The sequence below is a fragment of the Lycium ferocissimum genome, chromosome 3 (genome assembly GCF_029784015.1).
Source record: "Lycium ferocissimum isolate CSIRO_LF1 chromosome 3, AGI_CSIRO_Lferr_CH_V1, whole genome shotgun sequence".
Lineage (NCBI taxonomy): Eukaryota > Viridiplantae > Streptophyta > Magnoliopsida > Solanales > Solanaceae > Lycium > Lycium ferocissimum.
In genome coordinates this window covers 6742189-6810610 of record NC_081344.1, presented here as the reverse complement: position 1 = coordinate 6810610, position 68422 = coordinate 6742189, and the positions used below count along the sequence as shown (strand labels likewise).

Sequence of the window (68422 nt, the reverse complement as noted above, 5' to 3'; positions counted from 1 at the left end):
AAAAGTTTCATGTAATTCCGTCTCTTCCCCATCCCTACTTTTTCAGTTTTCACCAATAGATACCAGTGGAGTAAATGCCCATTTTGCCCAGCATTTTTTTTAATTATGAAGACATGATTAATTGCTTCGATCAAGATAACCTTCATATAGTTACATGTCAACAATGAGTAAAGTGGTTGATCTTTAGTTCATAATGGTATGTCATTAATTTCTTCCTTATCTTTTGTTGTATCTACCTGTGTTTTTTTCAGCGTTTCTTATTTCTTGTGTACTTAATTCCTCTTCACAAAATTCTCATCTGTAATCACATGAGAAGCAAGAACATGAGAAGCAAGAAGGCATACACAAAAGCGGGCTGATCAGTTGGATTACAAAGAGACAAAATTAGAGACAATTTCAGACGCCCTACCTCGTTCGGATTTGGGTGAGTACTCCTCAATTCCTCAATTGTCTTCTTTAATCTTTCTAATTTTTTTTTCTCTTTGAGTGAGTTCTTTTTCAACTTCATAGGGACGAAGGTAGCAGCCTTTGATGCTAATTAGTAAAGCTGTTGTACGTGATGAAGGTTACTTTTATGTTCTTTTCACTTTCTTTTCTCTTCTTTCCCTCTCTTTTCCTTTCTTTTAGCGGATGATCTTTCGGAAACAACCTCTCTATATATCCCACAAAGGCAGAAGTAAGGTATACTACATCCTACCCTTGCATACCTCACTTGTGCGATCACATTGGGTATGTTTTTGTTGTCGCAAGAAATGAAGAATCAACGAATATTTTGGGTTTATCCAAGTAATTCTATTGTACATGTGTTTGGTGTTGTCGAATGATGATCAACTCTCTTTGCTCCCAGATACTACAATAGAAATTACTTTGTAACCATATATTAGAATTGTTAAGAAAGATTGAAGATTAGAGGCGGAACTAGAATTTCATCTTTACAGGTTATATTATCGATATTACAAAATATTATCAATCCAGATAGAGCTTTGAACCACATGTGAAGTAGTTAGGCTATGATGGTCCCCACATAAATAAATTAAGTTTTTCATTTTATATATTAACATTACTAAGTTGAAGTTATTTGCTAGCAAAACATGTTGCATTATATATCTTTTTGTTTATTTTTTCTAATTTTGAGTTTATCATTGCTTTTACAGAAATCTCTAGGCGAATGGGATCATCATGATAATTGGCAAAAATATTTATGCTTCCTAGGTACTTTTTTTGGAGTGCTTAATCAAGGTTTTTTTTTTTTTTTCTTCAAAAAAATACTAATCAAGCTGTCGAAAAAGTTCAACTAAAACTAAAAGAAAATTGTAATAGTGGTATTAATGAGTCCCACATAGAAATTGTAATAAGAAATTGAATTATCGAGTTCTATTACTTGCTAACGCAATTTGCCTATGAAAGTTCACTTTTAAAATTGAAGATACAAATAAGAGTGAGAATTGAAAATTGGATGTCAAAAGAGAAATTTATATATTAAAAAATAGTGATTGTATTTTAGAAAAAGTAAATAATATTTTTTGAAATTGTTTTTCATGATGAATTTTATTCATTTCGAAGAGTTGAAGTGGCACTTCTTAGACCAAAAAAAATATTTATTTTTTCTATTTCTTTTTCTTTTCTTATTAAAGCCCGTCTTAATTGAGTAATGATAGACTGACATTTTTATGATATTTAATTTTATTTATGAGGAGATTTTAAGTAGGAACCGAAAGGAACGTCTCACTTATTTTTGTCTCTATGCAAGAGTCCAAATGCAATTACTTAAAAAATTATAATTTAAAATAACTAACACTCCAATCTTCTGTGATCATTATTTAAACAATATGGAAACTGGAGAGTTGAGATGACGTACATAAGCCTCATAATTCTCCATGTACAATTACTTAAAATGTTAGTGTACCAACTAATAAAATTAGTAATCCGATTCATTATTAAATTTCAAAAGTCTCCAAATATAATTAATAATAAGTATTATTTTTTACAACAACTTATAATATTGTTTTCGAACAACATATATAATTACTAATAATTTTTTCTCTATCCCAAAATTCCTAGTACATCTAACTACTTATGCTAACAATATTTACACATTCACTAGTTGGTTTTATATAACACCAGTATTACTAGTTGGTTTATATATAATCTATTTGGTTTTTATCTGCCATATGAAAACTGTGTCTTTAAGTAATTGCACAAACGGATAAGAAGATAATATATTCCGTGAAATGTCGAAAAAGCGCATTTTCAATCAATCATTATCATTAGCGTCCCCTCAATTTTTTGATTTTCCCACTTTTGTCACTTTCTCTTGTTCTACTTCAATTCAAATTTGCAATCCATACATTTTCTCTATTTATTTATATTTCTCGCCCCACATTATCTCAAAATTGAACGCCAGAAAATCCTACTCCGTCCGATCACTTTCCCGTCAATCTGGCGGTCATGGATCGCCGCTGGGCTCGTTTGGGCATGGAAATTTTTCACTGTCTTTTTAGAAAATTATTTAACTTTATTTGGAAATTAGTGCTTAGGATTTGAAATACAACTTCAAATTGTGTTTAGGATTTGAAAAACAGCTAAAATCTTATTTTCACTTTCAATATATTCAAACAACCAAATATTCTTTGCAAAAATTATAACCAAACACAACTCCATATTCAACTCCAACTCCAAAATTTCAAAAAAAGCGAAAAATATTTGGTTTTCATGTCCAAACTCCTACTAATAGAGTTTTCTTTGTTTTGAAATTGGATTGGGTAGTGGATAATAAAATTTGGCGAATCTTTTTATTTCTGAGTTGACACATATTATTTCATTAAACATAAAGGTAAATCAGTGACAAAATTATAATAGACAAAGTATATTTGAATCGAAAATATAATGGAAGGCTTATATTCGGATCAAAAGTATAACGGGGGCATATTTAACTCAGTATCAAAGCATAAGTAAATGAGTAGACTTGGAAGGGGTATATTTAGATCGAAGTATAATGAGTGGCATATTTAAATTAGTTCCAAAGTATAAGTAAAGAAGTATATTTGAATTGAAAGTATAATACAAGGGCTATATTTAGATAAAAAATACAACAAGGGGTACATTTAAATTATTGTCAAAGTATAAGCGAAGGGTTATATTTGGACCGTAATTATACTGAAAAGGGTATATTTGGATTAAAGTATTACGAGGGGCATATTTAAATCAATTCCAAAGTATAAGGAAAGGACATATTTAGGACCGAAAGTATAATAAAAGGCGTATATTTAGACAACGGTTATATTTAAAGCATTGCCAAAATATAATTAAGGGATATATTTAGATCAAAAATATAATAAAATGAGTATATTTAGATCAAAAGTATAACGAGAGTATATATTTAATTCATTTCTAATTGTATAGAGATATATTTGACCCTTTACCAATTTTTTAATTACCCCCACTTTCATCACTCTCTCTCTTCTTCTTCTACTTCAAATTTGCAATCCATATCCATTTATTTCCTCTATTTATATTTCTCTCCCTCACATTATCTCAAACTGATCGCCGGAAAATTCCCCACCGTCCGATCAACTTCCCCGTCAATCCGGCGGTCATGGATCTCCACTTCTACACACTAATTGAATTTCAAATCAGGTACTTGTAGAAGAAAAAAAAGAACAAAAAGGTCCATACATTAACCTCTTTAATCTTCTCGATCTTCATTTTTAGTCCAAAAGTTTCTGTTTTGGCGGATTTTTACTGAGTGTTTTTTGTTGATACAGCTAGGGTTTTAATGTTGAATAAAATCATAAAGAGAGGGCACAAAAAAGTGCCTAAATCATCATCATCATCAGAGGTATCTGATTTCACTCACGCGCTTGGTCACGCGCCGCCGCAAGGAAGTAGAAATTCCGGCAATGTTTCAACATCCGATGTTGTCGTTAACCATGCTTCTAGGGGCAATTTGGTAAATAATTCGATCCAAACAAACCCTACAGTGATGACGTCATCATCATCATCAGTACCTTCTGGAAACATCGAGAACCTTCCAATGTTTCGTGATGTTCCGATTTCGGAACGTCAAGTGTTGTTTTTTAAGAAAGTAAACATTTGTTGTTTTCAGTTTGATTTTAATGATACAATGAAAATGGTAAGAGAAAAAGAGATTAAAAGACAATCACTTGTTGAGCTTGTTGATTATGTTCAATCTGGTGCTGGTAAAATAAGTGAAAATAATCAAGAAGAAATGGTAAAAATGATATCTTTGAATATATTTCGATGTTTACCACCAGCGTCTCACGAGAATACGGGGTCAGAAAATGTGGAACATGAAGAAGACGAGCCTTGTCTCGAGCCATCGTGGCCTCATTTACAGCTCGTTTATGAATTGTTGTTAAGGTATGTTGTTTCGTCGGATACTGATACGAAAGTAGCTAAACGGTTTATTGATCATTCGTTCGTGTTGAAGTTATTGGATTTGTTTGATTCTGAGGACCCTAGAGAAAGAGAGTATTTGAAAACGATACTTCATAGGGTGTATGGGAAGTTTATGGTGCATAGACCGTTTATAAGGAAGGCGATTAATAACATCTTTTATAGGTTTATATATGAGACTGAGAGGCATAGTGGGATAGGTGAGTTATTGGAGATTTTAGGGAGTATTATAAATGGTTTCGCGTTACCTATGAAAGAGGAACATAAGTTGTTTCTTGTTCGGGCACTCATACCACTGCACAAGCCGAAACCGGTTGCAATGTATCATCAGCAGTTATCCTACTGTATTGTTCAGTTTGTTGAAAAGGATTACAAGTTGGCTGATACGGTTATAAGGGGTTTGTTGAAGTACTGGCCTGTTACTAATTGCCAAAAAGAAGTCCTTTTTCTTCAGGAGCTTGAAGAAGTGTTGGAGACTACACAGGCGGCAGAATTTCAGCGTTGCATGGTTCCTCTTTTTAGACAGATTGCTCGTTGCCTTAACAGCCCACACTTCCAGGTTAAGGGAAATTTATAGTGTTTATTTGTTATTTTCGCTACCTGCATCTTTTGTTTATTAATTTACTATGCATTAGTAACTCTCTATGTCGGTTTTTATTTTTCTTTTCATTGCCTCATTAGATTTAAATTGTCGATTAGATTTCCATTTGGTTTGAATTGTGGATAGAATAGAAAATTGATATGACGTGTTCTTTGTTGTTTGGTTGGTTAGATCCTATAAAGTTTTCTTTTATTAACCTTTTTTTGTTTGTTTCCGGAGAAGCGTTCTCTAATGATGGTGTGCACGTGTATAACTGTGTTAATAACAAAAACAAACAAAAACATACCCTGTCTAATCCCCACAAGTGGGGTCTGGGAAGGGTAGGATATGCGTAGACTTACCCCTTCTTTGTGGGGTAGAGAGGCATAACTGTGTTAATGAGTGAAGAATGTAGTATTGGTGCTTAGACGTGAACAATTGGCATTTCTCCAATGGGCCAGTGTATTATTTATCCAGTTTAAGCATATTTCCTTCTGATTTGTCAGATGCAGTTAACTAATCTATGTATTGGGTGTTTCTTTGAAGTAACGTTATGCAGGCCTGAGTGGATCATAAAAAACTCCTTTGGATTTTATGATGTGCTTTATGACCTTTTTGCTGATTCTCTTATCTCCCACGTGTAAAAGATGCATTCTTTTGTTATCATTAGCTTCCTATTTATGATTCTAACCCATACGCTAGCGTTCCATTCTCATTTTTGCCATGCACTAAAGGACAATGGACTTATCAAGTTGATGCAGGTTCTTATCAAATTTATTTGTTAACAGTTGCACTTGGCTATCTCCGTTCAATCTGTCTCTATCATAAATATCTTTCCTTTTCGAAAAGTACTACTTTTGTCATAACTATTCAAATATAGATTTCTTTGTCCACTATTTCTGTTGCAAGTCAGTCTATGTTGCTCACCTTAAGTGGGAATTGCGCTTGGCTTCGTATAATCTCTTTGCTAAAACTGTCTTTTACTATCCTATTTAGAACTGTCACATGAACATTAGGTGTAGGTTTCTCTACTTTTTTGAGTATACGGCTTGTATACAGGTTTTCCCCTATTGTTAATAAAATACCTTACCTTATCAAAAAAAAAAAAATATGCGGAGAAAATGTAGTCTTATCAGCCCATCATTATTGCCTCTTCTATGGAATGAGTGTTGTCATATCCTTGGCGTCAATGCTGTCCTGGTACATATGAAACAATTGCTAATGGATGTACTAGACGCAAAATTTAACTCTCTTTCAAATTATCAGATTTTTTAAGGAGTATGTCACAAATGCTTTATCAAAAATCCGTATCGTGATATAGTCTCACACTTGAATAACATCGGAGGTCCAATTAATGTCCGTTAGTCTGTCATCTACTTTATTTGTCAAGATAGAGGCTACCTTCTTTCAGAGGTCCCATCACCTAGCCGATTATCTTGGCCTTGTAACCAAACCTGTATTTTCCTTCTTTTAATAATTTGTCTAGCCAGCTCAGCAACTTTTCTTTCCTTTTTGGGTTGTTAATATCCTAAAAGAGGGATTTCTTCACTACTCTGCTCATATTCGATCAATAGCTTACGATCAAAATGTTAATGTGATGCTTTGATGGAACTAGTAAGTTTCATAAAAGAAAAACTTTATATGTCTGTACATACTCCATTTAACTGAAGCAAAAGTTGGTGGTCAATGTATTAGTCTTCTTTCGAGCCAAGGGTCTATCGGAAGCAGCCTCTCTACCCCACAAAGTTAGGGGTAAGGCCTGCGTACATCTTACCCTCCCCAGACCCTACTCTGTGGGATTACACCGGGTATGTTGTTGTTGTTGTTGTTGTAATGTATTAGTCTCAATTGAGGGAAACTGAAAACATATTAAGAGGTGGAACTACTCATTTCAGTTAGCAGAGCTTTAGGTCTATGCTATCACCGATTGGCTAGTAAGAACTTGTCTATCAAACAAGAAGAAATGTGCACAATTTGATCTTTGTTTTCTTGGTGCATAACCTTCCTCTACTCTTGATATATCCCACATGAGCTTCACTGGGCTTTCTATTGTGTTGCTTGCTTTCGAAATATATGTTACTAGCCTCTTCACTTTGTCTTCTGCAGTTGTGTCATCAAATAGTGCTAAAAAATAGTGGAGTCGGATAAATTTAATTCAAAAGAATAGTTTTTATGCATGAGAGAATTTTTGCGAAACTGCAAATTTTTATGTGACCAGTGTCGACTTGATTTTTTTTTTTTCTTTTTCGGATCAAGTATAGTGACTACTTAATTCTAAATGACCAACCACAAAAGTTGAATCTCTAGCTAAGTAGAAGAGGTGGTCAAGGAGAAGCAAACTTTATTAGACCATCTTTCCAGAAATGTGTTGTTAATGAGAGGCAACAGATTACAAGTTTATTTTCTTTATTTCTGCCGTAGACAAAAGCTGGTATTTAAACGGAGAAGGGTATAGGGACGGGCCCGTTGTCCATCGGGTTTCGAACTGTGTGCCATTGGCCTTCGGGGATTCTCGGTTTTCGACAAACAAAATTGCTATCATTTTATTTCTAATGGTGAAAATATTAGTAGTCTGATGCAGACTGACTTGCCAGTTTTCTTCTAGGGAAAAGGGTCAAAAATGCCCCTCAACTTTGGGAAAAAGGCTAAAAATATCCTCCGTTACAAATTTGGATAAAAAAATACCCCTCCCGTCATTAAAGTTTTTAAATATACCCCTATCTTAACGGAAATCCCCAAATCCCCCAAAATAACCCGATTTCATTTTTAAACCCGCTCCATTTAAACCCGACCCATCTACATAAAAACCGCATATGCGAGCAACTTGTTCCCGATTGGGTCGGGTTTAAATGGAGCGGGTTTAAAAATGAAATCGGGTTATTTTGGGGATTTCCGTTAAGATAGGGGTATATTTGAAAACTTTAATGATTGGAGGGGTATTTTTGACGGGTTATTTTGGGGATTTCCGTTAAGATAGGGGTATATTTGAAAACTTTAATGACGGGAGGGGTATTTTTGACCCAAATTTGTAATGGAGGATATTTTTAACCATTTTCCCAAAATAGAGGGGTATTTTTGACCCTTTTCTTTCTTCTATTTACAATGAATCGGAGGATGTTGTCAGAAAGTAATAGACAGAGGGCTCATAGGAGGAATAACCTGCACCTTGAGGGAGGAGAGTAGCTAAATCAATGCCTAACATATTTAGGGGATTCTTGGGGAGTTTTAGAAAGTCGACGGGTATAGGAAGAAATAGAGAAACTAATTCTATTATCTTTTCCTTTCTTGATTGTGCATTAGAAAATACCCTTGACTGTGCGCTGACTGGTCACTGTTGATCATCTTACTAATTAATTTTCTCTCCTCCAACCACATCCAAAATGCCCACGTTCCATCACCTTCACTTCCCATAATGATAATCTTATGTGCTTGTGAAGTCAGGTTTATAACTAAGGTGCACAAAAAAGATTGGGACCTAAAGTTGTAGAACAAAAACTTTCAACCCCGCAGAGTGGCCTGTCTATTGATGCAAAATCCCTATGATAGGTGTGAAAGGCTTGTTTGTTGTAGGAGTCAGAGAAGATTAAGGTGCATTCTTTAGCATAAGGAGGTCAATAGAGCAAAGATTCTTCCTTTTTCCCCCGCTTTTGTTCTTTCTACTGTTAAACCCAACAAGTATCCAAGCTTTCCAAGATCCTTGGTAAAAGAGTGTTTACTAAGATTCTGGTTCAGGTCAATTTCTATCCTATCACTACCGGAATATCATCAACCTACATGAAGGATGATGATGCATGCTTGCTTAAAAGGACCAGAAGTTGGAGTGAAATTGTCTACCTGTATTTTGATGAAGGAAATTGTCTACCTGTATTGTGATTTCAGTATTTTCTCAGCTTACTGTTTCTCGGAAATAGCCTCCCTACTTCACAAGGTAGACATAAGGTCTACGTGCACTCTACCCTCCCCACCCCAGACCCCTCTTGTGGGACTACTCTGGGTTTTTTGTTGTTGTTGTTGTACTGTTTCAGAGTTTCCTTTGATTAAGTGAATGAATCGAAGGGCTCTAGTGCTTGGTTTCTTCTATGTTGCTTAGGAGGTGAAATTGTAAAAATTCCTTTTCCTGTTCTGAAGATTTTGCTCTTTTCTTTTCTGCTTTGTGGTGAGAAGGTACAAGAAAATCTGTTAAAAGCATAAAGTGAGCTTGGATATGGATGTCTTCTACTTTACTATCCATTTTATGGGTAGCACTTTCTTGCTAGTTACTATTGTTGCATGAGTAGTTGATTTCAAATTATACGCTTGATATTTTTATAAGTGCTTTTTTTTTCTTTTTAAATTTTTCTTGGTTCCTTGAAGTACTTAAACTATAAAGGAACAAAACAAGAATTGGAGATGGGAAGGTTATGAAAGGTTTCCTTGTTCTAGTTACTCTTTTGGCCTCTTCAGTTCTAGAACTTCTTCATTTTAGTGTTTTTTTTTTTTTTTTTTTTTGGATGACCGAGAAATTTGTCTGGAGCTGACCCTTTGGGGCAACCGCAGCCTCCGAAACTCAGGGATGATGGGTCCATCCCTCTACCCTTTTCCACTTAAATACCAGAGTTAGTTCGCTTGGCGCGGGGCTCGCACATGTGACCTAAGATACAAGTCCCTCAGGCCTCAACCTTTGTCAATTGAACTAACCCATGGGTCTCTTCAATTTTAGAATTCTTACCAAATCAAGCTTTAGAATCTTGTCCGCGTGCCCAAGAAAGATAGCTGGGTTAGAGTGGATTCTGAATTCCTTTTATTGATTATGTAAGTATAAGATATGGTCATCTGGATACTTTTGGACTGACATTTCTTCTTTGTTGGATAAGTGATACTTCTCTTGTGATTTCAGTTGAACTTCTCAGTCAACCTCTTTTTTCCTCTATTTGGAGTTTCTTTCTATGCGTGTCTGCTTGCTTTTTTATGAAACAGGTCTTTTTTTCTTTGTTATTTTGGAGTTTCTTTCTATGCGTGTCTGCTTCTTTTTTAATGAAACAGGTTTAGTTGTGTTACTCCAGAGGGGATGGTTGTAGAACTCTTGGTTATGTCCATTTGTCTCATTCTTTTGTTCTTTTCCTAGAAGATCAATTGCAATGTCTATATCTGATCAGAACGACTATCTGTCTTAGCACATTCACATTCATGTATAGTCTCTCAGTGAATTCCAGAAAATGTTGCTGTATAAAATATGGGCATTGGAAATGTCATTTGCCTGTGGGGTAAAAGCCATTTCGTCTTTATGAAGCTGATTGGTCTTTTTGTTTGTTCTCCTTTTTTCATCTGTATATTGGCAACAGCTTTCTTTTAAGAAATGTTCTAGTAATCCTTTTAAAAAAGATATCTAGTAGTAAGTTACACTTGATATTAGTTTTATAGTGAAATTGTGAGAATAATTCTTAGGATTATGAAGTGGCAATGTTTTTTATATTTGCGGTATCTCTGAACCAAATTTATATTTCAGGTCGCAGAACGAGCCCTATTTCTATGGAACAATGAGCACATAGTGGGACTGATCGCCCAGAACCGCAATGTCATTCTGCCGATCATTTTTGATGCTCTGCAAAAGAACATAGATAATCATTGGAATCCAGCTATCCATGGGCTGACCGTAAATGTTCGCAAATTGTTCATGGACATGGATGCTGATTTGTTCGATGAGTGCCAAGGACAGTATTCTGAGAAAGCAGCTCGAGCCACTGAACAGGAAGAGCAGCGAGAATTAAGATGGCAGAGATTAGCAGCTGCTGCAACAAAAGGATGCTAAAGGACACAGTTCATTGCGATTATCCATTAAGGTTGGATTGGGACCCAAATCCAGAACTGGATGTGTGGTCATGATTATTTGTTATAATGGTATTCATTTTTCTCTTAGTTTTTGTTCGTCGGTTTCAGTGTGCTGAATCGTTGAAGATGACTGGCAATGCAGCAGCGTGTAATTCATATATGTATTTGATAACTGCTTTGTCGCGTGCTGCAGCTGAAGAATGGTTTGCTTAAGTATCTCGTGTAATTTGTTATGTAATTTTGTCCTCTAGAGAAATTTTTATTCTTCAGTGATCTCTGAAGGCAACAATTTGTGATGTTTACTGGTTATTTACAGTTGCACATAGCTAGTCGGTAGGAAATGGCGGCGAAAAGAGTACTTATTTAGTATTTGTTCGCAGTGATCACATCTGGACACCTCCATGATAGTGTATTATCTGCAATTTGGCTAATGGCGAAGGACTCACTGTTGAATTTATCAGTCCTTGTATCAGCATTCATAACTCACAATCATTATCTATTCCAATCTTACCTAATGTTAAAGCGTAGTGAACTGTTTTATTTCTTTCCCAAAATCGTCTAGCAAAGTCTTCACTAGTTTAGGCTTTTAACTTGAGCTCCCCAATCTTTAATCTTATTCACTTGCCAAACCGCTTATGAATCAACTAATTATATTCCAGTTCTCTTAGCTTGTTTGGCACTAAAGATTCCCACAAAATCATCAAAGTGTGTATTTGAAAAAATGAACTGAGTTCTGGGGGGCCATATGTATTATTCTCTTCTCTCTCTCCCTCTTTTTTTCGACTTTTCATTTATTGTTTTTGGTAGGAAAGATAGAACTTATATTAAATTACGTAAGGAGTACATGGGAGCCATTAGTTGCTAATGACCGAGTACAAAGAGTTAGTATTAGTCACTAACCCATTGTTAGTATTTATGGATACATTACTACTACTGCTAGCTGCTGAACTATTACAAAAATTTGGGTTACAAAATGGGGTAGCAGCTTGTTGAGACTTCATCATACTGCTTAATTGGTGAACTACTTCCTGTGCATCAATGTTAATTTGTAACTTTGAGTAGTCGTGCTTGACGACTAGTTGTAGTCCGCGGAGAAGTGCCCATGTTTCTGTTTCAAATGCTGATGAACCGGTTGCTTCACCTGAAAAACCAATCATCCATTTCCTTTGTAATCACGTATAACTCGGTGGCGGAGCCACATGTAGTTGAGGGGTATCGACCTACACCCCTTCGTCGGAAAATTACACTGTGTAGCTAGGTAATTTTCTTATTTATATGTATATATATTACATATTGACACTCTTGGTTTTTTGCGGAATTTCTTTTTTATATTTTTGGCCTTAATAATGAAAATTCGCTCCGCTCCCAGCTCCTTGCTTCCCATCCTTGCCTTGAAAGCACCATCGCATTTAGCGACGGAAAATTTTTCATTTATGTTGTTGTCAGTAGTTGGACTCATTTATGCAATAGCCGTTACCAAAATGGTTCATTCATGCCATTTTTCATTAACCTTAATTTTATAATATCAGATATGACACGTGGCTTCCAATTAGAAGTCCACGTTGTTTAATTAAATCAACACAAATTTATGGGGTTGGATTTTAATTTAATTTAGGATTTAATTTGTGTTGATTTAATTAAACGGCTTGGACCTCTAATTAGAGGTCACGTGACATATCTGATATTATAAAATCAGGGTTAATGAAAAATGGCATGAATGAACCATTTTGGTAACGGCTATTGCATAAATGAGTCCAACTACTGACAACTGGCATAAATGAGCCATTTCGTTCAATTGCATATTTAAGCCTTTTCCGTTTAATTTATAGATACTAGTTGGGGGAGGAATCCATTTTACTTGGATGTTTATTTTGTTAACAGTAGTGTGGTGGGTTATCCCAAGATTTTATATTCGAGAGCCATATTGGAGATTGCGGTGGTGTTAGGCTGGGAATATTTGTGAGAGAATAGGTAATCGTTGCGATTTTTCCACAAATGCCAAAAAGTGAAAGATATGAGAAGATTATTGGGAATTCCATGAATTCTTGAATTAGAAGAAGAGTTGAGCATTCTTCTGAGATAATGCTGATATGAAACAAGTATAAACCAGCTCTCTGAAGTTTGCATTGTGGACTAGCAGGCGGACCATATTGCCTTAGCAATTGCGATTGTGCTCCACAATCAGAGCATTGTGGTCCACAATGAACTCCTTCCTTCAACCTTCGGCAATCAACTTCAATATTCACTCTAATCACCTAATTTGCACAAATCAATTGGATTACTTCAATTTCCTGAAATCAAACATATTTTATTAGCATCCTTAGCTTAATTGATCATTTTGGAACTAAAAAACTACAGTAAAAGGTAGTAAATGTGGTGAAAATCACCACTTATCACCTACCTCTACGGCTCTACCTCTCATAAAATCGTCCATAGTCAACCTCTCACACCTCCGCACTAGGGCTGCCGTGCATCTCCTCTGCACATGCCCGAACCATCTCAGCCGCACTTCCCGCATCTTATCCTCCAACGAGACTACTCCCACCTTGTCCCGGATATTTTCATTTCTAATCCTATCTCTCCCAGTGATACAATTACGGATAGCGGAAAGCAAGTAAAACAACAAGAAAGAGTAAATGATAGATAGATTGACACAAAAGAAGACACAATTTGGCAACCAAAGTTCTAGATTAACTATGACCTCCAAATTGCATACAACTAAGCACCTAATCTCTTAGGATGACCTCAAGGGAATCTAAGTTCCCAAGCAACCAATCTTCTAATGTGACAAGCACAATCAATGGTTTCAACAAGCCCTCAAACACTCAAACTCTCAATAGAGTATCAAAATATCATTCATCAAAATAGTCTAATTCTAAAAGAAATAAAAGGCTACTATTTATAATAGGACGAGAAAGGAAGATTAGCTAGCTGTTACAATTATATCCTTCATGAAGTAAGAGCCTTGTTTGGTTGGTCTTCCTTTGGAGATGAAGGAAAAAGCTTGCATTTAAACAATAGCGTCCTCAACCAAGCTACCTTCCATGTCTTGAATGTGATGGTCTTGAAGAATTCCATCCAAGCTATCTCCCAAATTTTGAAGGTCGTCCTATGTTGACCTACCAAGATCTTCAAAGACTCCATTTTCCGGATAATGTTTCATGGATTGTGACTCCATGCACCTTCTAAACCTTCAAAGTAGCGACTTGATGAAAAGTCCATAAACTCTCTAGCTCGGCTTTGTGTGCAAGTTCTTGATGGAGTTTGGCTTGTATCACCTAGTATACCTACAGATCCACCACAATATTCTCATTTCCACAACTTTAATCGAGAGTTCTTAAATGGCCAACACTCCACCGCATGCAACATAGTTGGTCTAACCACCGCTTGGTAGAACTCCACCACTCAACATTGGAGGTCGTTTTGGGAATATAAATTTTCTTTAAGAGTCATTACTCCATTCCAATAGCTCAGCTCGTAATTGGTAAGAGTTCTGTCCATTCTCTTTTTCGTTCTGAAGTTGGTACAATCATCAACCAGTCATGGACACAGTCATCAACGAGTCTACATTTATTAGGTCGACTATAGAATATGTTATAATAGATGGTGATTACATGGGTGAAAGGGAAGAGACCCCAAAATGTTGAAATTGGAAATATGTGAAGAAGGTATCAGTGTCCATAGTTGTGAGTCATAATGGTGCGCATAATGACCTGGTTGTGAGCGTAATGAAAAGCTGGGAGTCAAATTGTGAGCCCAACGACTTATGTATTAAGGATCTGCTCGCTAAGGGAAATGAATGATAGACAGGTGAGATTGTATACACTTGATGTTGCTGCTGATGGTTCTAGGCTCATTTTCACCTACTAATGTAAGCGACACACACAAAACGCGTATATTATAACTAGTACTAATATAATTAAACTTACCAACAGAGGCGTATGTAGCCTATAAGGTTGGGGTTCAATTGAACCCCAAATTTTGGACGCGAAACCTAAATTTATGTGTAAAAAATTATTAATATTGCAATAAATAGTAGATATGAACCCGTAACTTTAAAAATATAATGGGTTCAATGCTAAAAAACTATAAATTGAACCCATAAAATTTAAATCGTGGATCTGTCTCTGCTTACCAAAGTGACATCCTACAGAATTGATGGGATAATTTTCCGTATCCACCTCATTAAAAGTAATCATTTAATGGCAATTCAATTTTTTCAGTTCAAAGATAACATGGTCATTCAGTTTTCAAATAATATTTTACAACAAATGAAATATCGAGTTTAGTATACTCTAACAACTAACATGATGACATGTTATTTCCTATTCTACGGCTATCGTCGGTCATAACTTTACAACAACAAAAAAAAAAAAAAAAAAAAAAAAATTGTTTTTGGGCCAATCCTTATCAACATGAAAAAGGTTAGGGTCGGGTAAAACTGAAGGAAAACTACCATGCAGTTGGAGAAAAAATCAATAGAGAAAATGGCGGAATCGAAAAGGCAAATCGAAGGATCATCATCATCAGAGGAGAAACCATCGAGGGAAAAAGTTGGTGTGTGTGTGAGAGTTGTGAAATCGTTATATAATGGGCCGCCGACTGGTGCGGGATCGCTGATGCGGGAACTGGCTAGGTTGAGGAAAGCAAAACGTGAAGGACGACCTTTGGGTAATACTACTGTAGTAATGCCTAACGGGGAACAAGTTGATCTAGCACCCATGCTCTTGAAAAAGGAGAGGAGACCAGAACCAGAACCAGTGGAAAAACCTAGTCTAGAATTAATGGCCTTACAATTCGACAAGGCGAGGCAAGAAAGACGTGAACAAGGATGTGAGAGCGTGCAACAAGATAAGTTCGAATCCTTCCTCTTAGAATACGAGAAGGTGAAGCGAGAAAAAGGAGGAGGAGGAGGATATGTGATTGTGCCACCCGAAAAGAGGTCCAAAGAACACCTTAAACAAGGAGAATGCCTCACGGGGGTGCCTATAACCCCCTATTGCAATTGTTCTCAACACTCATGCTTTACTGAGCTGTTTTTTACTCCTCCCATCGGTGCTCTCCACGAGTATACAGCTGATTATGTCCCAATTTGGCTCGATTACAAACGTCAGATTCGTCAAACCCATGTTTGTTTCCTCTCTAACTTCATATATCTGTTATTTGCTAACAACAACATATCCCACACGTGTAATCCCCAACCCGATCTTTATGGGGGTAGAGAGGCTGTTTCCGATAGACCCTCAGCATATCTGTTAATGTATAAATTTCGTTGCAAATACTTTGTTGGAAATAATAATTTCATGTTGTTAGGTCAAATCTTATCAAAGTTGGACCAACCTATTTCACTAATTCTGTTCCTAAATTTTGCAACCTCCGATACTGCAAGTTTTCCATTGTCCATGAATATGAATTACCAAAATAGTCCATTATCACTTTGGTCCTTTTCTCTTACTCGGTGTATTCCAATTGTTAAAATGTATCTATTTAATTATGTATATTGGAGGCTAAATTGTTAATCCTGCCTCTACCTGGGAATTATTTTGGTTCCCTTTGGCGTTAAACCTTCTATCCCCGTGTTGGCCCCTTTCTCGCTTTAAACTATATTGATTGCTCCGTGAGCTCGAATCTGATGTTCCATCATGATCCCTCTCTTTCTTTTAGTTTGTATTGTTTTCATCACTATTGGCTTGTTTGACAGTGTTTTGATGTTGATGTCCATCCCGGCTCGTCTTTTGATGCTGGAATATCACCATATGATTTCAATAAGGATGCTGAGTTACTGATGGAACTGGCTAATCGGGCTATCCAGGAATATAATGAGAAAGAGTGCAATGTATGCTCCAGACTTTATTTTTCTTTATGAATTGATTTCCTCTTCAGGTGATAATTGGCGACTAACCTTGCAGGTTTTCAAGTACAAGGTGTTGAAGATTCAGAAAGTGAATTTGACGGTGACATCATACTATGACTATTGGATGACTGTGAAAGTCTTAAATCTCACTCTTGGCACTCCTATCGAAACTTTTCAAATCCATGCTGGTAAACATTGCCGTAATGATGATGCTAAAGTTATCTATTGTTGCCAGCCTAAAGAAGAGGTAAACACCTTATAAGGTTTACAGTTTGCTTTCTATGAACAAGGCACTAACTTGATAATTAACTTCACTTTGGTTTGTTTCTCCAAACTAATTTACAGGCTGTTGTTGGTTTGGCAAACTGTGATTTTTGTTTTGGTAAGTTGCGTGGAGAGGCCCGTCAGGGAGGAGAGGAGAAGGCGCTTGAAGTATTGTTTTAAGTTATGTTACTTTGGTCTTGGTTGACATTTTATCATTTGTAGTTTAAGTGCTTTACTTTGGCAGATCTGACCCCTTTGTTTATTGAAGTATCTGATATATTATCCGTTGGACTATAGTTTTTTAAATTTAGTTAGTACTTGTTGAGAACATTTCAATCTGTGTAGTTATAACCCCATTACTTTTAGAAGTGATCTCACATCTTTGTTAATTGAAGTAGTATTTGATAATCTAACACTGGGAATGAAGAAGGTGACGTGACATCTTTCTTATCTTTTTTCTGATTCTTTTGAGCCTTTTAATCTTTTTATGCAGTTTAATGTTTAAATGCCTATAAGTCATTGTTACAGAAACAGCGGTTTTCAATTAAAAAGTTAAACCTCATAAATTTTGCTATCAACTAGTAAGTCCAAAAGTCTCCAACGAAACTTTTCTAAATTGATTCCTCAAATAGCTTGTCATTTTCTGGTACTAAATGGAGGCAACTGATGGTGATCTTACAAACTATATAATGACACAGGTGAAGATATCATTTTTACCTTAGCATTATTTTTCTCCTAAGCAGGACGTTGAAGGAGCTTCTAATTGAATTGAACACATCTTGACTAATATTTTCTTCATTGTGATTTTAGTCTTTGGTCATTCACTGTATCTATGGACTATTTTCTTCTAGTAAATGTGTTTCTCTATTTTGGCCAAATCAAATGAGTATTCTATATATGTCTGTTATTATTTGTTTGACACATTTCATTAAAATTGAGTCAATTTAACTTTATTATTGAGCAATATAAACTAAGATAACTCAATCTTGTAGAATTAAGATGTTAGAATTATTCGAAAAAAGATGTAAGATAAGTTAAGTATGCATATAAGTGTGATTAAATGTAGAAACTCAGTTGTTTATGTAAATTTTTTATATCAGAAAGTAAGATATTCATACTCAAACTGTCATAGAAGAATTAAATGTGTCCATCATCCAACGTTACTCAATCTTTTTTTTGTAAAACAGGAAGTATTGCCTTTTCGTTTTTATACCAAAATGGTGAAAGATCAGATTAGTCAAGTGAACTAATAGTGTTGAAAAAAAGAAGAAAAAAAAAAAACTAATAGGGACAAACATTAATTGTGACCTTCAAATTTTCTGCTTATCTCCAACTTGAGAGCGAAATTGTTCGGGAGAAATATATCAGTAAGAAAAAAATACTAAAGTATTATTCTATCCGTAATTATATTATTTTCTGGGAACATATATCCCCGGAAAAATATATGTTCGAGACAGAAAATAAGAGATCGGCAAAATGTGTTGTTCTTCCGTGCAATTTTTTTATTAAAGGGAGAGTACTAATTTCACTCTATGAGAATTTTCCATCACCTATTCTTTATTAATGCAGCAAAACAAATTCCTAGAGTCTCCGGTCATTACACTTAAAAATATATCTTAGATGCAGTTTGATGGGTAAACAAGTTATACATAATGATCAAACAAGTTATACATGAATTATAAAATAAGGGATTAAACGGGGATTATAATAATCTGTGCATTTGTGAAGTTTTAGATTAATAAGTGATTAATTATATGTATTCTTTGCCAATTTCCTTCTACTTTTTGGGTGTTTTTGGTCCTGTCATTTAGTTTCTCATTCTTTTTAAGTTTTTACATGAATCTGATACTAGAATCTGTTATGAAAGTAAATATTTGATATGCCATAACTGATATCAATTAACGTTATCATATATATGTAATCATTTTTAAACTGCCTATTTATGTTTTTTTTTTAAAATTAATTCAAACTGGGCCGGGCCGGTGACCCGGTTGGATAGAACCTGGGCCTGTTGGTGGGTCGGGCTACCAGTCTACATGGCATGTCCAGCCCAACCCTCTAAATTGTTCCACTAGCCCAGCCCACTATCCCTCTTACCGAATTCATTCCAGGCCGGTTATGAGCCGGGTTCGGTGGGTTGGGCAATCATTGACAGGTTTAGTTAGAAGTGAAGATTTTTGGTATCAAACCTGTTTTACTTCCTAGCTTATCTTTTACCACATGTTTCTCATATGAGAAATCTTCGTCAATTTACTACAGGACTTATATTAGGATTAAGATAACTACTACCTAAAGAAGTCGTAGATATAATAATTAGAAAGATATTTAGGAGTATGATAGAAGATATAAGAGATTGGGCTCTAGAAAGATAAGAAAATAAGAGCTTAATCCAGGGAAGAAATTGTGCATTAACTTTTAGCATATTTACCATTAGTGAATTTTCTCGCGCTTCGCGAGATTATAAAACATTTTATTAAATTCATAAAATATTTTTACTAAATATTTGATATTATGAATAACCATAAATTAGTTTACATATACTTTTTGTTCTTTCCGTTCTCCTCATAAATAATTGTATAGTTCGATGTGTTCAAATATTTTTCTTAACAAAAACTATTTTGAGATCTTTTGATATACCATTATTCTTTTTTCTTTCCAAAAGAAATTACAAAAATATTATATATATCTTTTTACATAAGTTTTGTAACATAACTCTATCTCTATTTATGAATATTATATTTTAATTTCTCACACAATTTACTCTTTGATTTTTCAGTGGTAAAAGTAGATAAATATTTAAATTTTTTCCTATATATAGAAGAGCCCTAAAAGCAGCTGGAGGTCGTCATGCCAGCTTGCTGAAGTAGGGCTATTTTTGGAATTCCACAGTTTCAGTGCTTTAAAAGTATTATACCAGACAGCTACATGAATGTACTTTTCGGCTACTGAACAAGAAAACCAATCCGCTTTACTTTAATTACATTTATGCCAGCCGAAATGTGTGGGCCCCATTTGACAATACATTTTCTGACCTCTGTCAGCATTTGTTAGTTGTTGGTACTTGGGTCCAACCGATTGCCATTTCAAATGCACGTTTAGGTAAATATTATTTCAGTCTTGATTTATTAAAACAGCTAATATGTGATAAATTTAATTATCTCAATGCGAATCTGCTACTTTAATTTTGTCTTCACTTCCTTAAAAATGTTTGGGTGCTAACCTTACTGACTAAATGTGGAGTTGTGTATTTTTTGTTGGTTTGGCAACTGAAATATTATTTCCCTTCCCAAAAATTTACATGAAAAGAGAAGAATATTTCAGTTGTAACGAAAGGAAGAAAAGAAGACTAATTATCTCATATGAATGTGCTGCCAGTATTATCCATTGTACAAGGATGGAGTACTGAAATATTCCTCCGATTTTAATATTATGCATATTAACATACTTAATGTTGATATGCAGTTATTGTGACAGTCATAAATAGAAATAAATGATAAATTTTCTTTAGAAATAAATATTTATCTCAGTTTGAAGATAAAATATAAAAATTTATATTTAGAGATTTTAAAATTAATTATGTCTTTTTTAAGAGATTTTTTTCGCAAATAAAATTTTAGAAATAACACGCAAGAAATCTAAAAAGATTATTTTATTCTATTCAATTTGTAAATGATCATGGAAGACCATCTCCTCCAAAACCTGAATTAACTTTTTGTCCGAAAAAAAAATGTTAAACTGATTTAAAGATGAACTTTAAACAAGAAAAAAATTAAGTTTTTATATGACTTCATTATATCTTCCTAATATATAGAAGAGCGATGAAGCTGTTCTCGGTCATCATGCCAGCATGCCGACCAGAGGCCAATTTGGTAATTTCAATTGAATAGCTTAATTTAATTGGTCCAAGTAAATAAATCATTGTGCCTGCTATCAGCTTTTGGCTGCCCAGACCTTTTTGCCCATGGTCTAGCGTATCCTTTTTTTTTGTAAGGTGGGCCCAGTAGGACGTTTTTGTAATTGCATTAAAAGGGAACAATTCCATTGGATGAAAAAGATCTGTACTGTAGCTCAAGAAGAAAGTTTGAAGGTGTTGACCTATTTACTCCTGTGCTTTTATTTAATCAATATTACCTATTCACCTTATTTCTGTTGGATCGATTTATTTTATCTAAATAATGACATTTTTGTTATAAATATTATTTAATTATGGATGTCTATCTTTAGGAGAAACTTTAGAATTTGTGACTTTGTGAAGTTAACTTTTCTCCTATAAATAGAGATGTTCTAACCGTTGTATGGAACCTAACAAGAGAAATAAAAGAATTCTCCTCTCTTCTCTCTTTGTCTACAATATTGTTCTTGTTTGCTTTATTATTTTATAATATATTATCAGCACGAGTCTCTAACCAATTGAGGAATTAAACAATAACATAAAGCAGTTGAATGTTTCTCGTGTGCTATCTTGTTGTTCCAAAGGTATGACTTGTTTCATTAATTGCTTATCATAGCTTTAATCTAGATGATATGTCAAAAGATTCAAAACTGGAGAAGGATATCACCACCCACTTATTGGAGGTGATAATCATTTAGTTACTATTAATAATAGATAATAGTGGTAATGAAAATAATGGTTTTTGAAACCTTGGAAAATTTTGTTAAGTTGCAAACTTAAGATCCACGTTTATATGGATATTACTCATTCTTTTTCGTTTGAAAATTTTGTTCTTTCAAGTTTGCATATTTATTTCCTGATTTCTTCAAAATTAATATTATGGTTCTTTGGATGGCCTTCGGCTTTATTTCGATTGAAATCAGAAGTGTTCGTATTTCATTAGTCTCGTTATACTAAAATTTATGTGTATGTATCAAGTTGTAATTTTTTATGGATTTATTGTGATTACAATTGAAGATATGTTAGAGAAAAATACTCTACGTTACATGGATACCTTGATTTGCTCCTGAAGTAGCAACATCTTAAAAGAGGTATTAAGCTATCATGATATGCTCAGAACACGTAATGATAATTTTGTTCCATTCCTGAAGAATGAGAACTTTTGATAAATATTACAAATACAGATTCAATCCCTGAAGTGATCAATGTGATGATTTTTAGTAAAGAATATAAATACATACGTGTTTTTTCTTGTGAAAATAATACACTTCACCTCCAGAAGAGGTAGAATAATTGAGAAGAAATATTTTAAATACTCTGTATTTTACTCCCGAAGTAGTAAACACTGAAATTTACTCCTGAAGTAGTAAACTTAGAAATCTGCTCCCGAAGTAGCAAATTTTGATCTCTACTACTGTTTATCTCATGACACCAGTAGTGTTTAACTAAAATTTCTTTTATGATACCAGCAGTATCTAAAATATATTTGATGGTACAAAATCAATTAAGGGCTCCAGAAGAGCTGACTATTTATCTAGAAGATCATGGCACTAGTAGTGTCCAATATATGCGATTACGGAGAATAAATTAAAGGCTCCAGAAGAGCTTATATAGTATTATGTCATTCGTTTTAGATTATAATATACGAAAGTATTATGATCGAAACACAAGTTGTAGTAAACCCGAAGTTTGCTAAAGTAAATGGCTATCATATTGAAGCTATAAACGATTGGAGGATTGAATATCTTGAAAATTATAGCGGGTAAGAAATATGTATATGAATGTTTACCCTCTTTATTCTCCAAATTGTACTACACAAGTATAAGCATGATGAATCACATGGTAAACCAGAAGTTTATTGGTGCAAAAATAACAATTCATGTCATAGTAAACCGAAGTTTACTAAAACATAGAGCACATGGTATGGTAAACACGAAGTTTAGTAGTATAAATAATTTTATTAGTCGGCATGAGCGGTTTGGCCATCCCGATTCAAATATGATGTGAAAATTGAGTATTTGACATATATTGAAGAACTCGAAGATTCTTCAAGAATTTATTTTTGTTGCTTGTTCTTATGAAAAGTTGATTATACTAGCAAATGTTGAGATTGAATTCCCCAAATTCTGAAAAAAATATAAAAGGTGAATATGGGCCCGTTCACTTGTTATGTGATGTCTTAAATAGATGCATCAATAAGACGGTCACATGTGAGTTTATTGGCAACCCGCAATTTGACATATGCAAAGTTACTTGCTCAAAATAATTGAGTTGAGAGCACAATTTTCAGATTATGTAATCAAGATAATTCATCTTGTTAATGCTACGATAAATAGCTAAACCATTACTTATGAGAACAAAGCTTCATGTGGTGGTCTGAAATATGATATATTGCATGCAATAACACTTATATGCTTCAGACCAAAGAATTATGATAAATTCTCCCCTCACAATTGGTTCAAGTTCAGGAACCAGATATTTTCATCTAACAATTTTTATTTATGGTATATGATTAACTAATCTACCGTGATGCACAAAGATGGATTCCCCTAAAGAAGATGGGATATATGTTAGTTTTTCTAACATAAGGAGAAAAACGCGAGAAATATGTTATGAATTATCATTAGTATGATCCTCATTCAAAAGATAATTCAACTCAAATGCCTAGAAGCATTTGCTGACCCAAAGTTAATTTCTAATTTCAGTACCAAATGTTCTATTAAATTCATGTCCCGAAGGACGAGTCTACAACATGCATGAAGCGTGGTAGACTAATCGATTCCAAATGCAATAATCATTGAAAAGAAAAAGGAGCAAAATGATCAATGATCATTATAAGGAGGCAATGTGCTCTTGAAGAGCTTACGACATAACACTTCATGAAACCTCATGAGAGGTTTAGGTACCTAAAAATAATGGAAGTGATGAGATCTCAAAAAGTTATGTCACATTGCGAACCGATACAAATGATATATCATCGACGATATCTTTGGTACAATATAGCGCAATATTGTAAAAGACTATGAGGATCTAAATTCTACGCCTATTAAAGCATGCTAACGTAGAAATTATTATCAAGTGAAATGACGCATCTTGGTAAGCGTAAAGCTTATTGGACCTGCTGTCCAGACACCAGAAGATGTCACATATTTAAATAGAAATAGATGTTGTCACAGCCTATATGAATTACTTGACAAAATTATATGAAAATTCCTGAAGAATTTTAAATGCCTGAAGCATATACAAGTTGTAGAAATTTGTTCATAATTTTTATATGAATTAAGTGAAGTAAGGTGAACGCGATTTTATCACCTTAATGAATATTTACTGACTAAGGGCACAAATGACTCTATTTATCCTTATGACTTTGTGAAAATCAAAATCTGTCATATTGTTGGTGCAAGTTGATTACTTGAATATTATTGAAACTCTTGAAGAGTTTTCAAAAGAAATAGATTATCTGCTGAAAGAAGTTGAAATGAGAAACTTGCAGAATTTATTTGGTTACGAAGTGCCATATCTTTATGCAATTGATGCATTTATATATTTTGCTATGACTATGAGGGATTATAGTCATACGATGTTGTTCTACATGACGAGTCAAATCATATAAAGATAACATCTGTTTATAAAGCAAGTCAGGAATGCACTTGGAGTGATTTCAACAATACAACTCTATTCAAAGGCGAAGATGCAAAGACATCATGCCATAGCCCAACAAAGAGAGGATTCATAAAAACACAAGGCATGTTTCACTAAAGTTGTCCTTCACACACGAGCTCTAGAAGAATGGTGATATCAACGTGCAAGAGATTTGCTCGAGCGATAATATGACTGATTTATTCACCAAGTCTCTACCAATTGCAACTTTTGAGAAGATGGTGCACAAGATTGAGATGTGAAGATTCAAGTTTTGGATTGAAGTTCTCATCAGGGGGAGTTAATACGCGTTGTACTCTTTTTCCCTTTCAAGGTTTTTGTCTCATTGGGCTTTTCCTTGTAAGGTTTTTAATGAGGCAACCAAATGGCGTATTATTAGAAATGTATGCTCTTTTTCCTTCACTAGAATTTTTCCTTTGGGTTTTTCTAGTAAGGTTTTAACGGACACATTATCTACCAAATAGACATCCGAATGGGGAGTGTTATAAATATTATTTAATTATGAATGTCTATCTTTAGGAGAAACTTTAGGGTTTATGACTTTGGCACCAAATTAACTTTCTCCTATAAATAGAGATGTTCTCTTCATTGTATGGAATCCCTAACAAGAGAAATAAAAGAATTCTCCTCTCTTCTCTCTTTGTCTACAATATTGTTCTTGCTTGCTTTATTATTTTATAATAATTTTTGAGTAATTGTGCACTATTCACTATTCAGTTTTTAAAAAACTGCTGATCAGTTTGCTATTTGCACGTCTAATACTCTAAGGCCAATTGGTTTCTGAAATGACTCCACTCACACTGCATGTCACTAACGTTGAAAAAATTAACGATTGACACTCAAAAGCTCATTAGTGCAGCACCTCAAGTTCAAAGCACAATTTCTTAACATTATTATTAAGGATTCAATTGGTCAAAATTAGGAGAAATAATTCCATGATAAAATTCTACTTAAAATAATCAACGTTCCATTGGAAAGATTAGAAAAGAGTGCATAAGTAGTGCGTCGTTTAACCCATTTCTTGCAATATGACAACACATTTAAGCTTTTTTTTTTTTCAACCCGCACCAACTTTAAACTATAAGTTTAACAGTTACATTTTACAATCCCTAATGTAATTTCTAATGTTAAATGATAAATATACAAATGAAATTCCATATCCATATGAAATATTAGTGCAAATGATTTTATTATGATTTATTAAAATTTTAGGTATTATAAAATGCAGCGTTGAACCTCTAGCTAAATGAGATTGACAAAACTTAGAGACCAAACTTCTAATGAATTTATTATTTAAAAAAGGAAAAAAAACAGCAAAACATAGAAATTCTAAAACTCCACTTTTGAAAAATTCTTCCTCTTCTGTGATTTGTAAATCCGGAGATTTATGGCTAAATTACATTGAGCTAGCCATTAATACGTATAAATACTTATAATTAAAAATGGCCAAAATAACACGCACAACAAAAAAACTTAACAATGCGAAGCAGAAGAGATAAAGGTTCTAGCTTAAGAAAATAATAATTACTAAAAGTTAACAGAAAAGAATTAAAATGTTGGGCCCGTGTTAGCAGGGGCGAATTTGTGTATAAATTTTGGGTCACGTGAATACATGATCACTCGACTAATCTCGATATATTATGTGTATAATTCTGAAAATATACCTAATATTAACTAAATGAACAGATGGTTATAATATGCTGAGTGGAGCACTAGTCAAAGGTTATCTTTGTTTTCTCAAGGTCATAGGTTCAATCCCCAACTTGGATATCTTTTTTAGTTTTTACCATTATTTTCTAAAGCTACCTTTTTACCTTCCTTTTTATACTATTACTCAAGTAAAAAAGTATTTTTATTTCATATTGCATCATATAATTTTCTTTCCTTTATTTCTAATTATACCAAGTCTCAATTCTTTTTTAAAAAAAAAAAATGATAAATTCCATAAAAAATTATATCTTATTTTAAAAGTAATGTGATCCTTATGAAATCGTGAATTCGCCTTTGCGTGTTAGCACGGGGCAATGGCGTCTAGTTCCCTTAAAAGAAAGGAATTTGTACCTCCATACCCTTCTCATATTTTACCATGTCACAAAAAGAAAATAAATTAAAAATTGAAAAAACATACAAAGGCTACTTTGACTTTGTTTTCCAAACAGTCTTCCACTCAATAGGATATTGGACCTACGTAAAATGATTAGAGAAATTATAGAACATGAAAAAATAACTATGTTATCAATTTATAATTAAAAGAATTAATTTTTGTTAATCAGATGAACAGTTTAAAACAGAGAAATTTAATTTGTATAAGTCATGTTCTTGAGATAGCCCTTATGTGTGATAAAAATAGATGGCGTCCGTCCACTAAAAACCAGATAAAGCATAAAGGAAGCACCACTTGTTGTAGCTAGCGCTTTCTTCAATCACACATCTTCTCTTCTTCACTGTTCATCCTCCTCTTTCAACTCTGCAATATAAAAAAGGGTTTGTTTTTGTTTTCCAGAGACAGGAAAAGAAGTGAATAGATATAGAAATTTAAGGACAATTGGATGGGTGGAGGAACGGCAGCCCTACAGAAAGATGTGCCATGGAGAGCTGGTGGGGCAAGACCAATACCCAAAATTCATTATTCACCTATTCTTCGTATTCCTCAAAACCCTCACTCAGATTATGCTCTTTCCATCATGAAGGTTTATTTCTTTTTATTCTTTTTTGGGCAGTCTTTCAAGAATCATATATTTGTTTCTGTTTTGTTGGTCCTGCAAGGAAAAAGATGACCAAGAAAAGATTGGAGTGCATATTAGGCTTTATAGGCGTTCATTGTTTTGGTGAGGTGTTAGGTTATAGTTTTTCCCTTTCTGCAAGTTATACGGTTCTTTAATTTGTACTATGGCACTTCATACTTAGGGTGTGTTTGGTACCAAGGAAAATCTTTTCTTGGAAAACAAGTAGGCAAAAAGATATTATCTCAAGTGCATTTATATGTAATCTAGCAAAATACTATGTGGGGGCATGGGGTGGGAGGGGGGGGGGGAATGGTCAAGGGGTGGGGGTTGGGGGTGTTGGGTGGGTGGGGAGGAGATAATGAACTTGGAATATCACTTATCGAACTTGTTTTCCCTACTTCCATTAGAAAGTCATTTTTAAGGAACTTGTTTTCGAAGAAAATATGTTTTCCGAAACATTCTGTCCAATCAAACATGGGAAAATTGGAAACATTTTATCAAACACACCCTTAGAGTTGCTGCAGTAGTATTCCGTTTTTCTTTTTATTGGGGGTGGGTGGGTGGGTGGGGATGGGATGATGAGTGGCTATGGAATTCACTTCAAAAGATGTAATCTTTGTGGTCTTTTTTGGATGGGAATTGCAGCATCCAGATCCAATTGGAAGCGGATTGGGGACGGAGGCTATAGTAGAAGCAGCAGGGCCTGATTGCATTGTTCCTGGACAGAATCCACCTATCAAACTTCTCGGGTTAAAGGTGCTTCTATTTGTTTCCATTATTCGACTTGCTCTTTTTATCATATCTATTGTGCGTTTAAGATGACAATGACAAGTTTTCAAAGATTAGATTTTTCTTATTATTAGAGCCTAAAATGTTTTACTGCTCTTCCGGAACTATGACTGTATTGGATAATGTGATAGAATTAATACTCCAAAGATGGTAAATTCTGTCTTTGACTTTTATTCAGTCTGATGATACATTTCTTAGCTTGTTATCATGAAAATATAAACAGAATTGTGAATGAATGAGAGGACTGGTGATTTGTTTACGTAAGCTTGCGGCCTAAGTTACTCGGACTCTCCTAAACGTCGTCGGGTGCATGTCCGATCCTTCAAAAGTAGTGTATTTTTGGAGGATCCGGCATGGGTGCGGCAACACTTTCGAAGAGTCCGAGTAACTTAGCTTGCGGCTGTAATCTAGTTATTTGTAATTTTGTATAGCTTAGCTTGTAGGGAAAAGGTAATTAGAAGTTGGCTGTGCTCAAAATGATCTTATGGGGGTCTGTTCAATTTCATCTACAAGTGTTAATGTGGAAAAAAGAAAAAAGGAAGACAAAAAAGAACATGCTTTTGGTGGTGCTTCTTTTTGTTAGCTTAATGTAGGTTCATCAAAGTTCAAGCATTTCTAAGCTGCAGTCAGATGGTTGCATATTATTAATGATAGAACTGCTATGCAGAGGGGATTTAAGTTGGTGATACTGAAATCTTCTTAGCATTTTGAAATTCTACTAGTTGTCTTTGTAAGGTATAATAAAGATGGGATTGTTGCTCGGCTTGAAACAAGCTTGCACTTTTAGGGAAAGCGAATGATGATGTTGCAAATCAGTACATGTAAAGATTCCTTTTCTGTTACATTTTTTTTTTTTTTTTGGGGGGCGTGGGGGTGGGGGATGTGGTTTTTTTTTTGGGGGGGGGGGGTTGGGGGGTTTGTTGTGGAGCTCACATGAAAGACACTTGTTGAATTGAGTAATGTAAATACTTATGGTAGTTGGCTTTATGTGCTAAATATGTTGGATCTCTTACTTTTTGGATTTTCTTTTGAGCCTCTTCATTTAATTCCTAACGTTCAGTTCTTACACTCCCTATTTTTAATATTCATGCAGGTGTGGCCCATTGAAGTCGACTTGAAATTTATGGAACCTGTTGGGCGAGAACTAAAGTCAGTTGGGAAGGTAAATTCTTACTTCGTCTGGTTTAGTGTTCCAATTATCTAAAAAAGAACCGGCTTTCTGGATGTCAATGATATCTATACATATATATATATATATATATATATATATATATATATATATATATATATATATATATATATCGTAGAGTGAATTACCACATGGGTGGATATATTGAATCCAAATCTGCCTAATCACTCATGTTATTATCTTCTACATACTGGGTCTTGCCGTTTCGTTGCATGATTTCTTCTTCATATAGGTAGATATAGGATCTCTTATTCAAAGAAAAAAGAAGAAGAAGGTAGATATAGGATCTATGGGGAAAGTACTTAGAAGTACATTTTGTGCTACAGCCCTTCCTATCTGATAGAAAAGGATCCCGCTATTAAGGCAAATCTAGTATCTGGTTTAGATCTTGTGAAAGCAAATTAATTTCATCAGTTTATTGATTTGTTGCCTCTAATGCAAGTTGTACATTCCTTTCACATAACCTTGCATAAGCAGATACTGCCTTGTCTCAAAACTGATTTAGTTTTATAAAATATATTACCTGCAAAAGTTGTCACATCTTTTTAACTTCAATGTAATAGCTTATGATTTCTGTGGAAGATGGATAGCAAATTTCTAGCTCCTCGAAGCTGTTGGATGATAGAATGCTTTCCACGGTATATTCTCTCTGTGGGACTCGAGATTGGTATTTTCAAAGAGAGTTATTAATAGAATGGCTAGGTGGACAAAAATAATATGTTGATCTCTGAAGAAGGTGGAGCTGATAGTTCCATTTCCTGTTACATTTGCAAACTATAATCAAAGTAATGAATGTAGTTATTATAAATGCATTCATAAAAAAGGATTTGGCTAATTAACAAATAGGCTGATGATGATCTTCCCTTTCTTCTTGCTAGTATAAGTTTCTCAATTAGACAAAAGTATAATCAAGAATGTGAAAATAGACCATCTGTTACAAAGATGCACATTTGTAGCTGGATTCTTGCATAGAACTGTGGATACATAAGTACAAGTGTCATTTGACCTTTTTGACACTTCGCTATTGTTTTTGTGTTTGCAGTTCATGGATTCTGCAGTTGATCTTATGAACAAATCTTTCATTGATCGCTAATACTTTCTGTTGGAGTGGCTGAAGTTCACCATTTGTTATACCGACTACTTTGAGGCTTGTCAAAAACTAGTGAAGCGGGTTATAGAGATCATCGGTTACTACAACTGTTCCTTATTTAAGGAGGTCCTATTTGTACTTTATCAAACTTGAAATTTATTGTACATGTGACAGCTACATGGAGTTGTGGCTTTTTGATAAAGTTAATTACACCTCAAGTTATATGGTATGGAACTTTTTATCGTGATGTCATTATCCTATGCTGTCTTCTCATTGCAGACCATCAAACTTTTACTCTATTCAGTAACATCTCCCAAATGTCAGACTTTCATCACGGATAGTGATAGATGAATACACAATAACTTTTTCTTGCTTACAAGAAAAGGGATGCGAAACTGTTTACTAAAAGACACAATTTTCCTTTCAAGGGGTTCTATTACCCCCCTAAACTATAAAATGGACTAGAATACAATCTCTGTGTTACACATGCTCCAAGACAATTCATTTTTCCTTTTAATTTTAATACATTGCTCGTTTGACCAAAAGAGCATAACTCCAAAATCAGCCAACCTCTTCGATTCTTCAACAAAATCCTAAATCCTTAATTCCTCTTAATTTTGTCATCATTAATGAAAAGTAGTATGTAGTGTAGAAGTTCTTCAATCAAACGACCTCCTTTGTTCAAAAAAGTATAGTCTAGGGTTTTTTTTTGTTTTTGATCTCTTTGGTGGTACAACGATTTCGACCAAAGGTTAGTACTTTACTACATTTAATTGGGTTTGTGTTAGTCTAGGGTTTTAGGGGTTTTTATGTTTGCGATTTTGATGAATCGAATAAAGTAGTATTTTTCTTGAAATTTGGTAAAATGTTAGAATTTCCACTTGATCTATGTCTATTAATGCTTTTTGCTTTAAGCATTTTGTCGATTACTTAGTTTGTTGAGAATTATGATGATTTTTTTTTGTTATTTGTGTTTGTTTGCTAAAATCATGGTGGGGACTTAGTGTATGAAGATGATGAGGATGAAGCAAGATATGTGGGTGGGGTAATGAGTGAATTTACTAATGTTGATGTTGATACGCTTTCTTATTTTTAAGGGTTATATTACGGATCTAGGTACTTTGCAACTTTAGTATTAGGCCACCTAATGGTGGCATTTTAGGAAATATTGACAATGATAGGGTTAACTGAGGTGGTAGGACTTTGCAAAGTGGGCGATTTTGGAAGTATATGTACATGGATGAGGGGGAATTTCTTCTCTTTATAAAGGGGTAGGGACCATTAAAGGAAGTGCTACCAAAACATTGAAGTTGGTGAGGTATCTTTAAATGCCCCGACTTCAGACCACAAATGCCTCAAAAATCTAAATACTGCCCTCCATTAGAAGTAGTACTCCAAACACTATAAATAGCTCAAGCCCATTTTCGAAAACGGTGAACTTTCGGTAAAGGGATCGATGAATCAGGCGATGAAAGTCCGTATTCGAAAATGGTGACTTGAGGAGAGGATGATTATTTCAGTGATGTTGCTTAAGAATGAGAGAGAAAAAGCGACGAAGGAGGAATAGAAGGGAAAGAATTCCAAAAGACACGAAGAAGTACTGGACCATTTGGGATTTATCCTTTTATACAAGTTCGATAAAAACCGATGATGATGAATATTGGTTGAGGCGTCAAAATCTAAAAAAAGAAAAAAATCTGGTACAAAGGGTGTGAGATTTGATCCAACTTGTGCAGTGTTGCTTTATGTTAATGAGCCTAATAGAGTAAGGGTGAGGTGTTGCAGAAAAGGTTGTGCTGGCCTTGACAAAGTAAGTAATAATTTTATTATTAGACTTAGCAGTGTGGAATAGTAAAGCCTTAAAAAGAGAATAATTGAACAACCAAACATTCACATAGAGATAGTGAAGAAGTTTAAAGTCCATGTTGGTAAGACCACGGCTAGGAGAGCAAGAAAAAAGATAATGGGAGACTTGAGTTTGGGAGAATTCTTGATTATAAGGATGAGTTGTTGACTGGAAGTAGTTGTGTTGTTAAACTTGGTGATGCTAATGATCTTGGTCGGCCAGTTTTTGAAGCTTTTTACACTGCTTTTGATGCACTCGAACCCTAGGGATGGGAATAACCAAATGCTTTTGAGAACAAAAATACTTGGACTTGGTTCTTGACTTTCTTTGAGGACTTGGGATTAGGGCCATATTTACATGCAAAAGGTATGTCATGCTTTTTCACTCTTTGAATTGGCAGGTGTGTGAATGGTTTTCACAGTATTTTAGTGGTAATGCAAATTCAACTTGGCAATGGAATAGTTGATGATCTCTATGACAATTGAAGTGTGATTCAGTTGATAATAATATGTGTGAGAGTTTTAATGGAAAAATTGACAAGCTGATGAATTTAATGGAGAACGATATGAAGTGTTGGATGGAGACAAACAAATAATGTAGTTGTAGATCATGGATGCTTAGGGGGAGTTATCTGCCCACAAAAAAGAGAGGAGATGAATAATATTGGATTTTGCTATGCTAAAAGAATAGAAGGAAAGAGCAAATGAAACAAAAAGTGTGGAAATTACTAAAAGCTGGTATGACTATCATGTCACTGAGAAGATATCTTGAAAAATTTTTTCAACTGATGCACATGATCATCCGTTCATCAATTCCATCCAACAAGGATTAAAGTAATGTACTATTTTATTTTGTGTCTTCTAATATTGTGTCTTCTAATATATATGTGTGTTTGTTGTTAGAAAACAACAAGTGTTGAGATGTAAAGAGAGGGAGAGGAGAGACCTAAGAAAAAAACTGAAGTTCCAAATGTGCATGAAACTTCACAGTATGTACTAGGAAAAGTGTTAAAAAACAAATGTGGCATGAAACAACCTTGGTGGGGAGAACGGAGGAGAGAAAAGTTAATCACCTACTGTACGAAGTACAAAACTGGTGATGTAAAAATAGCTTCACAACTTTTAATGTAAGTATTCATACATTACTATTTATGTTCTCTTAATAACAATATATTTTTTTTTTTTTTTTTAAATCGCCAAGTCAAAGAAAAATCGACCAAAAAATAGTAAGATCAACGATGTAATCTGTGATATTGGTTTCAAACCAACAAGTACTCGAAGTGGAAGGGAGCTAAAGCACTCAAGAAGGCTTCAAGAGATTAGAGATCTGCAAGGCAAAGCACCAACTAAGAGACCGATGGAAGATCTAATGTTAAGTGCCATTTGAAGTGTTGTAATTTGTTTGGAAGCTACATTAAGACTTAAGACTTAAGACTTTGTTATGTTGGTAGATGTACCATTTGTTTTTTTGTTATGTTGAAAATTTATACACCCAATGTTTAAGAATTGTTTTGATGATGACTGGTATTTTGTCATTCATGGCATATGAGAATGCTGATTTGCATTTTCTCGTTAGGTTGTTATGGCATTTGAGAATGGTTTTGCCAGGTGACAAATTCGGTGCACTTTAAAAATTCTTTTGTCATGGCATTTGAGAATGGTTTTTAACTCTTTTCTCTTTTAATCCGATAAGAATTTAATTAATTGACATCTATATATAAGAAGGGTGACTCTCTTAGGCAAACTTTTTTTTTTTTGTGAAAGTCATTTTATTCCATCCAAAAATATTCACTAACATAAGGCATAAGATGCCTATCTATCGCATAAGTTTAGTAAATCCTTAACTAAATTAAACATGCAAGAAGATATCAAGGATTGACTTCTCACTATGATTATGAAAGCATTCAACGGATGGAAAGATACATGGTGACCTGAGAAAGATTGCGGTTCCTCGCAAAGTTATGAGGGCAATGGCTCGCACAAGGCATAAGTATGTCGGTCCGGATAACTTTGATAATTCCTTAACAAAAAGAGGAATTTTTTTTAAAATGAACGCGTGGGTTCGAAGAACCTATGGGTGTTAGCAAATTTTAAAGATGAGGGCAAAATTTATATCGCTCTCGCGTATCGCCGAATTTTTGGTGCCATTTTAGAGATTAAATGGAAGGAGAAATTTACTACTTGTTTCCTTTTAGAAATGTCATCGAGGGATCTTGATCTACACTATTCATTGATCGTTTTTTTTTTTAAGCAATAGATTAGTATACTATTCGGGGTCGTTGGGAAATTATACAAAGGTATATCTTTGCTAAATCATTAGAAACAATGCACAATACGATGCAAACATTGTTTCGAGTATGATGAGCCATAACAAATTAAATTTCTTGTAGTAGTAAATGTAACTTAAGATTATTCTTGGAATCAGAGCATGATTTTGCTTGTACAAATCAAGCCATTTTTTTGGTTGTGTGAAATCTTCTAAGTTAACTAAAGTAACCGAACCGATAACATACAACAACCGATTAACCGATAACCCATTGGGCTTGAATGCAATAAGTTAAACCGTACAATAATCTATATTCATATTTTTCTTCAAGTTGCCCATTTCGAATAAACTACTAAGATACAAAACAAATAAACAAACCATCAAACACCAAAGTAAGTTTCTATTAAACCAACACTCATATCCTTCTTTTCAAATTATTCTCTTTTGAATGCTCATTCAAATCATCCTTCTCCTCTTTTGTATTTCAAACTCATTCAAAATGTTTTTAACATGACTCTCACGCTCAATCAACTCACTAATGTTGATAGCGGTAAGACTTTCAACCTCATCCAAAATTTTTCCTTATATAGTCGACATTATCATATTTCATCTTAAGAGTCCAACAAATTTTCTTCTAACTCTTTGATTTTGTTCACCAATCTTGAATAATAAACCTTGATCTTTGATCAACTTGTTCCCTCAAAAATTGCATCACTGAAGAATACAAATACTTGAAATTGAAACATCAACTGAGATTTTCAAACCCTGTTTAAATATGCTTCTAAAATTTCATACATACGAAATCGGGGAAGAAAATTAAAACCCTAAACTAGAAATTCAACATGAGATGGAGAAAGGATAACGAATTTACACAATAATTTACTTACCCGTCCAAAAAAGATGAGAATTTAGGATCAAAAAATAATTTGAGAAGAAGTTTTTATTAATGAAAAGTAAAGCTTCCCCATTCGTGACAAATTATGTTTTTTACCTCCTACGCGCTTCATATTTGATATCACGGCTGAACTACTGCTATGCCTTATCTCCAAATCTAAAGAATCACGGTCAAGTAAGGATGATAACGATAGACGAATGTTATCTTGCCAAATCAATCTATGAAGATGTCACTTTATTTGGCTAAAACAACTAAAAAGATACTCTTATAACGTAAGGCCTTAAGATACATTCTACTTTCTATGTGGGACTTCAATACACCAGATATCCTTTTATACTATGCGTCAATCTTTCTGCATTGCTTTACATTGTGCTGGTAGGAGATAGCAGTGGAATAGTAGAGGAGCTCACATGTGTGACGGAAAAAAGGGACAGAAAAAAGAAAGACAAGCAATTGAAACAGTGAGGTAATATAACCCTTCCAGTTTTTGAAAGCTGGGGCCATATTTACAGGTCATGCAATTGGCAAAGTGAATGGTTTTCACAGTAGTGGTAAAATTCAACTTGTATTAGTGTCTCAATTCAATGAAAAAAGCTGTGAAGCACAATAAGATTTAGTTGCCCCCACAGGAGATGAATATATTGGATTTTGCTATGCACCAAAACCTCATGCTTATCTTGATTTTTTCTATGTAAGCACACGCCTAATTAAAGTTATTTTAGTTTATATTATAGTGTTGAATGGGCAAAAACTTTATGCACACAGTGTAGTGTTAAAAAACTTGTGTAGCAGACAACCTTGGTGTACTGTACCAAAACTGGTGATGTAAAAATAGACATACAACCCCACTCTTTATGTATATAAAATTCAAAAAATCCATTGCTGACCCAATGGTAGCCTTAAGACTTAAGAGGATGAATTTATCTAAGATGATGCTGGTATTCCATTATAAACTGATTTATTCCACTTATTTTTGCCAGGTAAGATATTCTGCTTACTCTTTTCTCTTTTTTATCCATATACAATTAGCCAACTTGACATCTTATATAAGAAGGGTGACTCTCTTAGGTTGTGGCAACCATAAATATTCACTAACGGCTTCTAAATTAAACATGCAAGAAGAGGAACTGCGAAGAGGGCAATGGCTCGAAGAGGAAGATGAAAGACTGGCTATGATTATAGCCATTTTAGGTGAACGTCGTTGGGATGCATTAGCAAAAGCTTCAGGTATAATAGCTATGCACAATGTTTAAACTTCACGAATCAGAGCTGAATTCAGAATCAAGAGTCAGTGGGCTCAGAATGCGTTAATCTTATTATATGTATACACTTGAAATGTTTTTAACATACGTATGCATATATATAGTTCAAATCGAGTCCACAAAATCCGCCCTTGTTCCCTCTATTCATACTGAGATGAAACATCAACTAACCCTGTTTAAATATGCTTCCACGCAGGGCTGAGGAGAAGTGGAAAAAGCTGCAGATTGCGATGGCTGAACTACCTCCGGCCAAATCTAAAGCACGGTCATATAACACGAGATGAAGAACGTTTGATAATTCGACTTCAGAAACAGTTGGGAAACAAGTAAGTAATTAACCTTATTGTCTTTTTGATAAGTTCTAAAGATGCTTTACAACAAAGTCTGCTATCCAAATGCCAAAAAACCTTTTCCTGTTTTCGGTCTAAGATTGTCCCACTTGCTTATAGTACTAAGGTTTTATTGACATCATATAGGTGGTCGAACATTGCTAAACAATTGCCTGGAAGAACTGACAATGAAATCAAGAACTACTGGAGAAGTCATCTGAGAAAGAAAGCACCAATTTACGAACAAGGTCTATTGCAAGACTCTGCTTGTTGATATAGATATAATTTTCACACTATCAATGTAATTGACATGTTGTTTTAGGTTGTCTGCTTTGTTTTTCAGACAACCAGTTCCACTTATATATGGACATTCTTTTAGATGACCAGATACCTATGTTGCTCGGACTCTTCCAAAATGCCATTGGTGCATGTTGGATCCTCCAACATGAGTCCGGCAACACTTTTGGAGAATCCAAGCAGCATAGCCAGATAGTGTAATAATTTGTTCAAACAGTTAGTGTCTATAAGTGAATATCTGTTTCCTAACTGTGCTTTCTCTCACAAATGATTTGTTTCATTCTGACAGAATGCTCTGGAAATAATACAAGTACCTCAGAACAAAAATCATCAAGTGTCCCTTCATCCAACAGTGGTGACTCTTTTTCTGAAAAAGGTGATTGTTCCTCTGCTGATTCTTTGGCATACTCTTCAAATGAAGTGAAATTATTGGATTGGATTCCAAGTTGGTCATATGAACAAAGCAGAATGGAGCATCATATGTACTTTTGCAGCTCATACCATTGTTCTTGTTATTCCCCATGGACCTCTGAAGACAATAGCACTACATGGGACCATAGTTAAATCAATAGTAATGTTTAGTTTTTTTTTTCTTTCTGTAGAAACGCAAAAAATCTTGTTCTGTATATACGGCTTGAGTTGTACATTCTTATGGGGAAAAGGGAGAAAAACAACATGATTATATATCCATTTTGGACATACTAGAAAAACAACATGATTATCTATCCATTTTGGACATACTACTATCTCTTCCTTTAGCGTTGAGTTTGAGTTATGTGTACTAATAATCAAGTAAAATAACCTACAACAATAGGTAAAAAGCCATATCGAAACTAAATCCTAAATTTCAGAGTGGCAAGTACTGCAAGATAAAGTCCAATTTAGGCGTTGGGCTTGAGAAATATCATCGTTCCCGGTTAGGGCAGATGATTTTTCCTTAAAGCATTGATGAACTAGCGCCTTCGTATGTATATCACCCGAATTTCTTGATTCATGGCGTCATATCCTTGAGAAGAAGAACTATGCCCATGCCTACAGCCAGATAGAACAACCAAAAAAAAAAAAAAAAAAAAAAAAAAAGAAAAAAAAAAAAAAAAAAAAAAAAAAGAGGTCCACCCTGTCTCTCTTAAAATTCAACTTAGTCTCGTAAATATCTTTCCCAATTCTAGTGTAAGGTGTATTATCCGTCGTATCCTTTGCTAACTTCACCATGATCGATTAGGTGTAAGAGTTCTGTAAAGTTTGTTTTTTCATACAGGCAACATGCTTGAAGCACCATGCGCCAAGAATACTTTGTGGCAGTAGCCAACTTCGACGTGTCTGCTTTTCAAAATAGATGCATATGCGAACACGTCCATCCCTCTTGAGATGAAGATGAAATCAGGTCAGGCTTTCCTGTTATTATTCGGCAATGTCAGTATCTTAGCCTGATATGATTATTTAAAAACAGAATGAGAACTTACTATAACCAGTTAAATTGCAGTAATAACAGAAACACTCTTTATACTGTCAATGTATATAACTCGATTCTTTTAACTTTTACTTGTTTGCCATTAAATTAAACATAAAGAAGGCTAAAGGAATGGAATAATGCCAGAGGACACTCAAAGGAGCAATGACGAGGACCAACAGCACTTTTCTACATCTATTAATGGACTTATCAGCTCTACCAGTTTGACTGAAATCATATGAGGACTCTATTCATAAAATTGAAAAAGAGAAAGCAACAATTACAGAAACTGATTCTTACAAGTCTATTTACTTATTATCCCCAGAGAAGTTTATCTTTAATGGTACTAACTACATGTTTTAGACAGTTGATTTACATTCCTCTCTTTATTTTTACAAATCATGTTTTTTAATGGAATGGCTTGCACTAACAAGTACTTCACTATCTTGAAAGTAAAATGTGGAAAACGTTAGACAAAAATTAAATCTACATTTTTATTCGTGATAACTTGTTTTCTATCCCTCAAGCACTAAATGGAAGAAGAGGAATCAATCTCAAATCCGATATTCCTCGGTCCCACAATCAGTCCTTGGGATTGACCTCCAAATCGCGATAAAGATTGGGCATTATTTTACAACTCCCAAATATGACTTGTATTTAGGCACCTAACATATACCGTAAAAGATGATATAATCATAGTTTATGCCACAAATTTCAAAAGTTTTTTTCTTAAATTTCGTGTCTCAAATATCATTACTTAAATTGGGATGGAGACAGAGTGATTATTTTACTCTAAAAGTAATTTGGAGAACCTCTACATGTAAAGCCTTCAAAAGGCTCTTGGGCACCCATACCTTTGGTACGTTCCCACCAACATTACAAACCACTTAAATATATATTGGATGCCTTTATTCTATTATTTAGGTGCCCATTTTACTGATCTCGAATCTTATGCTCGTTTTAATACAATTTTTTCAATTCTAAATTTGCATGCATTTCACAATTCATAATCTTCCAGAGGTCATCAAGTCCGTTAAGTACAATCACCAACATTTAAAAATAATTTGCATCCGTCACGATATATATTCAATCTGTACTTGATTATCGATATATATTGAACTAATAATTTTCAATAGATGGGAGCCATATGCTTCTACCTTATTAGGTGATGATAGCAATGCTTACCCATATGCTTCAAATTCTAATTAAGATCATGATAATGCTGATAAATTAAACATCTATCTTTTAAAATCATTGGATCATGATCTTAAATCAAATCCATCCTGCTAAAATTACTCACCATATAACTCCTCCATCAGTAAGCATTGTTAGTAATTGATAATTTAGCATTTTCAATAAGCAGGTCACTGTAATTTGGGTCATGTATTCTTTTTGTTCAAAATGAAATTGTGTGTTTTCCAGTCAATTTCATTGACACAAATGATATTTTAGGAAAATAAGTAAAAGTTGAGTGATTTTGCGATTAGAAAAATAACTAGTTTGATGACTTTTGTTGTAACGATCAATACTATAAGTTGAGTGATATTCAGTGTAATTAACCCTGGATTTTAACTTCTAAACACCGATAATGTAAGAATTTTTTTTTTTTCAAATTATTTGGTCATAATCTTTCATAAAAGTAGGATTAGTAAGCTAGAAAATATTATAGATCACCTGCTACAACATTGATATAGAATTTTTTTACATTATTATGTAAGATTAACTTAATGAATACCAGGATCTTGAACACAATAGTCTTACAAGAAGAGAACATACCGAAAGCATACCTGATGTGGAATACATTAGCACGAAAGCGGAAGCGTTACTTGTATAAACTGATTTCTACCTCCTTGCCCTAGCCTTACGTTACCACAGCCGTCAGTGATGGAAAAAGTATATAGAATAAGTGGTAACCCTAATGGGTGGAGGGAGGACCAATTTATAAGATTTGAGACTTAATCCGGTACGTCCATCAAGTAACCAATCTAACGGATGAGATTTATTCGTCATTAAATATTAGTTATGGGCTTTACATTAATTGGGCCACATATTAGAATTAATAAAATTCTAACATTCTCCCACTTGGCCCAATGATTACATAACACTAATATTAAATGACATAAAACATTAGTAGCACATAAAATAAATCGCTTCTATAATGTCCATCATACATACCATAATATGACAAACCACTAATGTGAGTTATGGCGGTCGTTATACATAATTTTGTGCTACATACTCCCTTCCATATACTACAACATTAGCAACTTATCACACTAGGTTTATAAGCTATAAAACATTTAACATTATGGTCCACAATAATGTCTCACGGAGACTCATCCTGTAATATCTCAAAACAATAATGTGTACACCATTAGGAGAAACAGGAAATTCATTAATGTATATCAGAAACATATAATCGAGCTCAGAGTGTCAAAACATCATAAGTACATCAGTCATAAGTAGACTCATTATATGTACATATTCTTTAAATGTCTTTGGTTGAAAACTTTCATTAATAGATCTACAATCATGAGATCATTTTAGTAGACACTCTTTATTTTTGAATCTTCCTTTTGATGACAATGTACTTTTATATTTTCATAAGTCTGGTACCTCTAGAGTACTTGTCATTCTTAGAAGAACACTACTGCGGACTAATCATCATAAGTTCCAGCGACTTGGTAATGGCTTCGACAACCCCAAGTCCTGAAATAAAGTTCTGCAATCATTAGCGTGAATATTGACTTCAAACATAATGTCACAAATTTCACTTCCATGAATGATAATACAATTTACTTAACATTATTTCACACCATTGTTCCTTCACATATAGGAACAAATATTTAAGTGTGATTTTATTTGTTATTTTTAACTGTCAAAATATTTGATAAAACTGAATTCGAGTATCCAATCAACTGCCATTATATTGGATCTCATATACATAAACATTTATCATTTGTTCCTTTCGGGTACCGCAACACTTTATGCATCTTTTAAGTGATAAATTATAGGTGAATACTTATGCAATCTCTCTAGAGTTTTAAGAGACAATTTCTGAGACAATCCATCAATGAATATGACTTATCAAGAAAGATTTCATTCATGTCAAAAGGATGTCTCCCTTGTATCTTTCATTCAAAAATTCTTTAAGAACTTTCATGCAAAATCACCAAATCATTAGCAACAAATTATATACTATCAACATATGGGTTAAAATATAAACATACTCCCATTGATCTTCTGGTATATTCACTGATTATCAATACTTTTATTAAATCCAAAAGATACTATAGTATTATTAAACTTAATATACCATAGCCATGAGATATATTTAAGCCCATACATTGACTCCTTTCATAAACACACCATCTGACCTTTTCCTTTAATTTTGAAACCCTCTGGTTGGTCCATATAAACTTCCTCCTTGAGATTTGCATTAAGAAAGATAGTTTTCACATCCAGTTGGTTCAACTCTAAATCATAAGGAGCCACCAAAGCCATAATAATTCTTAAGGAGTCTTTCTTTGAGACCGATGAAAATGTCTCTTTATAATCAATGCTTCTTTTATAAGTATAACCCTTGGCAACAATCTTGGCTTTACATCGTTCAATATTGCCATTTGAATCGTGCTTGGTCTTGAAGACCCATCTACATCGGATTCCTTTAAAACTTTCTGACAATTCAATGAGATTCCAGAATTTGTTGTATTCCATGGATTTTAACTCTTGGCATCAATCCATTTGTCAGACTCAGTACTTTCTATGGCTTGTGAAATATAAACCGGATCTTTATTAAGTCCAATGTTAAAATCTGACTCTTGTAAATAAACCACGTAATCATCTTGAATAGCCAATTTTCGTAATGGAATTCTTTGTGGTTCATTTGTGTCAGATATTCGTGAGTTAGTTCCTTCCTGGAGTGTTTCATTCAAATGTTGTTCAGTATTGTCAAAGTATTCTTCAACAACAGAAACAATATTTGTTATCGGTGTGGAAGTAGGCACATTCACGGGCAATGAAACATTAACCCTTACTCATTTATTTCCACACTTTGTCGTTCAACACTCCCACTAATCCTCACCTTTTTTCAATGAATCTTGCTTTACCGGTTTCAACAATTCTCAAGCTATGGTTTGGACAAGAAAACTACACCCTTTAGATTTCTCTGGGTAACCAATAAAGTAACCACTTACTGTTCGAGAATCTAATTTCTTTTTGTGTGGACTATAAATTCTAGCCTTCGCTGGGCAACCCCGAACATATAGGTGCCTTAAACTAGGTTTCCTTCCAGTCCACAGTTCAAAAGGAGTCTTTGAAACTGCTTTACTAGGAATCCTGTTTAATAAATGCACAACGGTACTAAGAGCATACATCCACAAAGAATTGGGTAATGAGGAATTACTTATCATACTCCCTAACCATATCCATAAGTGTTCGATTACACCTTTCTGCAACCCCATTTTGTTGAGCTGTTCCTAGCATAGTATACTGTGCACATATGCCGTGTTCCTCGAGGAACTTTATAAATGGACCTGGACATTCATTATATTTTTCATAATATTCACCACCTCTATCTGACCTAATGATTTTCACCTTTCTATTTAATTGCCCTTCAACCTCATTGACGTACACTTTGAGGGCATCCGTTGCTTGAGATTTTTCTTTCAGCAAATAGATATATCCATAATGTGAAAAATCATCGATAGAAGTGATAAAATATTTTTCTCCACCAGAAGATGGAACATTAAAGGGTCCGCAAATATTGCTATGTATAATTTCAAGAAGCTAGGTGTTTCTTGTGACGCCTTTCTTAGTGTGCTTGGTTTGCTTTCCCTTAATGCAATCCAAACATATATCATGATCAGTAAAATCCAGATTTAAGAGAATCTCATTCTTTACTAATCTTTCTAACCTTTCTTTGGATATACGATCCAAAATCTGTGCCACAAGTAAGCAGAACTTTCATCTAGTGAACTACGTTTAATTCCAACATTTTGATGAAGAGCAAGAAAGAATTCAGAATAACATTATCGAGTTTCAATTTATATAAACCGTCAATAAGAACACCAAAATCATAAAGAATGGTATTCTTATATAAATTGAAACATCCATATCCAAACTAAAAAACCAAATCCAAAACATCAAGTTTTGAAAGAGAAATCAAATTTCTAAAATTGAAGGAATATAAGGAGTTTGTGATACATAAAGGTGACGCCCAGTCTCCAAGATCAAACGATAAGTCCTTATGCCTTCAATTGGAATCTTTATAGGATTCTTCATGAATAAGAAATTCTTATTTGGATTTGCGGTTTGGATCATAATGAATCCCTTTCTTTTCGAATCAAATTTTACGTTTCAGGCAATCTTTCTGATAATGCCCTCCCTTTCTACAAAAACGACACACATCTGCCTTGAATTCCTTATGAGCATCCTGTTGAACTTTAGCAGGTGCTTTCTTCTTCTTGAACTTGTTGGCCTTCACTTTAAGTCCTTTACCAGCTCCTTGACCCATGAGGTTAATAGAATGACTTCCTTATTTCTTAAGTCTTGATTCCTTCTGAATAAACATACTAGACAATTCACTAAAATTCTACTTAATCTTAAGAGTAGTTAGTTTCGAATTGTCCATACTCAAGAGGCAATGAGTTCAGAATAAACTGAATCAAGAAGATGTCATCCACCTTCATCCCCAAGGTCTGAAGTCTTGCTGCAATATTAGTCATCTAGATGATACGATTTTACATACTACGCGACCCATCAAACTTCATGGTAGTGAGTTCAGCCATTAGTGTACCAGCGAGAAACTTGTCAGCAGAGTGAAAACATTCTTCCACAAACTCCTGGTATTCCCTGGCACTTTCTGTCTGTGGAATAGTACTATTTTTATTGGCAATAGTCATTCGCATAAACATAAGGCTCAATCTGTTAGAGTGTTCCCATGCTTTATGGAAGGGCTTCTCATCCTCACTGCTTGTATCAGTAATAACAGCAGTTTTTTTTTTCTTTTCAGCAGAGCCAAGTCAAGATCCATCACACCTAAGTGGAACTGGACTTGTTCATGCCACTCAGAGAAGTTCAATCTGTTGAACGCAGTAACAGATGAAGCAAGCGATTGAAGAGGAATAGATGCAAAATAGAGATACAATAATATGGGTTCAGCAAACAATAAAAGTATATCGTAATTCTCCTTTGGGTGATACTACGACACACTATCATAATTTAAATGCCATTTTCAACTTTAATAGGCAATTAAATATTTTCATTCAAACATATACGACATCTTTGGATATACAATACATATTTGATTAAAGAATATTAATTTACCTCATTATGTTCACTACTCATAGAATAATTGATTCACCTTTGGGTAAATCCGTAAGTTATAGCAATAGTGAAAGTCAATTTATCCATTTATTTTCAATAATAGACATTTCATTAGTTTAATGGACAAATGACAATATTTATATATGCACGTCTTTCACAAACATACTAGTTTGGCCACTTTGGTGACTAACAAACTATAAAACCATAATCACGTACATAATATAAACAATAAATAACTTTATGCGTGTAAAATTCATAAACAATCTAGTTCGGCCACTTTGGTGACTAACAAGCTATATAAACGTGATACATGCATAAAGTTAACATAATGTATATGTAAATATTAAACATTCTAGTTTGGCCACTTTGGTGACTAACAAACTATATAAACATTAGCACACATACATTAAAATTACTTAATGTATAGAACACTTTTCATGATTGCACACATCATAAGAATCTCGGCCTATTGCATTACATGGAATTTAAATGCAATTAACACATAATATGAAACTATGATTCAGCTTAAAGCTTGTGCCGAATTTCATGTTCCAATAATTTCAGTAGTAAACCTTAACAACTTGATGACTCAAAATACTTTAAATAGGCCAAAAAATTCATGATAGCCCAAAATAAATGAAGAATTGGCAGCTTAATAGTAGATGCCCCACCTTTGCTACAAGGGCAAGAAGCATAAATATTATCCACTGCTGCAGGCATATATAATTATGCCTTTCATTATATTATGCAATTGGTGGGTCCCACTCCAATGAATAGGATCAAAATCAAGGTTTTAGACTTAAAACCTAAAAGGCTAAAACTGCCGTTTCATCTTCGTCAACATTTTATTTTTATTTAAAGAATTGAACGAAATGGATGATCTTAACACCATCAAGAAAACACACTGGACCATCTTTATTTCAATAAACGAAACAATCTTTAAGTCGAAAGTGAAACTGATCTGAGTGAAATCATAAGATTATACTCGTTCAAAATCTTTAATTGTTTTCGTAATGAAGATTAATAGTTCAAGTTTCAGGCTCTGATGCCACGTGTAAGATTAACTTAATGAATACCAGGATCTTGAACAAAATAATCTTACAAGAAGAGAACATACCGAAAGCATACCTGATGTGGAAGACATCGACGAAAGCCTTAAAGCGTTACTTGTATAAACTGGTTTTTATCTCCTTGCCCTAGCCTGACGTTACCACAGCCGTCAGTGATGGAAAAAGTATATAGAATAAGTGGTAACCTTAATGGATGGAGGGAGGACCAATTTATAGGATTTGAGACTTAATCCGGAACGTCCATCAAGTAACCAATCTAACGGACGAAATTTATTCGTCATTAAATATTAGTTATGGGCTTTACATTAATTGGGCCACATATTAGAATTAATAAATTCTAACATATTATTATTATTATTATTATTATTGTTATTATTATTATTATAATTATTTATTGGTGCATATGAATTAAATCCTATCCATAAAGTGCAAAATCAATTATTGATCATGTGTTATCCAAAAACAAGTTGTTGTTTTTTTCTACTAAAAAGAAATATTATTAGAAAAGATGTTGGTTCGTTAATGCGGAGTGCGACGAGCAACTTAAAAGAACTGCATCCTTTATTGATCAGTTTACTTGGTCTTCTAATTAATTGGCCCTTTCTTATGAGGAATACTAGTTCCTTAATATGTGTGTTGCATGCGTATATCATCAAGTTATGGAAACAATTTCGTTTTTTTTCAAATATATGTGTAAGGATACCCTGCATAATTTATTATATATGAATTCATTGAGAGTTTGTGCTCTTCCGAGCCATTACATTAAATATCATGAAATTAATTTCGGTATTAAGATATTAAGAAAAAATAACATAAATATTTCTTAAATACTGTTTTTACCATATTAAATCTTTGTCATGTGATCTTCAATTATTTAAAATAGGCTAAAGTCATAGATAGACCCTCAAACTTGTCCATATTTTTCACTTGGACCCCTCAACTGAGCGGCGTACCATATGAACCCTTCAAGACTACCTTTACTGTGTTACTTAGACACATCGGTCTGACAGTTGAAATAAAAGTTTGTGCGTGTTATGACGGGCTGCCAACCTTTATTTGCTACCCAATTAAAATTTGCCATGTATTTTTACAATGCCACATATACAATTAACAAGGCTTCATCCAAAACAACCCAAATATACATGTACGTGACCCACCATTTGAACCCAATTAATTCCTTAGATTTCTCAATTAAAAAAAAAAAACCTCTCATTCATCCTCTTCCTGCGCCATTACCACCAATGTGCCGACCGGATCCACTAGTTCACAACCATTGTCTCCGCCACCTCCTTCCCCAAATACTTTGTATAAGACTGCTTCTTCCTCTTAAATGCTTTGTTTTGTTCTAAAAAAGAGGAGTCAGATTTGGGTCCTTAAAATAATTCCGGCCATCTTCATGATGAAATTCAGGCCATCTCCATTTTTTCGGACAACGAACGGAAAAATCGAGCATTTCACCTCACCATAGACCTCTAAGATACCTCTATTACACTCTTACCTCCAATTTCACAGAATGAACGTACAAAAATGTCATATTAATTAAGAGACTCTAATATGCATTACCATATGATCTAAAAATAATAATTAAAAAAAATGGCTGCTTCCTAATTTTAAATTGTTGATGGAAAGTATTTTTAATTGATTTGTTGAGTTGAACTCGAGCTAGAGATGGAGTTGAGAAGCTTGGAGGTGAATAAAACTTGAGACCGCCATTGTTGGTTCTTTGGATTTGACTGTCATGGCGACTCTGTAAGGAAGAAGAAGAAGAAAGGGTGGCGTGGGTGGGTGGGGTGGGGTGTAGAAATTAGCTTTTTCCTTTCCTTTTAATACATTCACGCGCTCAATGTCGGGTGAATTCACGCAATGTGTCGGCCCGCGTGTCCAAGTGGCACAATAAAGGTTGTCTTGAAGGGTTCATATGGTACGCCGCTTAGTTGAGGGGTCCAAGTGAAAAATATAGACAAGTTTGAGGGTCTATCTATGACTTTAGCCTTTAAAATAAGTGGGATTAGAAACTTGAAAAGTTTGCCAAGCGACCGAAGTATAGCCTGTATGGCCAAGCTTATTTTTCTCAAAAAGTGCTTATTTTTAAAAAGGGAGGTGTTTGGGCAAGCTTTTGAGAGAAAATAAGTACCTTTGGGGAGTAACAGAAATAGTTTTTCAGAAGCTAAAAAAAGTAATTTTTCTCCAGAAATACTTTTTTGAAAAGTACTTTTGAGAAAAATACATTTAAAAGCACTTTTTAAAAGCTTGGTCAAACACTAATTGCTATTCAAAAGTGTTTTTATAAATTAATTGGCCAAACACAAACTGCTTTTCACCAAAAGTCCTTTTTTGAAAAGCACTTTTGAAAAAAGTACTTTTCAAAATAAGCTGATTTTAGTCCGTAATAAGTATATTAGCTAGCAACAAGAAAATTTGGCAGATCACTTGCTACTGAAAGTGTCTAATAGGCAGGGCGGAACCACAATGTAAGTTAGGAGTTCGGCATAACTCAGTAATTTTACCGAATGAACAATTTTAGCTCAAATCATATATGTATTTGTGTTAGAAATCATTTAATATGTACAAATAATTTATTCAGAACCAGTAAACAAAACAAATTGTGATTCTGAACCCTGCCTCTACTAATAGGAATGTTTTATCATGTATTTTTCTAAATTTAAGCCTTTCACCTAGTGTCTCAGTCCTTGTGGTGATGGGATGTTAGGCTTGGACCCCTACTGCGTCAATTCCACCAAACAAAGCTACAAATGAGAGGAGGGCATAAAACCATACATCGGTTACAGTTAAAGAAAGAAAGGGCAAAAATTATTATCTTATGTTTAAATGTTCAATTGAAAGTTGGAGTTTGAGTGTCTAAATAGAATCTACGGAAAAGGTTCAAATATGCTATCGAACTGTCAGAATAGGCTCATTCATGCCACTCGTTAATAGCTGGGCTCAAAAATGTCACCATCATTACCATTTTGGGTCATATATGTCATTACTCACTAGCAAAATTCTACTACTACCAGATTTACCACATGGCATAATCTAAACCCTTCATTTTACGAGTGACATATATGAGCCATTTCGTAGTTCAATAGTGTTGACACCCAATGTTGTCTTGCTTTTCTTTGCACTTCTTTGTCATTAATAATTTGGACATATTATCTAATCTAGTTTTGTTATTAATTCAAAAATAGTACTTGATTAATATTCTATAGGTTAATTTTATTATAGTTAACTATATATTTTCTATGTAATATTATGTAGCGCTTTTGGTGGTGCTTCTTTTTGTTAGCTTAATGTAGGTTCATCAAAGTTCAAGCATTTCTAAGCTGCAGTCTGATGGTTGCATATTATTAATGATCAAACTGCTATGCAGAGGGGATTTAAGTTGGTGATACTGAAATCTTCTTAGCATTTTGAAATTCTACTAGTTGTCTTTGTAAGGTATAATAAAGATGGGATTGTTGCTCGGCTTGAAACAAGCTTGCACTTTTAGGGAAAGCGAATGATGATGTTGCAAATCAGTACATGTAAAGAAGGAAATCAATTCCTTTTCTGTTACATGTTTTTATTTTTTTGGTTGGGGGGGGGGGGGGGGGGTTGGGTTGGGGGGTGGGTTGTGGAGCTCACATGAAAGACACTTGTTGAATTTAGTAATGTAAATACTTATGGTAGTTGGCTTTATGTGCTAAATATGTTTTATCCCTAACTTTTTGGATTTTCTTTTGAGCCTCTTCATTTAATTCCTAACGTTCAGTTCTAACACTCCCTATTTTTAATATTCATGCAGGTATGGCCCATTGAAGTCGACTTGAAATTTATGGAACCTGTTGGGCGAGAACTAAAGTCAGTTCGGAAGGTAAATTCTTACTTCGTCTGGTTTAGTGTTCCAATTATCAAAAAAAGAACCGGCTTTCTGGATGTCGATGATATATATATATATCGTAGAATGAATTATCACATGGGTGGATATATATACAGTGGCGGAGCCACACAATGCTGAGGGTGTTCATCCAAACCCCCTCGGCGGAAAAAAACATTGTTTTTATAAGGTTAAAATTATTTTTTATGTATATATAGTAGATGTTGAACCCTCTTAGGCTTCTTCGTATGTTTACTTTTTTATATTTTGAACCCCCTCGGAGGAAATCCTGGCTCTGCCACTGTATATATATATATATATATATATATATATATCCAAATCTGCCTAATCACTCATGTTATGATCTTCTACATACTAGGTCTTCCCGTTTCGTTGCATGATTTCTTCTTCATATAGGTAGATATAGGATCTCTTATTCAAAAAAAAAAAAAAAAAGGTAGATATAGGATCTATGGGGAAATTACTTAGAAGTACATTTTGTGCTACAGACCTTCCTATCTGATAGAAAAGGATCCCGCTATTAAGGCAAATCTAGTATCTGGTTTAGTTCTTGTGAAAGCAAACTAATTTCATCAGTTTATTGATTTATTGCCTCTAATGCAAGTTGTACATTCCTTTCACATAACCTTGCATAAGCAGATACTGCCTTGTCTCAAAACTGATTTAGCTTTATAAAATATATTACCTGCAAAAGTTGTCACATCTTTTGAACTTCAATGTAATAGCTTATGATTTCTGTGGAATATGGATAGCAAATTACTAGCTCCTCGAAGCTGTTGGATGATAGAATGCTTTCCATGCTTTTCAAAGAGAGTTATTAATAGAATGGCTAGGTGGACAAAAATAATATGTTGATCTCTGAAGAAGGTGGAGCTGATAGTTCCATTTCCTGTTACATTTGCAAACTATTATTAAAGTGATGAATGTAGTTATTATAAATGCATTCATAAAAAAGGATTTGGCTAATTAACAAATAGGCTGATGTTGATCTTCCCTTTCTTCTTTCTAGTATAAGTTTCTCAATTAGACAAAAGTATAATCAAGAATGTGAAAATAGACCATCTGTTACAAAGATGCACATTTGTAGCTGGATTCTTGCATAGAACTGTGGGTACATAAGTACAAGTGTCATTTTACCTTTTTGACACTTCGCTATTGTTTTTGTGCTTGCAGTTCATGAATTCTGCAGTTGATCTTATGAACAAATCTTTCATTGATCGCTAATACTTTCCGTTGGAGTGGCTGAAGTTCACCATTTGTTATACCAACTACTTTGAGGCTTGTCAAAAACTAGTGAAGCGGGTTATAGAGATCATCGGTTACTACAACTGTTCCTTATTTAAGGAGGTCCTATTTGTACTTTATCAAACTTGAAATTTATTGTACATTTGACAGCTACATGGAGTTGTGGCTTTTTAATAAAGTTAATTACATCTCAAGTTATATGGTATGGAACTTTTTATGGTGATGTCATTATCCTATGCTATCTTCTCATTGCAGACTATCAAACTTTTACTCTATTCAGTAACATCTCCCAAATGTCAGACTTCCATCACGTATAATGATATATGAATACACAATGACTTTTTCTTGCTTACAAGAAAAAATAAGAATAGACAATGAAGATTTACTAGTAGAATCACTTAAATTTGTCATGTATTGACTGTCAAGTAAGGATGATAATAGTGATAGAGCGAATGTTATCTTGCCAAATCAATCTATGAAGCATGTCACTTTATTTGGCTAAACAGCCAAAGATACTCTTATATTGTCCGCGTTTGGCCAAGCTCACATGATTTTCCCCATAAGGCTTCACTAAGAGTATCCGACATCTTATAAGTAGCTTTTTTTTTCCTTTCTACTTTCTATGTGGGACTTTGTTCACAATACACCAGATATGCTTTTACACTATGCGTCAATCTTTCTGCATTGCTTTACATTGTGCTGGTAGGAGATAGCAGTGGAATAATAGAGGAGCTCACATGTGTGACGAAAAAAAAGACAGAAAATAAAGACAAGCAATTGAAACAGTGAGGTAATATAACCCTTCCAGTTTTTGAAAGCTGGGGCCATATTTACAGGTCTTGCAATTGGCAAAGTGAATGGTTTTCGCAGTAGTGGTAAAATTCAACTTGTATTAGTGTCTCAATTCAATGAAAAAAGCTGTGAAGCACAATAAGATTTAGTTGCCCCCACAGGAGATGCATATATTGGATTTTGCTATGCACCAAAACCTCATGCTTATCTTGATTTTTCTATGTAAGCACATGCCTAATTAAAGTTCTTTTATAGTTTATATTATTATGATGAATGAGACAATCTTTATGCCCAGTGTAGTGTTAAAGAACTTGTGTAGCAGACAACCTTGGTGATGTAAAAAGGAGATAGAACCCCACTCTTTATGTATATAAAATTCAAAAACCCATTGCTGACCCAATGGTAGCCTCAAGAGGATGAATTTATCTAAGATGATGCTAGCATTCCATTATAAACTGATGGTTTCCACCTATTTTTGCCAGGTAAGATCCTCTGCTTACTCTTTTTCTCTTTTTTATCCATATACAATTAGCCAACTTGGCGTCCTATATAAGAAGGGTGACTCTCTTAGGTTCTGGCAACCATAAATATTCACTAATGGCTTCTCAATTAACCATGCAAGAAGAGGAACTGCGAAGAGGGCAATGGCTCGAAGAGGAAGATGAAAGACTAGCTATGATTGTAGCCATTTTAGGTGAACGTCGTTGGGATGCATTAGCAAAAGCTTCAGGTATGATTAGCTATGCACAATGTTTAAACTTCACGAATCATAGGTGAATTCAGAATCAAGAGTAAGTGGGCTCAGAATGCGTTAATCTTATTGTATGTATACACTTTAAATGTTTTTAACATAAATATGCATATATATATAGTTCAAGTCGAGTCCACAAAATCCGCCCTTGTTCCCTCTATTCATACTGAGAAGAAACATCAAATAACCCTGTTTAAATATGCTCCACGCAGGGCTGAGGAGAAGTGGAAAAAGCTGCAGATTGCGATGGCTGAACTACCTCCGCCCAAATCTAAAGAATGGTCATATAACAAGAGATGAAGAACGTTTGATAATTCGACTTCAGAAACATTTGGGAAACAAGTAAGTAATTAACCTTATTTTCTTTTTGATAAGTTCTAAAGATGCTTTACAACAAAGTCTGCTATCCAAATGCCAAAAAACCTTTTCCTGTTTTCAGCCTAGGATTATCCCACTTGCTTATTGTACTAAAGTTTTATTGACATCATATAGGTGGTCGAAGATTGCTAAAAAATTGCCTGGAAGAACTGACAATGAAATCAAGAACTACTGGAGAAGTCATCTGAGAAAGAAAGCACTAATTTACGAACAAGGTCTATTGCATGACTCTGCTTGTTGATATAGATTTAATTTTCACACTATCAACGTAATTTGACATGATGTTTTTCAGACAACCAGTTCCACTTATATATGGACAATTATACGTAGTTATCTTTTAGATGACCAGATACCTGTGTTGCTCAAACTCTTCCAAAATGCCATTGGTGTATGTTGGATCCTCCAAAAGTAGTGTATTTTTGGAGGATACGACATGAGTCCAGCAGCACTTTTGGAGAATCCGAGCAGCATAGCCAGATACTGTAATAATTTGTTCACACAGTCAGTGTTTAGAAGTGAATGTCTGTTTCCTAACTGTGCCTTTTCTCACAAATGATTTGTTTCATTCTGACAGAATGCTCTGGAAATAATACGAGTAATTCAGAACAAAAATCATCAAGTGTCCCTTCATCTAACAGTGGTGGCTCTTTTTCTGAAAAAGGTGATTGTTCCTCTGCTGATTCTTTGGCATACTCTTCAAACGAAGTGAAATTATTGGATTGGATTCCAAGTTGGTCATATGAACAAAGCAGAATGGAGCATCATATGTACTTTTGCAGCTCATACCAATGTTCTTGTTATTCTCCATGGACCTCTGAAGACAATACTAGCACTACATGGGACAATAGTTAAATCAATAGTAATGTTTAATTTTTCTTTTCTTTCTGTAGAAATGCAAAGAATCTTGATCTGTATATACAGCTTGAATTGTACATTCTTATGGGGAAAAAGGAGAAAAATATCCATTTTGGACATACTGCTATCTCTTCCTTTAGCTTTAAGTTATGTGTACTAATAATCAAGTAAAATAACCTACAACAATCGGTAAAAAGCCATATCGAAACTAAATCCTAAATTTCAAAGTGGCAAGTACTGCAAGAGAAAGTCCAATTTAGGCGTTAGGCTTGAGAAATATCATCGTTCCTGGTTAGGGCTGATGATTTTTTCTTTAAAGCATTGATGAACTAAGGCCTTTGTATGTATATCACCCGAATTTCTTGATTCATGGCGTCATATCCTTGAGAAGAGTAATAAGGAACAGGGGAATGACTACCTACAAAAAAACACAGACTAATACGAGCCAAGAGGAATTTCTCTGATTAAAGAGATGAGCAAGGGTAAGAGTCACAATTGAGTAGGTGAAGTGTCTCTTTGGAGTGAGATCTTCTACCCTGCCAATGCAATGCCCATGCCAATTCACCTTAGTCTCGTATTCTTTCCCAATTCTATTGTAAGGTGTATTATCCGTCGTATCCTTTGCTAACTTCACCATGATCGATTAGGTGAAAGAGTTTTGTAAAGTTTGTTTTTTCATACAGGCAACATGCTTGAAGCACCATGCACCAAGAATGCTTTGTGGCAGTAGCCAACTTCGGCGTGTCTGCTTTTCACAATAGATGCATATGCGAACGCGTCCATCCCTCTTGGGCATGAAGATGAAATCAGGTCAGGCTTTCCTGTTATTATTCGGCAAAGTCAGCATCTTAGCCTGATATGATTATTTAAAAATAGAATGAGAACTTACTATAACTAGTTAAATTGCAGTAGTAACAAAAACACTCTTTATACTGTCAATGTATATAACTCAATTCTTTAACTTTTACTTGTTTGCCATTAAATTAAACATGAAGAAGGATAAAGGAATAGAATAATGCAAGAGGACACTCAAAGAAGCAATGACGAGGACCAACAGCACTTTTCTACATGTATTAATGGACTTATCAGCTCTACCAGTTTGACTGAAATCATACGAGGACTCTATTTATAAAATTGAAAAAGAGAGAGCAACAATTACAGAGACTGATTCTTACAAGTCTATTTGCTTATTATCCACAGAGAAGTTTATCTTTAATGGTACTAACTACATGTTTTAGACAGTTGATTTACTTTTTTCTCTTTACTTTTACATATCATCTTTTTAGATGGAATGGCTTGCACAAACAAATACTCCACTATCTTTAAAGTAAAATGTGGAAAACGATAGACAAAAATTAAATCTACATTTTATTCGAGATAACTTGTTTTCTATCCCTCGAGCACTCAACGGAAGAAGAGTAATCAAGTCATGCAATCTCAAATCCAATATTCCTCGGTCCCACAATCAGTCCTTGGGATTGACCTCCAAATCGCCATAAGGATTGGTCTTTATTTTACAACTCTCAAATATGACTTGTATTTAGGCAACTAAAATATACTGTAAAAGATGATATAATATAATCGTAATTTAGGCTACAAATTTCAAAAGTTTTTTTTCTTAAATTTTGTGTCTCAAATATCATTATTTAAATTGGGATGGAGACAGATTGAATATTTACTCTAAAGTAATTTGGAGAACCTCTACATGTAAAAGTAAAACCTTCAAAAGGCTCTTGGGCACCCATACCTTTGGTACTTTCCCACCAACATTACAAACCACTTAAATATATATTTGTTGCCTTTATTCTATTATTTAGGTGCCCATTTTACTGATCTCGAATCTTATGCTCGTTTTAATACAATTTTTTCAATTCTAAATTTGCATGCATTTCACAATTCATAATCTTCCAGAGGTCATCAAGTTCGTTAAGTACAATCACCAACATTTAAAACTAATTTGCATTCGTCACGATATATATTCAATCTGTACTTGATTATCCATATACACTGAACTAATAATTTTCAATAGATGGGAGCCATATGCTTCTACCTTATTTATTAGGTGATGATAGCACTGCTTAGCCATATGCTTCAAATTCTAATTAAGACATGATAATGCTGATAAATTAAACATATATCTTTTAAAATCATTGGATAATGATCTTAAATCAAATCCATCCTGCTAAAAATACTGACCATATAACTCCTCCATCAGTAAGCATTGTTAGTAATTGATAATTTAGCATTTTCAGAAAGCAGGTCACTGTAATTTGGGTCATGTACTCTTTTTGTTCAAAATAATATTTTGAAATGAAATTGTGTGTTTTCCAGCCAAATTCATTGACACAAATGATATTTTAGGAAAATAAGTGAAAGTTGAGTGATTTTGCGATAAGAAAAATAACTAGTTTGATGACTTTGTTGTAACAATCAATACTATAAGTTGAGCGATATTCGGTGTAATTAACCCTAGATTTTAACTTCCAAACTGATAGTGTAAGAAATTCTTTTCAAATTATTTGGTTATAATCTTTCATAAAAGTAGGATTAGTAAGCTAGAAAATATTATAGATCACCTGCTACAACATCGATAGTAGATTTTTTTTTACATTATTATTTATTAGTGCATATGAATTAAATCCTATCCGTAAAGTGCAAAATCAATTATTGATCATGAGTTATCCAAAAACAAGTTAGTTTTTTTCTACTAAAAAGAAATACTATTAGAAAAGATGTTGGTTCGTTTAAAAGAACTGCTGTTGATCAGTTTACTTGGTCTTCTAATTAATTAGCCCTTTCTTATTAGGAATACTAGTTTCTTAATATGTGTGTTGAATGCGTATATCATCAAGTTATGGAAATAATTTCGTTTTTTTCAAAGATATGTGCAAGGATATCCTGCATAATTTATTATATATGAATTCATTGAGAGTTTGTGCTCTTCCGAGCCGTCACATTGAATATCATGAAATTAATTTTGGTATTAAGATATTAAGAAAAAATAATATAAATATTTCTTAGATACTGTTTTTACCATATTAAATCTTCGTCATGTGATCTCCAATTATTTAACATAAGTGGGATTAGAAACTTGAAATGTTTGCCAAGCGACCTAAGTAAGCGGTAAATGTCCGTAATAAGTAGATTAACTAGCAACTAGAAAATTTGGCAGATCACTTACTACTGAAAGTGTCTAATAGGCAGGGTGGAACCACAGTGTAAGTTACGAGTTCGGCAGAACTTAGTAATTTTACCGAATGAATAATTTTAGCTCAAATCCTATATGTATTTGTGTTAGAATTCATTTAATATGTACAAATAATTTATTCAGAACCCGGTAAATAAATTTAAAAAAAATTGTGATTCCGAACCCTGCCTCTGCTAATGGGAATGTTTTATCATGTATTTTTCTAAGTTTAAGCCTTTCACCTAGTGTCTCAGTCCTTGTGGTGATAGGGTGTTAGGCTTGGACCCCTACCGCGTCAATCCCACCAAATAAAGCTACAAATGAGAGGAGGGCATAAAACCATACATCGGTTATAGTTAAAAGAAAGAAAGGGCAAAAATTAATTATCTTATGTTCAAATGTTATATAAGAAATATATGAAATTTGGTTATAAATATTAAAAAATAAGTCGAAAAAAAGGCTACCGATGTATTCAGTCTAATATATAATTAAGTTACATTCGTTGTTTATTGTTATGTCGTTTATACGTGAACGCTTTCTCCTCTCACTCCCTCTCTCCTATCAGCTTTATTGACTGTAGAGAAAAAATAAAGTTTTCATCACTTCAGGGAAAAATTAGAAAGAGAGAATGAGTCCTTAATTAACCAGCTAAATTCAAGTACGCAACTGAAATCGTGGACCCTCAATTTATTAGAATCGTATCTTCCATGATTCATGCCGATCAGTTTGGGTATTCTCTAATACTCTCTCTCAATTGCTACAAAAGTGAATTAGAGAAAAATTTAGAGTTATTCATGAAAAAGTAATAACATAAAAAAAAAAGACGAATTGAGTCCTTAAGTAACTAGCTAAATTCAAGTACGCAACTGAAATCGTGGACCCTCAATTTATTAGAATCGTATCTTCCATGATTCATGCCGATCAGTTTGGGTATTCTCTAATATTGAAATTGCCAAAAGTGAATTAAAAAATTTCGAGTTATTTGAAAAAGTAATAACATAAAGAAAACGTAGTATGACGTATTGGATTAGATTCTTATCATTATTACTTCTATTAGATTTTTTTTTTCTTCCCTTACTCAAAGCAAATTGAAAGTAGTTCGATTTTTAATGTGATATTATCGGATTAGACACAAGATTTAGTAAACTTTGTTTTTGAAATATATGACTTTAAACATGTCATTACATTTTTGTGGCTATAAATACAAATTGTTAAAGATAAACTAAAAGATTAGAAGTTAAAGTATTTTTAGATATAAAGTGGTTTCATTCATTTTGTATTAAACTAAAAAGGAAAGAATGTTGGTGTTGGACTAAAATAATCTAAAGATACTTTTAATGGATTATAATATTGTCAGCTTTAAATCAAACATATCACTACACCTTATATGTAGTTTCTAATTTTTCTTTGCATGTACTTATGTGAGACTTTTGTTCGGAAAGTATTACTTATCATTATTTGTATATTATCAAAATTTACATGGGTACCGTAATTAAATAGAAATTAAACTCTTAAACTAAAATCTAGAAAACTTAAGTTACATACAACATTAGCAACATCGATGCATTACAAAAAGACCATTACAAAAAGACCATATACTTTATATTCTCTATTCTAATTTATATTTCAAAAGCTCTAAACTACTACCACTAATAACATTAAACTAGTGCGCATGCATAACGTAAATGAAATCCTAACCATGGCTATTACCCCAAGACTGCCTTGGAATGCTATGGTGATTATTTATATCTGGCTCCATTTCCGGTGCAAATAACTTTTCCTTTGTCTTGTCCACAGAACCCGCTCTAGATTTGCCTCTGGCTACGTCATCGTCGACACCTGATTTCGTCGATACCGTTACTGCCATCTTCCTGTTTATAGCAATAACGGAGTCTGTTGCCATAATTAGAGAAAACATAAACAATACTACTACGATTTTCATTGTCATTTTGTCCAAAATATTTGCTTCATCAAATGCTGTATGTTGGCGATTAATATTTATAGGGGGAATTGGGTAAGAAAGAGTAGATAAATATCAGCTGGGTGAGCTAGAAAATATCTGAATTACTGTGGGATTTAATTCCACCTGTGATTGCTAAATCCAGTGCTCCACTTTTTGCTACCTATAGATATACTTTAAATTTTAAATGGCAATATATGATCTGTTAGCTAATGGTACAGAGACACCTCTTAGTGATAATGTGAGCCACTAGATATTTACCATCAATTAAGTTGTTGAAATATCCTAACTTACTATTATTGGAAGTTTCCAGAGTGTATATATATTGATCTAATGTATAATTTTATGCAACAATAATCAGGTCATTTTAAAGATAACATAGGTAAAGTTAAATGGAAGGAGTAAACACTCATTCCGTTGACGATATATATAACTTAAATCCTAAACATAATTAGTCACTCCTTTTCGTGCATTTATATGAAGTTCAATATGCATAAGATATGCAACTCGAATGATATTTTAAGAGAGACGTTATAAAGAAGATTAGGAATGAACTACATAGAAACTTCTACAGGGAAAAATGTAGAAAGAGAACGTGGGAATTTTGTCTAAAAGGAATGTGTTGTGCTGGCATCATAAAGAGGAGGCACTTGTAATTATGTTTTGTATCATTTTGTTCGTTATGATTTCCTTAACCCAGTGCTTTCTTACGTATTCTAAAGCTCAGTTTCAGGTTTAATATATAACCTCAGCAATATTCACCATTTCATCATTCAAATCTAAGCTAGCAAAGACGGAAAGGCAGATACAAATTTTACAGTTTACTATAATTTTTATAACTATACTAAATTGATATATAATAATAACTAAATATAAGTTGAAATTTATTTTATTGAAAAATTGAAGACAGGCCCTTTCGTTAACGTAAAAACCTTTTCAAAAGAATTGAAAAAAAAAACTGGAATCTATATATTAATTTACAATTTTTTTGAACCATTTGCATCAAAAGGTTCCTAATAAAGTATACAATTTTACCCTCATTAATCAATTTTATCGAGAAGGATTACTATTTTAGGTCAAGAGTTTGATAGCGAGATTTCGGTTCAACTTATAATTAATTTGTCTTATGGCGTGGTATATCTTAGTGAGAATGAGATCTTTTTAAATATGTATAAATATTTTAGTAAATTTCATATACATACTCATGATCTCATAAAAACTATTTCACGTGACATTTAATCTCAATGTAAATCAAAGGGAAAAGAACACCCATGTCCATTACACACAAAATAAAATAATTACCCTTTCATGTCCCCCTTACTTTTATACCCCTAAAACTATTTACTCTTACTACACATTGTAGGTTTTGTAGGTAATTTTCTGTTTCTTTTTTTTTTATTTCTCTACTTCTCATCTTCTTTTCTTTATTTTTTTTTCTTTTTTTTTCTCCTTTTTGGTTCATTTATTTTTTCCCAAATCATACCATTTTTTATTTTACTTTTCACCATAATCTCATTTCATATTTAATTCTAGCTCCTTTCTTTTCCTTTTTTTTTTTTTCTATTTTCTTTCTTTATTTCTTGTTCCTTTTTTAATTTCATTAATTTCTTTTCTTTTTTATCTTCATAATCTAATTCAATTCACCTTTTTTGCTATTTTTATTTGTTCTTTTTTTTTTTTTAATTTATGGTGATTTTCATTTAATTTTTTTCTCATTTTCTAATTTTATTTTTTAAAATTGTTTTTTTCTTTATTTCCTATTTTTTTCATAATCTAATTCTACAAACCTTTTGCCTCCATTATTATTTTTTAATATTAATAAAATGGATAAGTGGTATATTACCTTTTTTATTTATTTTAATTTTCTATATCTCAAAAAATAATTTATTTTAGTATATAATATATCAAAACAATAGCAGCTGAAGTATACTGTTGCCGTATACTATGATACCCGCAAAGTATATATCATATACTGACAGAGTATCATACAGGACTGATGATTCATTCCTTCAAGACAAAACACACTGTCCTCTATGATACCAACCTGGTCATAAGTATCATAGTGCACTGCTTCATCCCTTCAAGAAAAACACAATTCAATCTTCCATGATACCTACATGATATATAACATATACTGAAAGGGTATCATAAAAGATTGATTCATTCCTTCAAAAAATACTATCCTGTCCTCTATGATACCCACATGGTATATCATATACCGATAGGGTATCATAGATGACTGGCAGTTCATTCCTTCAAGAAAAATATTCACTCCTTTATGATATCATCCTGGTACATATCATATACTGATAGGGTATCATAGCAGGCATATTCATTACAATATTACTCGTTTTCCTCTATGATGCCCACACGATATATATCATATACCGATAGGGTATCTAGAGGACTAGTTCATTTCTTCAAGAAAAACACTCCTCAATCCGCTATGATACCCACATCATGCTATATATCATACAGTATATACTGACAATGTATCATAGAGGACTGGTTCATCCCTTTAAGAAAAACACAACTATATTCTCTATAATACCCACATGGTATATGTCATATACTGATAGGATATCATGGATAGCTGACCCACATGATATATCATGTTTTCGCAAGATATCATAGAGGACTGATTCATTACTTTAAAAAAGAGCTCACTCCTCTATGATACTCACATGGTATATATCATATACTGACAGAGTATCACAAAGGATTGGTTCATTCTTCAAGAAAAACACAATTCATTTTTATTTTTTGGCAACAAAAAAAAAAAAAGTCTGACTAATGACTCATTTACAAAAAATAGAATCATATTTTAAATTCTCTCTCTGTTTCAATTTATGTGATATAGTTTGACTATACACGAAGTTTAAGAAAGAATATAGTAAGACTTTTGAAACTTGTGGTCTAAACAAGTTATAGATATTTGTGCGGCTGTAAATCATTTCATTAAGTGTAAAAGCGAAGTTTCAGGTTAAATTATTTTTAAATATGAAAGTAAATCATTCTTTTTGGACAGACTGAAAAGAAAAATGAATCACATAAATTGGACAAAGAGAGTATAAGTTTTGTTTTCATTTGCAAAAACTAAATAAAGTATAAACATATGTTTTCTATTAATTTAGAGTTTAACAAATAAAGTTGTGACTTTAGTACTGTCTTTAATTATTATTTTTTTGTAATTTAATTATTTAATCTAAAAATAGTTAGCTAAGGAAATAATCCTCCAAAAATAGGAGAAGAAAAATTAGTAATTCTAACTTTTGAGAAACGACTATGTGGCAGGGGCAGGAAAGTAGTGGCTTAAGGGCATAGAATGTGTGCAAATGGCTTGTGGCTTATTAATACTCGTGGGCTGCATTTTTATTTCTAGAATAGTGAATCCATTTGGATGATGTAATCCTTTTTTGGGTGGTATTTAATTTTTTTCCCTTCAAATTGGTGGTCTTTAATTTTTGTCTTTCGCGTAATACCTTGAGATCCTGGATTTGAACTCGAGCTTAGTAAAAAAGAAAAAAAAATCGTAAGGCATGTTTGGATTCGCAAGGTAGAGTTTTGCCTTCAAATTGCATGCAAAGGCCTTGCGAATCTAAACTTTACCTTGAGATTTTGTTTAAATTTTTGACTGAGCGGGGGTCGAATACGAAATCAAGAAATTATTAGCAAAGGATAAAAAATAAAGACCACCAATTTGAGGGACAAAAATTAAAGACCACCCCGCCGTAGGGCAATCCTGCAAATTGACCGATGTAATTAACGGAGAAGGATTACCGATCTTGTCTCTCATTAAACATACGGGTATGTCGAACGAGTAGGTATGTAACAATTTTTTGCGCGGATTGTCCTTCGAAGGTACTCGTCTTTAAGTTTTGTCCTCAAACTGCTGGTCTTTAATTTTTTTTTCCCTTCGTTTAAAAAGGCTGAAAATATCTCGAAGTTTTGGGTTCAAACATCGCTCAATCAAAAGAAAATTAAAAAAAAAAAATCGGAAGGCAAGTATTTGCAAAAGTCTGCCTTATGCGGCAGAGTTTGCCTTAAGGCATAACTAAAGTCAGCCTTATGCGGCAGACGTTGCCTTAAGACATAACTAAAAGTCTGCCTTATAAGGCAAAGTTTGCCGTATCCGGCAGACTTTCAGTTATACCTTATCGCGAACTGCCGCATAAGGCAGACTTTTCGCGAAGCTTTGCCTTGCGATTTTATTTTTATTTTTATGACTAAGCCTGAATTCAAACCCAAAACATCGTGGTATTTTAGGCGAAGGATAAAACTTAAAGACCATCCCCAAAGAAGGGAAATCGTGCAAATTGTCCAGTATGTAATTAGTTTTGGTGGGGGTAAATAGTTTGATGTTCGTGGGTATGTTGTGTTGTTTTCCCTACATTTTTTCTGCTCGGATTGCCCTTCTTTTGGGGTTGTCTTTAATTTTTATCCCTCAAATTGTTGGTCTTTAATTTTTGTCCTTCGCTTAAATAGGTGACTGAAAATACCCCGAGGTTTTGGGTTCGAACCCCGCTCAGTTAAAAAAAAAAAAATTGCAAGGCAAAGCTTTTGCAATAATTCTGCCTCATGCGGCATACTTTGCCTTAAGGCATAACTAAAAATTTGCCTAACAAGGTAAAGTCTGCCGTCTCCGGCGTAGGTTCTATGTAAATTCGTCCGAATAGGCATAAGCTCATAGAAACCTATGCCTTGCGAAATTAATATTATTTTTGACTTTGTTGGGTTTCAAACTCAAAACCTCGAGGTATTTTCAGCCACCTTTTTGAACAAAGGACAAAAATTAAAGACCGGCAAATTGAGGGTCAAAAATTAAAGACCAGTCCGTATGAAGGCCAATCGTGCAAATTGCCCTTTTCCCTAAATCAAATTGAGTGGGCTTCGACCTTTTAAGAGACAATGGGATGGGCTTGCCTCAGTCCTCACGACAGTTTCTCCCTTATATGCTACTGTGAGCTTAGCTTATGACTAATTTACAATAATGATTTTGAAGGTGGGAAATTTTGAACTTTTGATCTAAAGATGGGTAAAACTTCTAGTCTAGCTTTACAAGTTTTAACTTTTGAACTTAAAAATTTACGCAAAAAGTAAGAGGAAGTCAAAAGTTTAAGATTATTTTGCTTAGAGTGCAAATGCTTTATGTAAAATTTGACGCGACATTAATCCTTTTTTAAAAAAAAAGAAAGGGAATTCTACATAGCATAACTAACTCTATTACATATTTATATATAGTAGCTATAGTTTAAAATAATTACATTCCATAGCTAAAAGTTGTATGTTAATGACACTTATTAGCTATTAAGGTGAACTCTCTCCTCTTCCTCCTCTCTCTAACGTTACAACTCTCTCTCTCTGTCGTCTCTCTCTCTCTCTCTCTAACGTCCTTCTCGCTCTCTCTCTTCCATTTTCTCTCTCTCCTTACCTCCACCACCATGGCCGACGTCACCAATCCTCGCTCCTTCCCCTTCTTATCGATCTCAAGAAATAAGGATGGAGGAAAAAAGTCAAACATCGATCTCAAGAAATAAGGATAAGATTACCCATGGAGAAGAGCAAAATGAGCCATTATGTATCAATTAAAAAGGTCGAATTAAGACACACCACCTATTTGTCACCATTTAGCTCCTTCCCTTCTTTCTTGTCATCATCTTCTCCCGGATCCGTTGAATTTTATTTTTTGTATGCAGGTTTTTGAGTGTATTCATTAGTTGTTGTTGAGTGTATTCGTTAGTTGTTGTTGAATACAAAGTGAATTTTAATCCTTGTATACAAATGAATATAGTGAAATAAAAGTGTATTCATTAATTTTTTTAGTGCAAAAATTCTCGTATTTTGGGGTGTATTTTCGATCGGTTTTAAATACAATGTAAAAGAGATGAATACATTTTGAAAAAATGAATACATATGACTTTACGAAAAGAAAAAATTTTTGAAATTTTTTTTACCGTATTCATGAATACTTGCTAAGGCCGTTTTATGAATACTGCAGCCATTTTTAAGCTAATAGCTACGAAATGTTTTATGACAAAATTTAAACCCCAAAGTGTAGTCATTTATGTAAAATTCCCAAAAAAAAAAATCGACTTAATAGAATTCTTTAAAAATAAGAATTTAAAACACTCACCAGAATAAGCTAATAGCAGGTTTTATATTTCTGCTACTTGACAAAATTAAGAATAAGAGCTGAAATTAATAGTGTGGTATGAATTATCCACCAAACCAAATATAAAAAGAAAAAAGCCGTAATTTGGTTCTGATGAAAATTGGTCCTACGCTCCTAGTCGGCCCAACATTCTGGAAGAAATGTAGACCTTAGATTAACCTAGAGATCGTTTTTGTTTATCTTCTTCTTTTTCTTGTAAATAAGCAAGATATTTCATGGAGATAAAAAGAAAATGAATAGATCCCCTAATTTTCCATGCCATGAAGAAAATACCTACCACCAAGAGATGTGATTGAATATATGGAATTCCTTCGCACTTGCTCATAGATCTCGAATTTAAGCTTTCGGAGGAGAATTCTGTATAGGGAGTGTGATTCTCCCCTTATATAAGCCCTATGAGACGCTTATTTGGACTAATTATACACATGAGTATCAAATACCGAATGGTTAACCATAATGAAAAAATTGCAGGAAAAATGATTAAGGAGTGGGGGTACTTGCATTTATGCCAGGTTAAAACTGAAGAGAATATACCATATTGGGCCTAACTCACACTCTAGATTGGTAATAAAAATCGGAAAAAAAAAAAGGAACAGAAAAAGGAAAGAATTTCTTAGTTCTTTGACCCAAGACCAGCTGAATGGTGTACTAGAGTGACTATTTCCCCCTTATCTTCTCCTTTTTGGCCTTTCGGCTATTACTGATTGAATTTTTTTAAGTAATATTGTTAGAAAAATAGATTTTAAAAGTGGGAAAGAAATAATCTGGCTTTGATAGAGTAATTTTTGTCCTTAAAGAATTTAAGTCTCCCACTTCGTTCTTTGTAGGGATGTGGCAGAATTCCTCTAGAATTTTACAAAGCCTATGAAATTCAAGTTTCAGCAATTAACTTGAATATCCCACAAGAACAAAATTGTGTTTTGTAATCAGTATTTAGAGAAGAAGAGAAGAAATCTGTAATTGTACATTCTTTGTTTTGAAGCAGTACCAGATATTTATAATACCTTAGGAATCTGTTCGCAGCAGTTCAAAGATGGCTTTTCGTAACAGACACATCCTTTAGGAATATGCACTACAACCATAAACCAAAAACGTTTTAATTAATTTCAGACTTAATTATTCTTTTTCCCTCTGAACAGAGTAGCTTTCTTTTTTCTCCAAAGTTCATTCTCTCATATATTTCCATCAACACTAACTATTCCAACAATTTCATGATGTTAATTAACGGATGACGGGACAATATAAGTGATGAATCTATAAAAGTGATAGCCATAAATAAGAAGCGTTAAGTTGTCGTCCATATTCTCAATTGGGTTTTTGTGGATATTCAAATTATGGTAGGGAAGCATCAATCAAGCATGCATTTGTGGAACAAAGTTCAACACTTAGTAGGCGTTTGGCCATAGAAATTGTTTACCCCGAAATTAGGTAATAAGTTGAATTTGTAAGTGAGGTATACGATATGTGGATACTTTAATCTATTTCGATTAATGAGGAATGTATATGCGGATTCGTTTATAGTGACTTGTATGTATAAATCTATGTGCTAATAACTTGGGTGAATATATTAATATTATGGATTTGAGCTAAATATATACGTATATTTCGGTGCTATATCGTATATGGTTGGATCAAGTTAACAACACTACAACCCGGACCAAAATAAGAAAGAGAGAGAGAGAGAGAGAGAGAGCTTCAATATAAATTCTAATACAATGTTTTAGATCTGAAAAGCTAACCCTTAAAAGTAGGGAAGTGCCCCCTATTTATAGTTTTGCTCTATGGGCCTTTCATATATCAGAAAGCCCTTTTAGAACAAAGGAAGCCCTAATAAGGATAAGGTTGGGTCGTACGGTTTGACACCCGTATGACTGGCAGCATTAGGTGGCAAAACGGTCTTCACACGTGGCTATTGAATAACTGATCGACCGGACTAACGGCCTCGATCAACTCAGCCATGAAGAAACTAGACTAACGGCCACGATCAACTCGGCCATAGAGAAATCGGACTAACGGCCACGATCAACTCGGCCATGGAGAAACCGAACTAACGGCCACAATCAACTCGGCCATGGAGAAACCGAACTGGCTGTGATAAGTAGTTTGCCCCGGATAAATCGGACCTTACGATTTTCCTCCAACTTCTTCTGATCAAGCATTACTGATGCAATACCCCCGGTCTGCGTGCTCGTGCTTGTTTTCTTCCTTTTCTTGGTCCCCGATCTCACCGATCAAGCATTAATCCGACTTTTACCGTATACAGATAGTCCCCACACTTTTCGGACCGTAGCTTTACCGGAGTAACGGGAAGTGGATGAGTCACAAAACCGGTGGTTCCATAGGCTCGTTCTTATCTTTTCATTTTGGCGAGAATAGTTACGTCACGTCCTTCTGCCATCAGCCACGTGTCACACCCCGAACGGTCAATTTCTGTAACCGCCGTTACGCACGTCTTTTCAAATCACGTCTCATTAATTATGGGACACGTGGCATCCCCCGGTTGGTTGGGATCTGTAACCGTCTCAGATCCCATGCCTATATAAGACGTTTACCCCTTCACTTCATCATTTTTACTTCACTTCACTTCTCTATTCACCTTCAATTCATCTTCATCTTCACTTCAAATCACCTGCATCTCACCTTCCTCGTTGATTCAACCGCTCTAATACCCAAATTCGTTGTTTACATTTGTTTGCAAGAACCTTGTTAACCCTTCAACAGCTGTTTTTCAATTGAGAGCGCTGCTACGTTTCTTGCCACTGTCATTTTCAATTCTCCTTTCAATTGCTGCTTCTCTTTTCCTAACTTGGAACTTCTCCCTTACCAATTTTCAATCTCCTTTACCATTTCTTCCGAATGTCTGTGTCACACCCCAACCTTGGGGGTGTGGCCGGCACCCGGCACCCGAAGGGCCGAGCGAACCAACTGTGATATCTAAACTTTGTAACGTGAATCATAGGCCGACGAAGCCGCTGAATAACAATTGTAAGAAGTATATCATAACAACCTGCAAGCAGAAAAGGCCCAACAACACATATACGCATAACTAGGGCCGACAAGGCCACAACCAAGAAAGACAACTAGTCGGAAGGCCGGCAAGGCCAAACACGATGCACAGCACGCGGACCGATAGTCCGTAAGCCTCTAAGAAAGCACTAATATGCATCAGCGCGGTCGGGACAGTGGCCCCGACGTA

General features: G+C 34.1%; 5 protein-coding genes across 8 annotated transcripts; all 5 read left to right on the top strand.

Moving 5' to 3' along the window:
* The first annotated feature begins 3430 nt into the window (after window positions 1-3430).
* Window positions 3431-11264, top strand: LOC132049493 (serine/threonine protein phosphatase 2A 57 kDa regulatory subunit B' beta isoform-like). Of its 2 annotated transcripts, none has more exons than XM_059440323.1 (3): window positions 3431-3636; window positions 3765-4975; window positions 10482-11264. In XM_059440323.1, the coding sequence occupies exons 2-3, from the start codon at window positions 3776-3778 to the stop codon at window positions 10782-10784; spliced, it is 1503 nt and encodes a 500-aa protein (XP_059296306.1). In that variant the 5' UTR covers window positions 3431-3636; window positions 3765-3775; the 3' UTR covers window positions 10785-11264. The 2 variants fall into 2 exon arrangements, with proteins under 2 accessions (XP_059296306.1, XP_059296307.1); XM_059440324.1 differs by having other exon boundaries at window positions 3431-3667.
* A 4303-nt stretch (window positions 11265-15567) lies between these two features.
* LOC132050877 (uncharacterized) lies at window positions 15568-17255 on the top strand. Its single transcript, XM_059442219.1, has 4 exons — window positions 15568-15933; window positions 16506-16640; window positions 16714-16905; window positions 17004-17255. The coding sequence occupies exons 1-4, from the start codon at window positions 15589-15591 to the stop codon at window positions 17100-17102; spliced, it is 771 nt and encodes a 256-aa protein (XP_059298202.1). The 5' UTR covers window positions 15568-15588; the 3' UTR covers window positions 17103-17255.
* A 9685-nt stretch (window positions 17256-26940) lies between these two features.
* On the top strand, window positions 26941-51359 carry LOC132049492 (uncharacterized). 2 transcript variants are annotated; one of them, XM_059440322.1, is made up of 4 exons: window positions 26941-27164; window positions 27846-27956; window positions 49794-49862; window positions 51060-51359. In XM_059440322.1, exons 1-4 carry the CDS (start codon window positions 27024-27026, stop codon window positions 51108-51110), a joined length of 372 nt encoding a protein of 123 aa, XP_059296305.1. In that variant the 5' UTR covers window positions 26941-27023; the 3' UTR covers window positions 51111-51359. The 2 variants fall into 2 exon arrangements, with proteins under 2 accessions (XP_059296305.1, XP_059296304.1); XM_059440321.1 differs by lacking the exons at window positions 49794-49862; window positions 51060-51359 and adding exons at window positions 29083-29151; window positions 30221-30515.
* LOC132050876 (transcription factor MYB27-like) lies at window positions 35593-37908 on the top strand. Of its 2 annotated transcripts, XM_059442218.1 has the most exons (5): window positions 35593-36254; window positions 36343-36501; window positions 36733-36862; window positions 37013-37113; window positions 37452-37908. In XM_059442218.1, exons 2-5 carry the CDS (start codon window positions 36387-36389, stop codon window positions 37724-37726), a joined length of 621 nt encoding a protein of 206 aa, XP_059298201.1. In that variant the 5' UTR covers window positions 35593-36254; window positions 36343-36386; the 3' UTR covers window positions 37727-37908. The 2 variants fall into 2 exon arrangements, with proteins under 2 accessions (XP_059298201.1, XP_059298200.1); XM_059442217.1 differs by having other exon boundaries at window positions 35593-36501; window positions 37452-37907.
* Window positions 51360-52285: 926 nt separating the features above from the next.
* LOC132050875 (transcription factor MYB27-like) lies at window positions 52286-54122 on the top strand. Its single transcript, XM_059442215.1, has 4 exons — window positions 52286-52653; window positions 52887-53016; window positions 53167-53267; window positions 53627-54122. Exons 1-4 carry the CDS (start codon window positions 52521-52523, stop codon window positions 53902-53904), a joined length of 642 nt encoding a protein of 213 aa, XP_059298198.1. The 5' UTR covers window positions 52286-52520; the 3' UTR covers window positions 53905-54122.
* The last annotated feature ends 14300 nt before the right edge of the window (window positions 54123-68422 follow it).

What these genes read in the sequence shown, in the direction of transcription:
- LOC132049493 (XM_059440323.1), top strand. Translation starts at nt 3,776, where the DNA reads ATGTTGAATAAAATCATAAAGAGAGGGCACAAAAAAGTGCCTAAATCA. An exon ending in TTAACAGCCCACACTTCCAG is followed by an intron (nt 4,976 to 10,481) that starts GTTAAGGGAAAT and finishes TTTATATTTCAG; the next exon opens with GTCGCAGAACGAGCCCTATT.
- LOC132050877 (XM_059442219.1), top strand. Translation starts at nt 15,589, where the DNA reads ATGGCCTTACAATTCGACAAGGCGAGGCAAGAAAGACGTGAACAAGGA. An exon ending in GTCAGATTCGTCAAACCCAT is followed by an intron (nt 15,934 to 16,505) that starts GTTTGTTTCCTC and finishes CTTGTTTGACAG; the next exon opens with TGTTTTGATGTTGATGTCCA. An exon ending in ATAATGAGAAAGAGTGCAAT is followed by an intron (nt 16,641 to 16,713) that starts GTATGCTCCAGA and finishes CTAACCTTGCAG; the next exon opens with GTTTTCAAGTACAAGGTGTT.
- LOC132049492 (XM_059440322.1), top strand. Translation starts at nt 27,024, where the DNA reads ATGGGTGGAGGAACGGCAGCCCTACAGAAAGATGTGCCATGGAGAGCT. An exon ending in ATGCTCTTTCCATCATGAAG is followed by an intron (nt 27,165 to 27,845) that starts GTTTATTTCTTT and finishes TGGGAATTGCAG; the next exon opens with CATCCAGATCCAATTGGAAG. An exon ending in TCAAACTTCTCGGGTTAAAG is followed by an intron (nt 27,957 to 49,793) that starts GTGCTTCTATTT and finishes ATATTCATGCAG; the next exon opens with GTATGGCCCATTGAAGTCGA.
- LOC132050876 (XM_059442217.1), top strand. Translation starts at nt 36,129, where the DNA reads ATGTATATAAAATTCAAAAAATCCATTGCTGACCCAATGGTAGCCTTA. An exon ending in TGCATTAGCAAAAGCTTCAG is followed by an intron (nt 36,502 to 36,732) that starts GTATAATAGCTA and finishes GCTTCCACGCAG; the next exon opens with GGCTGAGGAGAAGTGGAAAA. An exon ending in CAGAAACAGTTGGGAAACAA is followed by an intron (nt 36,863 to 37,012) that starts GTAAGTAATTAA and finishes GACATCATATAG; the next exon opens with GTGGTCGAACATTGCTAAAC.
- LOC132050875 (XM_059442215.1), top strand. Translation starts at nt 52,521, where the DNA reads ATGGCTTCTCAATTAACCATGCAAGAAGAGGAACTGCGAAGAGGGCAA. An exon ending in CAGAAACATTTGGGAAACAA is followed by an intron (nt 53,017 to 53,166) that starts GTAAGTAATTAA and finishes GACATCATATAG; the next exon opens with GTGGTCGAAGATTGCTAAAA. An exon ending in AGCACTAATTTACGAACAAG is followed by an intron (nt 53,268 to 53,626) that starts GTCTATTGCATG and finishes TCATTCTGACAG; the next exon opens with AATGCTCTGGAAATAATACG.